Source organism: Macaca fascicularis, chromosome 1, assembly GCF_037993035.2.
Source record: "Macaca fascicularis isolate 582-1 chromosome 1, T2T-MFA8v1.1".
NCBI classification, from domain to species: domain Eukaryota; kingdom Metazoa; phylum Chordata; class Mammalia; order Primates; family Cercopithecidae; genus Macaca; species Macaca fascicularis.
In genome coordinates this window covers 65,687,553-65,759,641 of record NC_088375.1, presented here as the reverse complement: position 1 = coordinate 65,759,641, position 72,089 = coordinate 65,687,553, and the positions used below count along the sequence as shown (strand labels likewise).

The window sequence follows — 72,089 nt, the reverse complement described above, 5'->3', positions numbered from 1 at the left end:
CGCTTATAAAATACAAGATCTCTTTAACTACAACAGAGATCAGCTGATTCAAAATCTAAAAAACTGCAACTTTTGTGGTGGTTGTTTTTAGCTTTTGATAAATCATGAGATATAAAATACACTGCCCAATTAGTGTTTTGGGTATATTTTGTCCCTAACCACTTATTAAATTGCTAATAATTGTTGTCTATTCGTGGCCTAAAATATCAAACTCATGGCATGAGTATTTTTCAATATTTTACATCTATTGAAGAATTTCAGCTAGTTATTAAAAAATTAGCTTCTAACACAACAAACAGTTTTCCATCTATATTATGCTAAAAATCAGACTTACTGGAAGTTTTTTAAAGGGACTGATGTTTTCTTCATTTCTTTGTTTCACTATATGATACATCTTAAAAATATTTATGCTCATTTTCTGAAGCGAACTCCATGAAATGTGTCCTGGATACATTGTTAAAATCATTCAGCGCATACATGCAAGTGCAATGAATCATCACAAGTTTATAGAACTGTTGAAAGAAATAGAAGACAATGAGTTCGATGACCTCATGCCTTCTTTGACAGTGCTCTTTGGTTGAGTCGTGAAAGAATTTTACAAAGATTTACTATACTGTTCATTCCAATTCAATATTTTTTGAAAATAAAGAAAAATTGCCAAATATTCAGAAATCAAAGACAAAAGATGGCAATGTGATTTAAGTTTTCACACTGATATCACACTGCATATAAATGAGCTAAACTTGAAACTCCAAGGAAAGGTAATGCTGATCTATGACCTCTCTGGACAGATACAAGATTTTAAAATGAAATAAAAACTTTTCATAATTTAATCAATAATAACGATCTTTATCATTTTCTTATATGAGTCAATATGCAGAAGACTATAATTGTAATGGATAGCATTACTTAAACTGGCTACCAAAACTGCAAGAAAAAGTGTGAAGAACTCATTGTGGATACTTATAGAGTTGCTTTTCAGTCTATCAATATCATTTTGAAGTCAATATTAATAATGCCGAGTTCGCACAAGAGTTAATAAATTAACCTTGATGGTTTTGAAACTGATAGCTTTTGCTTTAAATTGAGTTTAAAGTAATTATGGTTAAAAGAAAAAAAGCTGGACCAGTTTTGTACATATGGACGCAAATATTAAAGGAGAATGATTTTTCAGTTAACGGAAAACATTTTAAGTATATTTGGAACACCTTATGTATGTGACTATAGTTTTCCAACTGTAAATTTTATAAAATCAGACACTTCAACTCAATTATTTCCCGTAAAAATTGAGCATCTGCATTTGGTGAGCTGTAAGTGTCAAGTACGTTTAGTAAGGAGAAATAAATCTAAAATATCTCAATATTTTTTAGATTGATTACACATTGAAATACAATATTTTGAGTGTATTAAGTTATATAAAGTTATATTATTAAAATTAATTTGTCTTTTTTTAACTTTTTTTTTTTTTTTTTTTTTTTATAAAGGGTTTCACTCTGAGACTCTGAGACAGAGTCGCCCAGGCTGGAGTGCAGTGGCAGTGATTTCGGCTCACTGCAACTTCCACCTCCCAGGTTCAAGTGATTCTTTCACCTCAGCCTTCTGTATCTCAGTAGCTGGGATTATAGACGCACGCCACCAGCCAGGAGAATTTTTGTATTTTTAGTAGAGACAGGGTTTCGCTGTGTTGGCCAGGCTGGTCTCAAACTCCTGACCTCAAATGATCCACCTCCCTCGGCCTCTCAAAGTGCAGGGATTACAGGCGTGAGCCACCTCGCCCAGTCCCCACCATCCCTCCGCCCACCCTTTTTTGATAACTTTTTAAAATGTGGCTACGATTAAGTTTTAAATGACAAATGTGACATGATATATTTCTAGGGAGCACTGGTCTGGGGAGTATATATATATATCCTCCTCAATAAATACTGCACTTAAGGGCTGTGAAAGACAAGGAGGGTGGGGCACGGTGGCTCACGCCTGTAATCCCAACACTTTGGGAGGCCGAGGCGGGCTGGATCCGCTTGAGCTCAGGAGTTCCAGACCAGCCTGGGCAACATGGCGAAACCTGACCTCTACTAAAAATACAAAAATTAGCCGGGCATGGTGGCACACGTCTGTAATCCCAGCTACTTGGGCGGCTGAGGCACAAGAATCTCTTGAACCCGGGAGGCGGAGGTTGCAGTGAGCTGAGATCGCTCCACTGCATTCCAGCCTGGGTGACTGTCTCAAGGGCAAGGAGGGGAAGAAGCCAGTCTGACCCTGACTACTGCAAGAAATCTTTGCCCTGACTGTGTATGTAAGTGCTTGTCAGTGCTTGCCATTGTCTTCCTGCTCTTTCCTTTTTTTTTTTTTTTTTTTTTTTTTTTTTTTTTTTTTTGAGATGGAGTCTCACCCTGGGTTGGAGCGCAGTGGCACGATCTCGGCTCACTGCAAGTTCCGCCTCCCGGGTTCAAGCGATTCTCCTGCCTCAGCCTCCCGAGTAGCTGGGACTACAGGCGCGCACCACCACGCCCGGCTAATTTTTATATTTTTAGTAGAGACGTGGTTTCACTGTGTTAGCCAGGATGGTCTCGATCTCCTGACCTCGTGATCCGTCCGCCTCGGCCTCCCAAAGTGCTGGGATTACAGGCGTGAGCCACCGCGCCTGGCCTCCTCTTCTAACTATGAAAGAAAAAGAAAGAGGAAGGTCACTTCTGAGAGCTTAAAGCCAGATTTCCTCTGAAAGTCTAGCCGGCCAGTTAAAATGCGTCAGAGTCTATTCATGGCAGCAAAGAGTAAAACAGAATGCCCTTTCTCTAGTAAGGGTACGTAAATAACCACCGGCTTCTGACCCCAGAACTATCAGAAGTCCTGAAGCAGAGAAAGAAAGAGACTCTAGTTTCTGAAACTCTGAAAAGCTAGGACTTCGTGGCACTGGACACTTAAAAGATTGTTTTTACAAAATAGGAAAAACAGAGTTAGGTAAAGAAATGGTTAGAACTAAAGTTGAAGTTTAATGGGAGGTAGATACAGGAAGTTTGCACTTCCCTGTTTGTATTTCTTTATATTTTGCTCTAAAATATATAAGCATTATAAACAAGGGTAAGTAACTAATAGCGACCTAAAAATGGATATTCTTATTTTAATCTTATTTAATTTAATTCTTATTTGATTAAAACCACGTTTTGGGAGAATATCAACATAAATGACCAGATTCCTATTTTGTCTTGCTGGTTATGGTTGGGGAAAGCTTTTGTTTGGAGAGGGGAGTGCTGTGGAGAAATAACCCAGTTACCTAGTGGCAGATACAAGGCATCCAGACATGGAAACTGGGAGGAAACAAACACTTTCCGGAGCGAGCTTACAAGCTCAGCCTTGGTGCTCCGTCTGCGTCATAAGTGGCTCCCTGCCTCCAGTGCCTGGCGCCGTGCCTGGCACCACGTGGGCGGCCAGCATCATTTGTTGGACTGAATTGTAAAATGAGGTCATTTCCACAAAGGGATTTGTTGTCTGATCAGAAGACAGAATGCAAACCATCAGAAAATAAATATAATAATTTGTCTTCCTTTTTGTGTTTTTGTATTTTTTTGGTATATATTTTGTTAATTAAAATTTTTTTCACCCAGCATGTTTTAGACAAGACAGTAGAGGCACAGAACACAATATAGATAATTCTCACTGCCTGAATTCTAACTCTACAAATATTCCCTGTAATGGCTTGCATCCATTTTTATCCCACATGCAGTACCCTAATTGAAAACCTATAAAATATCTGCATGCTGGGGCCAGTGAAAACTTATAATTTGAACACAAGTTTGGGCAGGAGGGCATAGGGTGCCCTGCAGTCGGATCTAGCTGCTTTGCCTGCAAGATGGCTTCTATCTTGCTTGCATTGCTTGTTGTGCTGTTTAAACCTGTGTGTTATCATCGTCATCTTCGCCACATTGTTAAGTGAAAACGTTTTCTAAAAAAGTGGAAAAGTCTGTGAAGAAGGTATAGGAACCAAAAAACCTAATCACTAAAAAGAAGATTGAGAGTGAAAAAGCATTTTGAGAAAGGATAATAAATAAAAAAAAGTATAAGCAGGTAAAAGGACAACCTAATTTGAATTAGATATTAAAAATGGTATTTTTGAACGTAGTATTTGTCTATAGTCACTAATTAGAACTAATGAGAATTAAATGTAATTGGCATTTTAAATACTTTATACCTTTCAGAAACCTTTATGGATTATTACATAGATTTATGATAGTGTTTAAGTGAAATTTGGGGAAATTTCTTGGGGTTTTAAAAAATGCATTTTTATTTTTTATTTACAGTAATTATTGCTTCTTTATTTTCTTATGTTAAAATTAAAAAGAGTACTAAATTTTTTTTAAAAATGAAATATAGGCTCTAGTTATCTAAAATTTCGAAATCTAAAACATTTTCCAGAATAAATTGGATTTGAATGTCTCAGGATGCCTGAGGTCACAGACTGAAAGCAGAATTAAATGGTGTTATGAGCAAATGTTCTTTTTCACATCTAGAAAGGCCTTTTAACTACAAAGAATTTAATTTTTTTGTTGCTACTTAGAAATATTTGGCAAGCAAATGACTCTAGATAATGTGTCTAAGAGAACTTCAAAGAGTCCTCTGATACTGAAGTAAAGTTTGAATCCTAAATCAAATTTTAAAAAAACAACGCACACATTTGAAATAGTTGAGACCTTTACAAATTACCTTTCTCCAAAAAGAAAAAAAAAATGAATGTGAAAGCCACAGTTGGCCCATGGACTATTACAGTTGTTCCTAGCTGGTTTCTCTATCTCTGGTCGTCCCTGTCCCTCCTTGTCTCCATGGTCAATATATAAAGCTCTCAGAATTCTCTGGTGAAACACTATTTGATCATAACAGCTTCAGGTTCAGGAAATATTAACTCTCCATTTTGTGTGTGTGTCAAATTAAAATGTCTCCTTCCAATGATCCAATTCCTGCCGTGTTTCCAAGCCTCCTTTGACTATAACCTGTAGGCGTGCCCTTCCTTATATGTTACTTTGTGGTTCTCCAAAATCTTGTGTTGGCAGACCTTCTTGTGCTCAACTAGGGACACTGCTCAAATCTGCTTTATTCTGTTCAATTAGCTAGTCCTCTTGGACATATGTACAATAGGGACATATCCCTCTATACCTTCAAGCACAGGGTACACATAGGATTAAATACTGCTTGTAAAATGAATGGATCAGTATAACATTATCTGCCTAAGTAACCATTGCCAGTCCTGAGAGACATCCATCCTTTTAAATACAAAGCTGAGCTCTCAAAATGTAAAAGAAATCCCTAAAGGAATAAGAAATCAGATTTATAAATCCGTGCTCCATGCCAAGCTGTCCAGAGGAATTTTTTCAGTTGGTCAAACAGAAGTTTTGATTTCAACCATAATAAAGAGGAAAAGAAATAAGGCCTTTTTTCTGTGGGACCTGAACCAAGACCTCCGGAGAGCACTGTTGGTGGAACCACAGGGCCACACTTCCTGAAGAACCATGCTTACTCACCGAAGGAGAATCAGAAAAAATGCATGCTACTTCTGGATGCATACAAGGATTATTTTATCATTTACTGTTATCCCTTTCTGAAACCCCACTAAAATGGGAGCAAAGAAAATTTTTAATTCACAGGAATAAAGAGGTGCAGGAGAAAATCAGTAATGGTAAAATACTGGAAGCTTAAAAACATATCAAAGAGCAGCAACTGACTTAGAAGAACTCTACAAGGGTGAATCCTAATCCTATACTGGGGAAATTAAAAACAAAGCAAAACAAAACAAACAAAAACAGACTTTTAATTTTAAAATCTCCCAAAAGCTTAGAACTGGCAGGAGGAACCTCTAGGAAATGAAGGTAAAGTTAAAAATGGAATAATTGATTGCAAGTCATTTTAAGAAGCAGTTAATCTCCACATTTCCACCTCCTTCCTACTTGTTCCTCCTCCTATACCATAGGTAACTGTCCCTTCCCAAATGCAGAAAAGTGACCAGAGATTTAGTCACTGAAGGATGTAAGACAATCACGAGACTTCCAGACATCAGGCCCTGCTTAGGACAGGTGCATAATTCTGAAAACGAGCATCAATTGAATGCTGAGATCCTTAGCCTGTTCTCTCACTAGTTGCCAGGACGTATGCAGCTAGCACTAAACATCCCAGACAGGAGAATGGAAGACTTCCTGGAGCCTCTGACAAACACAAGAGGAAGATCCAAAGCTACTGATGCCAAGGAGTTCCCCAAAGATATGTCTCAGCCGCAACCCAAACCCTCACTCTCAGAGCTTCCAATCAGGTCACTGGTGCTCCCATAGCCAGTAAATATGAACAGACACTCAAGGGCCATTAGATATCAAAGAAAGCCTCTATCATGATGCATCTAAACCAAATCAAACAAACAAAAACCATGTAAACAGTGTGGTAAAGCAACTTAGAAAAAATGGAGACTATGCAGGAAGAAAAAAACATTTTTTAAAAGAACTATCATTAATATTCTCACAGAGATGTGGAAAGATACTAACATATTTTCTTTTCTCAAAGGGATGAGAGAAGAAAAGATATTACCAAAAACAACCCAGAATGCCAAAAACAAAACACAAAAAAGAAAAGAAACAACATTCAGAAAACAAAATGTAATAAAAGAGTTGAAAATCACCCAGGTTAAAGTAAAACACAAGATGGAAAATATTATTGAAAAGAAAAGAAAGCCAGAGGGCTAGTTCAGAAAGTTTCAATACCCAGACAACAAAATAGTTCAAGATATTTTCCCCTATTAAATTCAATTAAATTTGGCCTAAGCTGCCTCCGTATTCTGAATTCTTACATAGCAAACTGCAACCTCAGCATGTACACAAATGGCAACCCACCTTAAGAATATTCTTGCAACAATTAATAGTCACAGGCTGCCAGCTAATCAGACCATGTTCAAATAAGGCAAATGCAGTGCTGTATCCAAGCAAGCTATCTCTGTGTGTCACTTCCTCCTGTCTATAAAGAGCTCCACTTTCAGAGAGCTCCACTTTGCTCTCTGTGCTACCTCTATTGATTCTAGTTACTGCCTGACTCATGAATCACTCTTGCTTAAATAAACTCTGCTGGCCTGGTGCAGTGGCTCACGCCTGTAATCCCAGAACACTGGGAGACAGAAGCGGATGGATCACAAGGTCAGGAGTTCGAGACCAGCCTGACCAACATGGTGAGACCCCGTCTCTACTAAAAATACAAAAAAAAAAAAAAATTGCTGGGTGTAGTGGCACACACCTGTAATCCCAGCTACTCAGGAGGCTGAGGCAAGAGAATAGCTTGAACCCCGGAGGTGGAGGTTGCAGTGAGCCGAGATCACGTCACTACACTCTAGCCTGGGTGACAGAGTGAGACTCCGTCTCATATTAAATTAATTAATTAATTAATTAATTCTGCTAAGTTGAATTTGTCTAAAGTTTTTCTTTTAACACCCCGAATGGCCAGATATGTGTTTCCAGAGACAAAAGACTTATCAAGCACTCAGCTATATAGATGAACAAAACCCACACCAAGTAAAAACTCAAGACTATGTTTATTAGTAGGGAAAATAAAAAGTAGTTCAGAAAAGTCAGAAAATATTTAAGTTACTTTATTCACCTTTAAATAGAGTTTGTATAATTTAAAATAGTAAATGCAAAATAAAGATGGTCCACATCAGTATTAGGATATAACTGTGCAAAATGAACTATCTATTGTCATTTCTGCAATTAACTTTGTGGGGCAGGAGAGTGAATGGTATAATGGAGGAGGTAAAGCAAAACAGCTAAACCTGGTCTGCCAACCTCGGGAATTTACTTGTAACGACTGAAATAAAATATCAGGAAGTGGTAATGTAAGCATGTTTTTAAAAGAAATATGGAGGTAAATGCCAAAAATGTTTGTAAAAAGAGAGGAATGTGGTTGATGCAGACAGGGGTAATTAGAAGGTATGCTTTTTTTTCTTTTTCTGCTTTTTTTCCCTTTTATTTTTAATAATCAGCTCTGTGAAAAATAGGAGTCTTTAAACTACATAGGGATATATTTTTATAAAATCTGTGTCTGTTTATATGCACACATGGATATGCACACATACACATATATGTATATATATTTTACAAATGTGTGTGTATGTGCAATTTAATTGTTTATTTCCACTTTTATTTCTGTCAGTTTATATAAAGATAAATCACAAGAAAATTTTTCTTTTTGCATCTGGACTTCCGGGGTGTGGTGGAGTAGGGACAAAAAAAAGTACCCCTAGAACTCTTAACTATAGGCTGACCTCATAAGGGTGGGGGTTAAGAATACTTATTTTAGAAGATTTTGTTTACTGATGTATTGTGTGCCACCATGACAGTGTTGGCATATAGTAAGCACTCAATAAATATTTGCTGATGAAAAACGAATGAAAATAGATCTCAATTAACAGAATACAATATCATGTAAGACAAAAGGGAAAATCCTTGAATGTTTGAAAAAAAATGGAGGTATTAATTTTGGACTTTGTTAAGATTAATATACTGCTAAAAGTTTAAGTCTAACCTCTCAAATAATTGAAATAGAACACTGAACTTCCAAATTACTGTAAGAGGAAAAAAATTGAATTAAGAAAAATGACCTATCTAAAAAAACAAAAATAAAGAAAGAAGAGTGTTTAAAAGTAGGACAAATAGGAAACATGAAATACAATGGTAGAAATAAATCTAAATGAATAAATAATTATAATAATTGCAAGTAGACTAAAAACTTACCAATTGAAGGACAGAGATGATTAAAACAAAAAGTCAGCTTTATACTGTTTACAAAAGACACACCTTAAATGTAAAGACACAAGATGCAGAATGTCAAAAGTAAGAGGCAAGTTAGTAATTCAGGCAAATATTAATAGAAAAAAACTCACGTATTTATATTAATATCAAACAAGAAAGACTAATGCAAAAAGCTTACTGAAGATTAAGATAATTAAATATTGTTTTAATTCTATCCTATTCTATACCTAATAATATAGTTTCAAACATATAAAGCAAAAATTGACAGAACTATGAAAAGAAAACATCAAAAATCTCCATACTTAGTGAAATATTTTAATGCAATCACCACAACAATATTAAATTAATAGATTAAGCAATCAACTACCAGTAGATTTAAATGATATTATCAACATTTATTCCAGTAGCCATATATAGTACTCTGAATCTACCAATTGGCAAATGTACACCTGCTCAAGTAAAGCAACACTTATGAACATGTATTATTAGGTCATTAAACAAGTCTCTGTAAGTAGGAAAGTTGTCGTATCATAGATACTATCTATTCTGACCAAAATGGAACTAAGTGGTTTTTTTTAAAAAGATAACAAACCCAAGATTTTTGAAAATTTAAAAATGCTTCTAAAAAATCCATGTACTGAAGAATAAATCAAGGTGGAAATCGGAAAAAACATAAGCTTAAATGATAGTAAAATACTACATATCCAATTATGTGTAACACAGAAAAGGTGATATTAGTGGTGATTTTGCAGACTTAAATATTTATATTAGAAAATAAAAAAGAATGGAAATGAATACGTTAAATGTCTTAAGAAATTGCAAAAAGAACAACAGAATACACACAGAGAACAAAGTCAAAAGTTGATGTTTTGAGATTTTAAAGACTGACACTTTGTAACTAGATTGATTTTGTAGCAGGACGAGCCTTGGACAAAACTCCTCAGACACCGGGTTGAAGAAGGAAGTGACTTTATTCGGCCGGGACCTTTGGCAGACTTGCATCCCAAAAACCAAGCTCCCTGAGAGAGAAATGCCTGCCCCTTACAGCTCTAAGGGGGTCCATGTGAAAGGGTCGTGAGCTATTGAGCAAGCATGGGGTACGTGGCTAGGGCTGCATGCATTGGTAATCAAGACAGAACAGAACAGAAAGTTTCACAATGCTTTCTCATGCTTTCACAATGCTTTCACAATACCTGGAATCTATAGATAATACAAGCAGTTACGTCAGGGATTGATTTTTTAACTACCAGACCAGGCCTGGGGTGCAGCACCGGGCTGTCTGACTGTTGATCTCATTTTTGCCTTTCTTTAACTTTTACTTCCTCTTTCTTTTTCTGAGGTATGAGGCAATAAGAGAGGTGGTCTCCTTCCTTTAATTTTTTTAAAAAAGAAAGAAGGAAAATAATGAATATTGGAATTTTAAAATCACTCATAATTATAGACATAGAAGATAGTTTTAAATATCGAGACTATTGAACAATTACATATGTTAAAGTTTGAAAACTTCAGTCAAAGAGAAAATATTGCACATCAAACTGACTAAAAAATAAATAGAAAATCTGCATATTGCTATAATTATTAAATAAGTTGAATAAGGATAAAAATTTACCCACAAAGATACATTCTCACCTAAGACTCAGACATTTTAGTGGTGAGTTCTGTAAAACAGTCAAGAAACAAGTAATTCCAATATATATAAATACCTCCTGATAATAGACAAAGAAGAAATACTAACCACTTATTTTACCAGGCTAATAGAACTTTGAAGAAAAGCATACTAGGACAGTAAGAAAGAAAAATCACATATCAACCCATTAATAAGCAGAGATACAGAATTCAAGACAAAATACTAGAAAATCGGCCAGGTGTAGTGGCTCACGTCTGTAATCCCAGCACTCTGGGAGGCCAAGGTGGGTGGACCACCTGAGGCCAGGAGTTCGAGACCAGTCTGGCCAACGAGGTGAGACCCTGTTTCTACTAAAAATGCAAAAATTAGCCAGGGATAGTGGTGCACACCTGTAGTCCCAGCTTCTCAGGAGGCTGAGGCAGGAGAATACCTTGAACACAGGAGGTGGAGGTTGCAGTGAGCTGAGATGGTGCCACTGCACTCCAGCTTGGGTGACAGAGTGAGATTCTGTCTCAAAAAAAAAAAAAAAAAAAAAAAAAAAGCCTAGAAAATCAAAGCCAGCAATGTATTAAATCTTTCTCTCTCCCCTCTCTCTCACACATACACAAAATTGAAAAAATGTACTACCATCATTTTCTATACTAACCAATTAAAGAAAAAACTATGATTACCGCTGTAGATTCTAGAAAAAATTTAACAAAGGTTAACACTGGTTCATGTTAAAAAGAGTATTGTATTAATTAGAATTACAATCATCTGCACATAACAGAAATCTCCTTCAAACATCAAGAGAAAAAAAAATCATTTCTTTCTCGTGCATGTGGCATTCAAAGGCTAACAACAGTGATGGTATAGTGATTCTATGGCATCATCAGGGACCTAGGCTTCTCTCTAGTTGGCCATCACAATGTTTGGCTTCAATTTCATGGTCCAAGACAGCCATCATACATCTGCTTCCCATCCCTCCTGTGGCAGTTCCTATTTTCCAAATATGGCCACAGCAATATCTCTCATCCTGAATGTTCTTCTGCAATGTGACCTTTCCATTCTCCCACCAAAGAATAGAGTTATTTCTCTACTCCCATGAATATTGAAAGATTTTCTGCCTTGACCAATAAAGTGTGCAGAAATGACACTGTGCCAATTCCAGGCGTATCCCTTAACTGGACTCATGGCTCCTGCTTCCTTCCTCCTAGCAACCAGGCTCAAGCTGACTATTCTGAGACCACCATGCTGTGGGAAAAGCCCAAGCTCCATAGAAAGGCCCTGGAGGAAGAGAAGTCACGTGAAAAGAGATCAAGGAGCACAGAGGTGCCAGACGTAAGAGTGAAGAAGTCATCCTGGAAGTGGACGCCCCAGCCGTAGCTATCTCAGTTGACACCATGTGGATCAGAGATAAACCATCCAGCCAGACCCTTTCTGAATTCCTGATCTGTGAAACTGTGAGCAAAATTAAATGTTTGTTTTGAGCCTCTGAGGTTATGCAGTTTCCTTCATAGCAATATATAACCTGAACATCTCTCTTTTAAGGAGTCTTCCCAGACATCTCACACAAAACTTGGCTTTAATTTTCTTGGCCCAAACTTAGTTACATGGCCACACTTAACAATAAGTAAGTCTGGGAATTGTAGTCTTTTCCCTGGGCTGCAATGTTCTCAACTAAAAATCAGGGTTCTGTTACCAAGGGGGAAGGGAAGAATAGGTAAGAGAATTGAAAACAGCAGTCAGTCTCCAACAAAATTTATGTCTAATCCAGTGAGTCTCAAAATGTGGTCCCTGGGCCAGCAGTATCAGTAGCACCTGGAAATTTGTTAGAAATGAAAATTCTCTGATTCTACCTGAGACCTACTGAATCAGGAATCATGGGGCTGGGATCCAGCAATCTGTGATTGTTGTGATTCACTGCTCAAGGAAATTCTGATACACACAGAAGTTTGAGAACCATTGGTCTAAACTTAAAGGAAATGATTCTTCCTGGTGAAATGTCGGAAACATTTCGTTTAAAATCAGGAACAGACCAAAGATGTCCAGATTCATTGCTTCTATTTAACATCATGCTTTCTGTTCTGGCCAGTGCAGCAAGAAAACAAAAAGAAATAAATAAATGTAAAAGAAAAGACAAAACTGTCATATTCACTGTTGATTTGATTTTGTATGTTTAAAATAAATTCAAGTTCCAAGTTACTGATTGTATGAATGTACAAAAATTGGTTTCTTCCTATACGGCACAACAAATTTTTTAGATACCATTGGTAATGGCAAGCAGTAGTTACCCAGGAATGAATCTAACAGCAAAACTGCATTTATTTGGGGTAGAAAATGATAAAATGTTTTGAGACATTAAAAAAGACTTAAACAGGCCAAGCGCGGTGGTTCATGCCTGTAATCCCAGCACTTTGGGAGGCCAAGGCAGGTGGGTCACCTGAGGTCAGGAGTTTGAGACCAGCCTGGCCAACATGGTGAAACCTCATGTCTACTAAAAATACAAAAATTAGCTGGGCATGGTGGCCCACGCCTGTTGTCCCAGCTACTGGGAAGGCTGAGGCAGGAGAAAAGCTTGAACCGGGGAGGTGGAGGTTTCAGGGAGCCAGGACGGCACCACTGCACTCCAGCCAGGGCAACAGAGCAAGACTTCATTTCAAAAAAAAAAAGACTTAACAATTAGCTTTATGATGTTCATGTACAGATAGACTTAATATCATGAACTCTCCTGCATCTCCAATTTAATCTTTTTATTTGCCATAATTATAATTTTTTAAAGCCAGCATGGTTTTTCCGGGTAAGTTCATTCTAAAATTTATATGAAAAAGTGAAAGTTCAATGATAGTCCAGATATTTTTGAAGAAAAAGGATGAAGTGGAGGGGATTGCCCCTACCATCTATATATCAAGATTTATTTCGAAGCTATGGTCATTGAGATAGTGAGGTATTGACACAGGATAGAAATATAAATGAATGGAATAGACTAGAGCATCCAGAAATATACATACATGGAACATTTATCTAAGATAGGAATGACATTTAAGATTGATAAAGAAAAGACTGACTCTGATAGGCACCCCTCACTTTATTGTGTCTCTCCATATTGATACTGAGTTTTTTACAATTTAAAAGTTTGTGGCAACCCTGCATCCAGCAAGTTCATTGGCACCATTGTTGAGCAGCCTGTGCTCACTCTTTGCCTCTGTGTCACATTTTGAAAATTCTTGCAATATTTCAACCTTTTTCATTACTATTATATCTGTTGTAGTGATCTGTGATAAGTCATATTTGACATTACTAATGTCATTTTTGGAGCATGTCATCAACTGTGCCCATAAAAGACAGAGAACTTAATGGATACATCTTGTGTGTTCTCTGACTGCTCCACAGACTGGCCATTCTCCCTTCTCTCTCCCTCTCCCCAAGCCTCCCTATTTCCTGAGATATGACAATATTGAAATTAGGCCAATTAATTACCCTATAATGGCCTCTACGTGTTTAAGTACAAAGGAAGAGTCACACATGTCTCATATTAAATCAAAAGCTAGAAATAATTAAGCTTAGAGAGGAAGGAATGTTGAAAGCTGAGAAAGGCCAAAAGCTAGGCCTTTTGCATGAAACAGCCAAGTTGTAAATGCAAAGGAAAAGTTCTTGAAGGAAATAAAATTGTTATGCCAATGAAAAGTGAAACAGCCTTATTGCTGATATAAAGTTTTAGTGGTTTGAATAGAAGATCAAACCAGCCACAACATTCCCTGAAGCCAAACCCTAGTCCAGAACAAGGCTATAACTTTCTTCAATCCTGTGAAGGCTGAGAAAGGTGAGGAAGTGGCAGAAGAAAAGCTGGAAGCCAGCAGAGGCTGGTTAGTGAGGTTTAAGGAAAGAAGCCATCTCCATAACATATATACAAGGTGAAGCGACAAGTACTGATGTAGAAGCTGAAGCAAGTTATCCAGAAGATCTAGGCGAGATCACTGATGAAGGTGGCCACACTAAACAACATATTTTCAATGTAGATGAAACAGCTATGCATTGAAAGAAAATGCCATCTAGGGTTTTTATAGCTAAGTAGAAGTCAATGTCTGACGTCAGAGCTTCAAAGGATAGGCTGACTCTTGTTAGGGGCTAATGCAGCTGATGATTTTAAGCTGAAGTCAATGCTTCTTTACTATTTTTGAAAATCCTAGGGCCCTTAAGAATTACGGTAAATCTGCTCTGCCTGTACTCTGTAAATGGAAAAACAAAGCCCAGATATGACAGCAGATCTATTTACATGATGCTTTACTGAATATTTTAAGCCCACTGTTGAGACCTACCATTCTGGAAAAAAGATTACTTTCGAAATATTACTGCTTATTGACAATGTACCTAGTCACCCAAGACCTGTGATGGAGATGTACAAGGAGATGAATGTTTTCATGCCTGTTAAGATAACACCTATTCTGCCGCCTGTGAATCGAGCAGTAATTTTGACTTTCAAGTCATTATTTAAGAAATACATTTTATAACCCTATAGCTGTCATAAATAGTGAGTCCCCCGATGGATCTCAGCAAAGTGAATCGAAAACCTTCTGGAAAGGATTCACCATTCTAGATGCCATTAAGGACATTCGTGATTCATGGGAGGAGGTCAAAATATCAACATTACCAGGAGTTTGGAAGAAGTTGATTCTAATCCTCATGGATAACTTTGAAGGGTTCAAGACTTTAGTGGAGGAAGTAACTGCACATGTGATGGAAATAACAAGAGAACTAGGATTAAAAGTGAAGACTGAAGATGGGACTGAATTTCTGTGATCTCATGATCAAACTTTAACAGACGAGGAGTTGAGTTGCTTCTTGTGAATGAGCAACGAGAGTGATTCCTTGAGATGGAATCTACTGCTTGTGAACATGCTCTGAACACTGTTGAAATACAGCAAAGGATTTAGAATATTACATAAACTTAGCGGACAGAGCAGTGGCAGGGTTTGAGTATTAACCCCAATTTTGAAAGAAGTTCTACTGTGGGTAAAATGTTGTCAAACAGCATCTTATGCTCCAGAGAAATCTTTCCTGAAAGCAAGATTAAATCAATGCAGTGAACTTCATTGTTGTCTTATTTTGAGAAATTGCCACAGCCACCTCAACCTTCAGCAACCACTGCCCTGATAAGTCAGCAGCCATCAATATCAAGGCAAGACTCTCCACCAGCAAAAAGATTACTACTCACTGAAGGCTCAGATGATCATTAGCATTTTTTAGCAATAAAGTATTTTTAAAATAAGGTATGTAGATTGTTTTTATAGACGTTATGCTATTTCACATTTAATAGACTATAGTATAGGGTAAACATAACTTTTATATGCACTGGGAAACCAAAAAAAAAGTGCGACTTGATTTATTGAGCTATGTGCTTTACTGCAGTGGTCTGGAACTAAATCTGCAATATCTCTGAGGTATGCCTGTCACTAATTAATGCTGGACCAATGAGCCTCATGTAAAGTAGTAATACTGGATACCAACATCATTACAAAATCAATATTAATTCCAACAGAATTAAAGACAAAATGTAAAAACTCAAGATTTTTGGATAAAATTCTAAGATCATATTTTTAAGATTACAATGTAGGAAAAAACTTATACCAGATACCAAAGACACAAATCATAAAGGAAGAGACTGATGAATTAGACTACATTAAAGTTGAAAACTTCTATAGAGCAAAAGAAATCATGTTTAAAAAGGACATATGACAGACTGAGAGAAGATATTACAATATATATCTGATAAATAATCTGTACCCTAAAAATATAAACATCTCTTGAAGCAATCCAATTTTAGAATCCTGTACCCGTGTAATGTATTTTGTAACATAAAAATCAAGGATTAGAATTAAAATATATGATTTAAAATAAAGTACAACTGAAGAAATAATTAGTTGAATGAGTAAATGATAAAATAGATAATACACTTGCTCTTAACCAAAAGGTGAAGAAGTGATAAAACATTAAAACAAAAATAAAGGCCAGGCACAGTGGCTCATGCCTGTAATCCCAGCACTTCGGGAGGCTGAGGTGGGTGGATCACATGAGGGCAGGAGTTTGAGACCAGCCTGGCCAATGTGACAAAATCTGTCTCTACTAAAAGTACAAAAATTAGCCAGGCATGGTGGTGCAAGTAAACCCAGCTACTAGGGAGGCTGAGGCATGAGAATCACTTGAACCCGGTAGGCAGACATTGCAGTGAGCCGAGATTGTGCCACTGTACTCCAGCCTGGGGGACAGAATAAGACTCTGACTCAAAAACAAAAAATAGAAATGAAAAAATTGCTAAAATGCAGCTCAGATATTCAAAGAGGTAGAAAATATGAAAGAGAAGTTAAGAGATATAGAGGACATATTGAGGAGTTCTGATCAGTATTCAATTAGAGCTCCAGAATGAAAGGATGGAGGATATGGGGCAAAGGAAATATTTGCAGAGATAACTGCTGAGACTTTTCCAGACCTGATCAATAGCAACAACCACACCAAAGAACAATTTGTGAATTTAGCTTTACTGAAACTGAGCATATTCACTTGTCAACAACTCAGCAATCTTACCTCTAGGTATGTATATACCATAAATAATTTCTTGCATATGTGTATGTGGTAACATGTACAAGAATGTTCATTATGTCAGTGTTTGTAATTGAAAAATACCGGAAATATCAATAGGTGAGAAATAAATAAATTATGTTATATCCACATAATGGAATGCCACGCATCAGTAAAAATGAATAAACTGGAGTTACATGTGTCAGCAAAAATCAATTTCACAAACACATTGAGGAATAAAACCAAGTTGCAGAATATACAGTATGATGTCATTTATTTAAAATATACAAAAGTGTAAGACAATGTATATATCCCTTAGAGATAAGTGCAAATATACGTTTTGTATAAAGAAATGCTCGGGAACAATAAACAGCAAACTCTGGATGAGGATTCCCTTTGAAGATATTGGGGAGGGGAGAAGTCATGATCAGAAATGAGAGCCAAAGGATTCTTCACTTCTTTTGGTAATGTTGCATTTCTTAAGGTGAATGGAGGATTCATAAGTACTTTACATTGCTCTTTATAGCCTTTTTTATGCCCAAAGTATTTCAAAATACATTTTTTAAGCAGCTAAAAGAACTTTGAGACATAACTGAGAATGTCCAAGCATTGAGGCTATTTTAACTGAAATGCTATTATTATAATAGTTTCTGGAGACATTCAAAGATACATAAAATTCAGTTTATCCACCTGTTGTTCTTGACGCTTAATCTTCCTCTCTCTCCTGGAATACACTGAATTTCCTCTAGACTAGCAATATAATACGTCTTCAATGACATGTATTTTCTTTTTCCTCTCAACTTTCATCTTCTCAGCTTAGAAACATATTTTAAGTCTCCGCTAGCCTTAACAAATAAATAAGCAACACCTGTTGCTTATACACTTGTGACTTTTTTGCTTCCCTTCTCACCCAGGTTCTTGGAGGAACAGCCCAGGCTTCCTATGTCTAACCCATCACTTCTACTCACTCTGCAAAACACTATAATCTGACTCCTGTCCACTTGACTGGAAGGGCCCATTTTAAGGTGTTAACATCGCATTGCAAGTCAAATTCAAAGTAATTTTTCAGCTTCATAGACACCTACTGTATTTGACACTGTTGATCTCTCCTTTCTTCTTGAAGTTCCTTCATCCCTTCATCCCTTGGGTTCTGTGATACTCTTTTCTTCTTCTCTGCACACCTGTCTATTGCTCTTCTGTATTGTCATCATCTCTGAGTTGTCACCTTTGACATAAATCATGTGGCCAAACACAGATAAGCGTGTTTCTGACTCTGTTCTGTTCCATTCATCAGTTTGTCTATCCTCATTCCAAAACCACACTACCTTAGTTACTACCTCTATGATAGATCTTGATTTATAAAAATATAAATATAAGCGTTGTTCTCTTCAAGATTGGCTTGGCTATTATTGGCTCTTTGAATTTACATAAAATTTTAGAAAATTTCTTTCTTTTTACTTTTCTAAGAGACAGAGAGAGTGTCTCACTATATTGCCCAGGCTGGTCTTGAGCTCCTGGCCTCAAGAAATTCTACTGCCTTGGTCTCCCAGTGCTGGGATTACAGGTGTGAGCCACTGCACCCATCCTAGAAAATTGATTTTTTAAAAGTATTTTTCCCTAGATTTGTCCCCAACATTTTTTGGAAATTTAAAAAATTCCAAAGTCTGAGAATATCTAACCTAGCTATTCTTACTCATTTTGAGACTCAATTAGGGGCGGCTTCCTCAGAAACCTCTCCGTCTGCCTCACAACAGGTTGTTCAGGTTCCCATCTTACACTTACCACTTATTGCCCTTGTAACTACCTTGTAATTATCACTGCACATTTTCCTTGAGAGATCTTTCTGGAAATAATAACAACAATAATTATTATTACTTATGTGGTACAATTACTTCTATTCAATATCTTCCACAGCCCCTATGCAGTAGATATTAATAAACTAATAGATTAGAGTACTGAGATATAGAAAGATAAACCACTTGAGATCACACAACTGAGTAAGTTTTAAAGTTAGAATTCAAACCCAGTTCTGTCTGATTCCAAAGCCTGATTTTTTTCCCACTATGTAATCTCCCTCTGCTAATGATATAATACTTAATCGTGGAATTTAAATTTAATTTGTTAGAGATTTGATGCTTACTTTTTCTTTTTGAGATAGTGTCTTGCTCTGTCACTCAGGCTGAAGTGCAGTAGTCTGATCATAGCTCAACGTAACCTCAAAATCTCAGCTAATTTTATTTTTGTAGAGACAGGGTCTCGCTATGTTGCCCAGGCTGGTCTTGAACTCCTGGCCTCAAGCAATCCTCCTGCTTTGGCCTCCCAAGTTGCTGAAATTTACAGACAGGAGCCACTAGGCCCAGCTGTTGATATTTACTTTTAAAAACCTAATGGACTAATAACTGTGTAACAAATAAATAATATGTAATAATATGCATAATATTTAATATATGTAAATAAGATATATTTATCAAGATAAATGTTAATGTTAATTTTTATTTTTTTAAATTTATTTATTTTTTGAGATGGAGTTTCACTCTTGTCGCCCAGGCTGGAGTGCAGTGGTGCCATCTCAGCTCCCTGCAACTCCCACCTTCCAGGTTCAAGCAATTCTCCTGCCTCAGCTTCCTAGTAGCTGTGATTACAGGCATGTGCCACCATGCTCAGCTAATTTTATATAAAGTTTAATTTTTAAATATGACATTTAAAATTTTTTTTCCATACGTATTCTGCTTAAGTACCATATTTATTTTTTAAACTAAATAAAAAAATAATGTTTACGTTTGAATTATTTGTTGCTGAGGAACAAATTACTTGCTCTATGCCAGAACTTACTGGCATAGAACAACAAGCATTTTATTCTCTTCATAAAGTGTGTGGGTCAGAGCACAGCAGGAAGGGCTTGTCCCTGCTCCACCATGCCTGGGGCCTCAGCTGGGAAAGCTGGAATGGCTGGGGGTAACTTGAACAACTGGGAGGTGGAAGCATCTGGCAGCTCCTTCGTTTACATGCCCGGTGCCTGCGCTGGGATTACTGAAAGGCTGGGCTCAGCTGAAGCTGTCAACCAGAGCGCCTAGGCAGGGCCTCTCCTGTGGCATGCGGCAGCTGGGATCCAAGACAGGGAGTGTGTCAGGAGAGCAAGCATTCCAAAGGAAACAAGGGGAAGCTGCAGGGCACTTTCTGCTCTGGTCTCAGAAGTCACACAGCAGCATTGCTGTGTTACTCAGTTGAAGCAGTCACACACTAGCTCAGATTTAAGGGGCGGGGGACCTAGAGCCTGCCTCTCAATAATAAAGGCATCAACAAATTTGGAGCCATATCTTAAAACCACCAAAGCTTACAAAAATATGTGACCTTTAGTCATGTGTTGGATATCTGCACGTCACCGTTGGTATTTGCTGTTCACATTGGACCTGAAAGTGTTACCTTCACAGCATCCACATTCAGCAGGAGAGATGCCACAGTTCAACAAGAGTTCCCACCACTCCTCACATCAGGAGGATTTGGGGGCCGTAAAATTACCGCTGAACTATATGCTATGAGAAATACATTCTGAATCTTCTATTCCTCTCTTCTTCCTAATGTCATGGACGATGAAAAGAACTGGCCTCATATGGTACCCTTAGAGATGTGGTAGGGAGTGCTTCCCTGACTTAAGACATTTTCTTTTGACTTATGATAATGTGGGGAGATATTTGAATGAAGATAAATGACCATGTTTCACATTACATTTGAGTAGTAATGGGTACATTTATTGAGCACTAAACTTATTTGCTAGATGTGTGCTCAGCACTTAGTTGATCTTTCAACATCCTACGACCTTGCTGCTCAAAGTGTGGTCCTCAGATCAGAAGCAGCAGCACCACCTGGGAGCTTGTTAAAAATGCAGAACCCCAGGCCCTAGGCCAGACCTGCTAAGTCAGAATCTGCATTTCTGCAAGATTCCCAGGTGATTTGTTCATAAGTTAAAATGTAGAAGTACTGCTTTATGAAGCGGGTGCTATTACTATCTACCTTTTACAGAGTAGGCAACTCCGAAGGGTTAAGAAACTTGCTGATCACATTCAGAGAGAACAGAAAAAAGAAACTGGATGAAGAGTACACAATTTGTGAGTTAGAAGAGCTAAAATTCAAATTCAGGTCTGACTGACTCCAAAACCTATATTCCTCACAATATTCCATCGTGCCTGTCAGTAAATTTCACTGCATTAGCAAATGCAGTTCCTTTACAGACAGTTATCATCTGTTTAAAGGGCGGTTGTGAAAGTCTCCAATAATCTGAAAAAGAGGCTCTGGAACAGGTATTGCCACCAAAACAGCATTATTCCATCACTTCACAAATCATTTAGCCCTCTGCCTCCACTTGCTCAACTGTGAGTTCCTTAAAAGACAGGACTGTTGTCCTGTTTGTTGTTAAATCTGCAGAAATTAACCCAGAATCTGACACATAACAGAGTATCTGCCCCTAACAAACTCCTTAATTAATATACATTAGGCCTGTTTTTTCAAGTGAGTTGTATAGATTGTGGGCAGTTAACTGGGTACTAAGATTATTCTGCTATAAAAGAGGATGCAGGGGTCCTCCCTGGGGTTTCCTGCAGGCCAGGACTTCGGCAGCAGAAAACCACCAAGGCTGCTGCTCCCGACCCATCGGTGCAGCTTATCTCTCCGTCCAGGCAGCCCCCAGCCCAGCCCAGCAACGGGACTTCCTGAGAAAGGTTCTCCTTTCTTTCCTAGCCCTGGAGCACAGCTCCTCTGCGGCTATAATTAACTTCCTTCCACATGATTTATGCAGAAAGGACAGGACATGTGAAATGCAGGGAAGCTTGGTTATAATCCCTGTATTTCTGTGGTGCCACAATTTCTAAAGTGCTTTTTTAATTGATTGCATCTCATGTGTTCTTATTGAGAAATCTATGGAGAGAGGAACACAGACACTCAGCAATGTATAGTGGCTAGAGCAAGAAGTCCTGGCTTTCCCCGGACAATCCCCACCTGTGCACGCCATCCTGGTGTGATTGTTAACAAACAGCCTTTGTTCATGGTCAAATGTGCCCCTGTTTGGCTGATAAATTATATGGTCACCTTAGTCACTGGGGCTAAGTGGTGGTCCTGATGTCACCTCAGGAGTCAGAACGGGGCCAGTCCCTGATGCAGATTTGCTTTCTGGACCAGTGAACCATCTGTCATTAGGGCGTTTCCCCTAGTGTCGTCTTCAGGCCGCCTGCTTCAGAGCCAGCTGTGAGCTGGGTGTCCACGCAGGTGCCCAGACCCACCTTGGTCCTACTCAGAACCAGAAGCTCCTTTTCGCTGTGAGCCTCAGTCTGATGCTCCCTCCTCTGACCTCAGCTTACCTTGAAGCCCCTGATGACTTTCTCTTCCCTAGGCACCCATTCTCCAACTCTTAGCACTAGGAACCGTTTGATTTCAGTTTGAAGGCCTCCATCTTGCCAACCCTTAGAAGGTGGCCTGAATACCACCCTGCCCTGTATCCCACAGCACTATTATTAGATGGGAACGTCAGAGGCTAGAGCTGAAATCCCTGGCAGCCCTTTGTCCCCAGAGCGGAGGAGAGAATCGCCGGAAGGGACAGCCTAGCCTGAGGTTAGGCAGTCCAGTTCTCTTTCCTCTGGGCTCCGGAGGACTGCAGGCCAGCAGGAAAGAGCTGAGCTATTCTTAGCCGAGGTGTGGGAGCCTGGCAGGAGCTGCAGGCGCTGCCCAGAGGGTCAGAGACAGGAACTGGCCACCCACTCTGGCTGCTTCCCCTCTCTCCCTTGGCTGCCCCTCACACAAAGAAATGACCACCCTACTCCCTGCAACCAGCAGCAGTGCATGGCTCAGACATGGGTCACCCGTAGTCCCCTCAGTAGAAAGCACAGCTCTGCCTCCCTTTTATATTACAGTTTGTGGGTATATTTAGAGCTGAGCGGGGCCTCAGCCATCACCTCACTTTCTTCTTAGAACCCTAGCATCCTGATAGGTCAGGACTGAGCCCCACAGAAGGAAAATGATTTGTCCAGGGCCACACAGACATTCAGAGTCACAAAGAACTCTACTAAGAACTCTACCAGGGCCAGGTGGGGTCATAGCGTGTACAAGCTGTAAGTTTGGGCTAAGGTTTCCAAGTGTCAATCAGCAGACAGGCGCTATTTGTGCCACCATCTTTGCAGGTCCTCATAAAACAAAGACCACTTGTGTTATATTACCAACTGTGCTTTCATGGAAAGGATTTTACTTTTTCTGCATTTTTGCTCCTCTTATCTTGAGGTTGCAAAAAAGACCTTGCTTTATGAAATGACTCTAATAGTATATGACAATCCTAGGTCAGTCCCTAACGTTAAAACTTTTTTTTACTGATGTGTGAAGTAAAATATGTATTTAGGAAGCAATAGAGTGGAGAATACTCAAAAGAAAATAAAGATACACTTTATTCATTCATTTAATAAATGTTGAAAGTCTATTTTTGGCGTACACTGCACCAGAGCACAAAATACACCTGATTTCTACCCTCATGTTGCCTACAATCAAATGGGGAAGACAAGAAATAAACAAGTCAATGTCACTGTAAAATGTGATAAGGGCGACGATGAGTTTCTAAAATAAAATACTATGAGAGGGAATAAAGGGAATGGTGAGATGCTTATTTTCAATTGGGTGGTTAGGGAAGACCAGAAGAGGAAGGGGAGCCACTTTGCAGAAAGTGAGCAGGGGAGAGAAGCAATTTGACAAAGGAACAGCTTGAGTAAAGTCTTGAGGTTGGAAAAGAGCTTGGGGAGTTTTAGGAGCTGGAGCAAGGGGGAGGGTCTACCAGATGAGGTGGGAGAAGCAGGTTGGAGTCCAGCCTCTTTAGGTCTTATGGAGGCTGAGAAGAGAAGAGTTTTTTATTTTATTTTCAAAGAAAAGGAAGTTATTGAAGGGTTTTCAGCAGGTGAATGAGATGGTCCAGTTTTAATTTTAAATACAAGGGATTGGCTCCAAGATTCCCTCCCCCAACTGTGGGTAACAAAATCTGCAAAGGCTCAAGTCCCTGATATAAAATGGTATAAAATGGCATAGTATTTGTATATAACCTATGCATATCCTCCTGGATACTTTAAATCATCTCTAGATTACTTATAATACCTAATGTAATACAAATGCTATGTAAATGGATATTATATTATATTGTTTTGGGAATAATAACAAGAAAAAAGTATGCACATCTTCAATACAGATGCAATATTAGGGGGAATATTTTTGAATCCACAAATGCAGAACCCAGAGAAACGGAGGGCCAACTGTACTTTTCTCTACCTGCTGTGTGAAGAATGGACAGGAGCAACTCAAGAATGGTGCTAGGGAGACCAGAGTAGATACCAGTGATATTCCAGGTGAGAAGTGGTAGGTTCAAGACCTTCCTAGAGAAGATAATTTTCTATTTGTTGAGAAAATACACACACACATGCTAAATGAGTCAGGTCATCTGGCAAATGTAGTAAAGTCATATGTTTGGACACAGAGCTTTGGAAAGGAGAGCTGAGAACATTCCAAGACCTTCCCAATCCCTCTCTAGCTCCAATCTTTTACCCTGGGGTCTTCAGCTGGTTGCCGGGCTTGTTCCCCATAGGTTAATACATCCTCAGAGGAATCTCCGAGGCCCTGTCCCTAATGTCCCCAACCAACCCTCCCAAAGCTCTCCAGTTTGGATATGACCATTTCTGCAGAATGCACACATCTGGGAAGCAGCTGCCTGGCCACTCTCACAAAATCATCTCCCTGTAATCCAGTTAAAGCTGGAGTAGAGAGGAGGCATGGGGGACTAAGGAAAAATGTGAAGTCTGCCCAAGATGGGATCTGGGTAGATGTCAGGGGTACCACCCTGATCTTTGTAGACAGGCCTCCAGGGTAGCCACTGGGATTTCAACTGGCCTCTGTGTCTTCTTCTGATCCCCGCAAGACCAGATGTGTCCCACAGCTGTACACCATCTGCTACCCTCTACCCTAGAGGAAGCTACAGTTTAGAGCTTAAAGAAGTGATGGGGAAGACAGTAAGCTCTCCCTTGTCTATAGACAGTTACTTGTGGGAATAAAGAGTCTAGACGTCCCATGAAGTGGGCAAATGGTTTGGCATTCATCTGCACAGTGGCTCCCCAAAAATGTCCTGGCATGGGAAAAAATTTCAAAGAAAACTTAAGGTACCAGGGTTTCTAACTCCCTTCTTACTCAATGTTTCAGAGACTCTAGCTTACAAACTTGATCTTTCCTATTTGCTCTGCTCTGTGCTCCTCTTCTTTCCTCCCTACCCCAAACACTGGCACCCCAAATTCCCAATCTGGGTCATCAAAAGCCTAACAGCATCTATTCAAGCTGACATCTAATCCTTCCCAGAGGAAGGGAACTGCACTCCCATCCAGCAGATGATGTTATTGGCCCCCTCCCTGAGCTCAGAGGCTTGGTGCAGCCCAGACATATGGATCTTTTTAGAGACTTATGCAATTTGGCAACCCTGTTTCTCACCCTCCAAGCCCTGCTGCTCAGACAGTGCTTTGCAGAGAGAGCACCCGGAGAGGGAGGGAGTGGATCCCTGCATGCTCTTTTATTCTTTCCTTGTCATTTCTCCTGGCAACTCTCTACTCAATTTGGAAAACAAAAAGTAAAGTGTTCTTCTCCTGGCCCAATCTTTGACTGAAAACAGGAAAGAGAAAAAAAAAATCAAATAAAAAGAAAAAGAGGAAGAGAAAATGAGAAAAAGAACACAGAACTGCACCATGAATATTCTGATCAATTCTCCAAGACAAAGACTGAGAACCCCTGAGCCAACAACACACTGTCTTGCTTCTCCTCTTCTCCATCTCCTGTGTATGTGAATAGACATAGATTCCAGTCTATATGGAGCTCCTGGATTTGTGCAGTGCACAACCTGAGCACCATCTGCTGCAACCCTACCTTCTTCAACACTTAATTCATCCTGAGGCTCTGATGGGTGAACTTGACCTTGCTCTGTGTGCCCAGGAATGATGTATAATGCTTCTACTGAGGCAAAAACATCTCTGACACTTGGCAGGCTCACCCTTGCCTCTTTGTCCCCTCAGCCAGATACACAGGAGACTGGCGTGTCTTTGAAAAATAAGGAACTTTCTTGCTGCCCATGGAAGAAAGAATGGCTTCTCTGCTTAAGGACCAACAGACAGAACCACCAAGAAAATTTTGTAGACTCCCCAGTCAGGACTCACCAAAGGTCTGGTGCTAGGAGTGTAAGACCTTCTAAGGTCCCAAGACCTTATTTCCAAATTGAGACCTTAGCACCAAGACCTTAGAAGGTCTTACTCTCCTAGTACTAGACCTCTGGTGACTCCTGGCTGGGGATTCTGCAAAATCTGAACCTTAAAGGGTGGGGCCATTTTGGTTGAAGATGTTAAACTAGGAGGGGTCCACAAAATTCACAGGAATTAGGTTGTCCTTGAGCCATCCCCTCATGCACTGCCTCTGAGGTGGTCTCTTCCAGGCCATAGGCCCAACTCAAAAGGCAAGAAGCAGGAGAAATGTGAAGTAAGGAAGCTTTGCCCTTTTCTTTCAGAGCCAGGCCAGGACCAAACACCTTATTTTATTTTTGATGGTTTCATGATAGATGGGACCTCTATATAAAGCTCAAGAGAATAGTTTGGGACAGATGTTTCCTTTCCAGTCACATTTTCCTGCCTCAAGTTAAAAATAGCCATCCTCTTTGCTTTGGCTTCCATAAGATGTATGCCATTAAAGCTCTCTATTTGGGTTCACAGAGACAAAGGCTGTTAAGTCCCCAGCTTTCACAGCCTTTCACAACCATGAACTGATGCAATATTGGGTTCAGGAAGAACCAGCCCCTTGAGGCAGATTCCTGGACACTTTAGTGAGAAAAATTATTTTCCTATACCTACCTTTAGGTAGCACCAGAAAGAGAATTTCCAAGTGGGGAAGGACATTTCGCAAAGTAGTTCTGTTTTTGTTTTCCTGAATAAATCCCTCATTATGGAGTTTTCTTGAATCAACGACACCCTCACCCCCAGGGTAACCTGAACCCCCTTTGGTATCTGGCTTTAATGGAAGCATAAATGCTGTCGGTCATATTCATGAGCAATGTTGACTTAGGCTTCACCATCAGGAAGATCAATTGAAAGCCTAGACACTACAGAGGGAAATAAACAGAGACAACACCAGAATTATAGACACAAATCCACAAACAATGGATTTCTGACCTGTTCTCAGAGAGCTGCTTCCCAGGGTGTAAGGAATCTTTACTCAAGTCGCCTTTATCACTGACACGTTAGCCCTTTGGCCAAGCTGTTTCCACTGTCACCTGACAGCTCCTGTGGACAACCCAGGACCTGACAAATCCAAAGAAATGAACTACAGTCATGCATAATTGCCACATCTTTTCCTTTTCACAGTACAATAGCTTTATGTATTTTTGTTTCTAAAAGTAGCATGTTTATTGTGAAAAACAAAAGTGTTGCATACTGGAGTGAGAACGAAAGTGAAAATTACCCACAATTCCAACACTGAGACAAATCAGTATGTGTGTATATGAGACATGTACTGCCACCGACACTGACTTTTTACCTCTGCCACAACAAAATAGCATCATACTGTGACATGCTTTTTCTCCCCACTTATATGTCAGATCACCAGGTCTTTTTTTTTTTTTGAGACAGAGTCTCACTTTGTCACCCAGGCTGGAGTGGAGAGGAGTGACCTCGGCTCACTGCAACCTCCGCCTCCTGGGTTCAAGTGATTCTCCTGCCTCAGCCTCCCAAGTAGCTGGAACTACAGGCGCGTACCACCACACCCAGCTAAGTTTTGTAATTTTTACCAGAGACGAGATTTTGCCACGTTGGCCAGGCTGGTTTTGAATTCCTGACCTCGGATAATCCAGCCATCTTGGCCTCCCAGCGTGCTGGGATTATAAGTGTGAGCCACTGCTCTCAGCTTCAGGTCACTAGGTCTCAATAGCTGTAGCAATGACAGAAAAGCTGTGAATTCTGTAGTAGTCTAGTTGACACAACACATCTTTCTCACTCACTCACAAGCTTGTCCCTTAGGGGGCAAAACTGGGACGGCAGCCCTAGAATGATGCTTGGAGGGGAGGGGGACACAAGGCATTGCATTTTACAGCTCTGTTCTGAACATCATTCCATTTCTGCTTTTGCTGACATCCCAAGGGGCCTATGAAACACACCAAGGTATTATCTTGGGTGCCTTGCACTGGTTGATCAGCCCAAGCTCACTCCCTTCTAAGAAACAGCCCCACCTGCTCAAGGGCAAGAGAAGGGCGTTCTCACAACGTAAGAATCACCTCCGACCCATTGGAAGTAACATAGAAGTATATTTAACATATGTATATATACATGTAAGTAATTTAAAAACTTTTGTAATTTAAATATCTGTAACAAGTTAAGACAAATTATTCACAAACAAGTAACAATACAAATTAAAAAGGGAACACACTCTAGGTAAAGTACAGATTAACAAGCAAATAGGAATTTTATCAACAACAATTTGAAAGGTTTGATAAATACCCAGTTTCCTAGGAAAATAACAAAACTTACTCAAGAAGAAATTTTTTTTAATCTGAGAATTCAACGATTACAAAAATACAAGCAGTATTGTTAAATAATCCCACATTAAATACTAGGCCCAAATGATTTACAGGCAAGTTCCCACAAATTTTAAAAGGAAGTGATTACCCTAGTCTTATAAAAAACTTTTCCTGAGACTAGAAAAACAGGGAAATACTCTCCAACTCATTTTATATGGACTCTGTAACCCCAATACCAAAACCAGACAATGATGAAAAGAAAAGGAAAAATTATAGGGCTGTTTCATTTATGACTATAGAAGCAAAAATCATAAATAGAAGATTGTATTAGCAAATTAAATTCCACAGTGTGTAAAAAAGATAATAAACTGACAAAGTTGGGTATAACTCAAGTATGCAAAGTTGATTTAATGTTAGAAAATCTATAAATGTAATTCACCATACTACTATATTAAAAGAGAAAAATCATATTTAATTTTAATAGGTATAGATAAGGCATTTGAAAAAAATCATTAGTTTATTACTAAAGAAAAAATATTTTAGTAAAATAGGAATAGAAGAGAATAAAGTTAACATGACAAGAAGCACATGTAGGCCGATTGCAGCAACTCATTCCTGTAATACCAGCACTTTAGGAAGCCAAGGTGGGAGGATCACATGAGGCCAGGAGTTCGAGACCAACCCAGACAATATAGCGAGACCCTGTCTCTAAGATAAAATAATAATTTAAAAGTGATAGGTAAATAAATAAAAAGTACATTTAAAAAATTAAGCAAATGTGGAAATATTAGAAGTTTGTGCTTCAAAATCTGGAATGAGGCGAGAATGTGCATGATCACCACTCCTTTTTATCCTTAGATGTTCTTGCCAGTATATTAACTTAAGTAAAACAAATCAATCGCAGGATTGGGAAGGAAACATAAAATCATCACTATTTGCTTATGATATGATCATTTACATATAAAATCCAAAAGAATCTATAAATACTTCAATATAATAAGAGAATTTAATAAGGTAGCTCAATAAAAGATTAATATAAACAATAAATTATAATTTCATACACCAGAAGCAAAAATAATTAAAAAGAAGATAGTATTTGCCATAGTCTTAGAGGACATAAATTACCTAGGAATAAATCTAACAATAAATTAAATGAATTTATCATTTAACAATAAATGAATTAAAACCATTACAGAGAAAATTACAAACTTTAATGAAGACTCAAACAATGGAGATATATATCAAGTTCTCTGAAGGAAAGATTCCGTTCTCCACAGGTTAATCTATGGAGCAATTTTGATCAAAATCCGTATCGTTGTTTTGGAAGAAATCTGATAAGCATTTATAAAATTATATGTTATTATTATTTGGAAGAACAAAGAGCCAAGAATGGTCAGGGCATTTCTGAAGACAATTTGGGATAGGAAAACTTGCCCTACAGATATCTGAACTTACTCAATGCTGCAGTAAATAAGGCAATGACGAAGGCACTGGGTGTCCATACTGACCAATGCTAGAGAGCCTAGAGCCAGACCCACATATGTATGAAATGTGGACACACGACAGAAATAGCATGTCAGATCAGCAGGGAAGGAAGAGACTACTCAGTAAATGCAACTAGAAAAATGGTTATCTGTATGAAAACTACATAAAACTGGATTTCTGCTTGTTATTTATTTTGTCTCCCTCAGCCCAACCTCACTCCTCTGTACTTTTCTCTATGATACTGGCTATAATGTGTGTTTACTCTATTATGTGAGAATATTCAGTTTCATACAGAGGACAAGAAAAGCAGGTAGGTGAAACTCATCAGATGTATTAACTACAGATACAAAGTAAGCAAGTCATTTGTGAGACATAGGCAGAATTCAAAAGATGTGCTAAAAATACAGGATGAGTATCCCTTATCTGGGATGCTTTTTGGATTTTGGAACACTTGCATTACATTTATATGTTGAGCACCCCATTCCAGAAATCTGGAATCCAAAATGCCTCAATGAGCATTTCCTTTGAGTGTCATGTCAGTGCTCAAAAAGTTTCAGAATTTGGAGCATTTCAAATTTCAGACTTGGGATTCTCAATCTATAGTAAGTTAGCAACCTGCAAGACATGTAAAACAGAATAAATGGAATAGACTACAAAAGGATGGAGCAAATAAGAGTGCTACTTACAGGCAGAAAAGGATAGAAAAAAACAAATCATAGGCCATGAGGTATAGATTATGCCACCTTGGGGTTTGTGTCCGTATCATCCCTAAATTGACTATCTACTGGTGGCACCTTCCGGCCCCCCATAAGCTCTACCCAAGAAATGCGGGCAAAAAGGATGGATTCCCAGAACACTGACAAAGACCTGTGGCCAAGCCTACCTGCCCTTAAACATCTCTCAATAGAATGAATATACCTTGGTTCCAAGCATCTTCCTCAAGTTGATCCCCTTACTCAATCTCAGTTCTGGTCCTCATAACTATACCACTGCAGAGCGAAACACATGATTGAGGCTGTGAGACTGTGCAGGACTTTTACCCTGCTTGCATTCCCAAGTGTATCAACCTCCCGTAAATCTGTCCCCTTGGTTCTGGCTCTATGCTTCAAATATATTCCATAACCCTTGAGATTTGATCATCGTAATTTGGTCTGAGCCTTCCTGATCTGTGGCCTCTGGAATAGGCTGCCTATCATGGAGGCAAACATTGCATCATGGTGACTTAACACAGGACACTGGTTCCCAGACTCCTTTGTCGGCTGATTTCTGGTTAGGTTCTGCCAAGAGGAGGCGCTGGAGGGAGACTAGAAGGTGGAAAGAGGAAAAAAAGGGACTCGCAGGTTATCACTGCATCAGTCCAACAGCTGAACACTTCTACAGCCAAGGATCTCTCCCTGCCAAACAGTGGAAAAAAAAAAAAAAAAAAAAAAGTTTGCAATGTGGGAAAAAAGTTTTGGTTCCAAAATATAAAATTGGAAAATCAAAGTTCACAAATCTTTCGTTAAATGCCTACAAAACGTCAACTCAGTCAACTTGTAAACTGCAATTCAACTCTTTAATAGTTTCATGTAAATGTAATAAAGTTTGAATTATAAGAACAAAATGAATATATTTTAAAATTCAGAATTATAACAGCCATTTTCCTTACTTTTTTAACATCAAAGACATTATATTTGACATAGGATGAGGGCCTCTTTTAGGTTGATTGACATGATACATGTGTATTTTGGGGAGGGGTGAGGAAGGGGATGTTTAATAGTAAAAAGTGGTCATGACCTCCAAGGGTCTATAAAGGGCCTGAGACAGTCTCTCATTCAGTGTATTTCTGTTGTATCCTCCACTTTGTGCAGTGTAGCTAACATTTTTTAGCAACAGCTTATGAAGCAGGAGAGCAGAGAATTGAGGAGCAGCCCAGAAAGGCTAGAACTTTGAAGGGACTACACAGTTCAACTCTATCTGGCCTGTGAGGAAATGTAAGGCTGGGGTCCCTTGGTGCCCTTGTGTCCAGTGGCCAGAACCTGTGTTTGGGGGTGGCTGGGGCAAGGGTGTGTGTGTTTGGGGTGATGAGTCTCAGTGACCCTGGAAAATATGAAGAGTGGCCAATCATTGTCTAGCTTTGTGGTTCTGGGGCTATCCATAGCCTTGCAAGCCAGAGAAGAAACAGCCCTGGTCTCTCAGAGGAAGGGATTTACCAGCCTCCCATATCCTCTACTTCTATTTTTCCTCCCTGAAGCCTGACATCCACTTCGCCCTTGCTCCTTGTACCCAGCATGGGTTCTTTCTGTACCAGGGCTTCTTGAACCTCAGTGTGCATAAGTCATGGAGAATACTTATTCAAAGTACAGATTCTGACCCTCACCATTGATTCTGTGTAGACCATGCTTTGAGAAAACTCTGCTCTGTAGAATCATTCTCTCTCTCTTTGCTCCCAAAGCTAGTTAAGAAGTTCAGATACTAAAGAAAGACAAGTTACTTCCCCTGTTTCCCGTGGTCCAGCTATGGGAGACAAATAGTATTTAAAGTAACCAGAAAAAAAAATCTGGAAATGGAGGTTAAAGTGGACCAAATTAGCTTTCATATCTAGCAGGGATTACAACTCCACATTTGTTCACAATCGCACACTGGGTGCCTGAAGCAGACCCAGCGGCCCCTGGAGCTGAGGAAGTTGAGGGGAGTGGGGGGCCTGGCAGTGTTGCAGCTAACTCCTTTTCCCTGTTAATTGGGAGTCCCAAGGACCGATGCCTGATTTTAAAATGCGTGTATGCCGCTCTTTCTGTCCCTGGGCCCTTGACATCACTATGTGATCAGTTCTGAATCACCATTTGCACTTTGAAACAGATTCATACCATTCTGTTATATTCAATCAAATTAGCATATCAGGCCTTTGCTCTGATTGTGTGATGAAAGACTTTGTTCCCTGTTTAAAGGAATACTAGGCAACAAGACCAGAATAAGGAGATTTTGGTTTTGTTTTTAGACCTAGATCCTTCTCCGGTGCAACCCCAATGCATAGTAGGTTTGAGATGGACCATAAAGGTAAACCTACTTTTATAATGCTAGAGTGTCTGCAGAGAAATCAGAAATGACCACAGAGTGCTGATCTGGCTTCTCTTTTTTCCCTTTAGGCTATGTGGCACCGACTTCATGGAAGAGGCTGAACTGAGTATAATTTCACGATTCCACTCTGGATATCAGAGCAGCCTCTCCCAGGTTATGCCTTATCTGATCCCCCACCTGGTGCCATCATCTGCCCAGGCTGGCTTCTCTCTTCTCCGATCTCTACATTCCCAATTCAAGACTAGGCTGCCTACCCCGCTCAGTTTCCTCTATTCAGTTCTCCAACACCCAGAAGAACTGGTGAGGAACAGGAAGCTCAAGGATCTATCAAGTGGTGGAGGATGGAGTCACAGAAAGTCCTTTTTCTGATGGGACAGCAAGGTGAAATCCCTAGTGGCTTAGACCCGGGGCTGGAGAGGGGATAACCGAGGAGAAGGCAACCAGGGAAGTCGTTTTTCTTTAGGATGATGGTGGTAGGGAACTATGGAAGGTCACAGGAAAAGTTAACACAAGTTAACAAAAAGTTAACACAAAAAGGTTTGCAGGAAAAAGAAAGAAAGAAAAGAAAGAAAGAAAGAAAGAAAGAAAGAAAGAAAGAAAGAAAGAAAGAAAGAAAGAAAGAAAGAAAGAAAGAACCTCCAAGAATGGTTTGGACAGCTAAAATGAATACTTACAGTCACGTATACCTGCTCACTCCTGATGCTTCACTCACAACACAGCACAGGATCTTGTGAGGCTATCACTAAATGTGTCACATTGTGGTTAAGTTTTACCTGATTAACGAAATGCTCACACTTCTAAACTGAGGTCCTTACAGTAGATTCCTTTTGCAAGATTGTTACTAGCTTACAACTTAAAAATAAAGGAAAATCAAAAGGAAAGAAAAGGGGGGAAAAAATCGGAGGAAACTTGCCCCTGCCCTGGCCACCAGCAAGACTGCCACAAAGGGGTTAAAAGTTAAGTGGAAGCGGAGCTTGAAGAAGTGGGATGGGGCCTCTCCAGAAAGCTGAACGAGGCATCTGGAGCCCGAACAAACCTCCACCTTTTTTGGCCTCGACGGCGGCAACCCAGCCTCCCTCCTAACGCCCTCCGCCTTTGGGACCAACCAGGGGAGCTCAAGTTAGTAGCAGCCAAGGAGAGGCGCTGCCTTGCCAAGACTAAAGAGGGAGGGGAGAAGAGAGGGAAAAAGCAAGAATCCCCCACCCCTCTCCCGGGCGGAGGGGGCGGGAAGAGCGCGTCCTGGCCAAGCCGAGGAGTGTCTTCCACTCCGTGCGTCTCTCTAGGAGCGGCGCGGGAAGGATGCTGGTCCGCAGGGGAGCGCGTGCGGGGCCCGGGATGCCGCGGGGCTGGACCGCGCTTTGCTTGCTGAGTTTGCTGCGTGAGTACCGCCCGCGCGCCGCGGCCGCTTGGCTTCGCCGCGGGGAGGGTCGAGTCTCTCTGGGAGGCTGAACGACAGAGCAGAGTCTCACCGAGAGAAGGGACCCCTGCCCAATCCCTGCACTGCCGCCCACTGCGGTTTCCCCTGGGGCCAGCGCCTCAACTGGGAGCCGACGGGGGTGGGAGGGGAAGGGAATGCCACCACCCCGCGGGTGTGCGTTAGCTGAGGTGCGAATCGGTCAGCACGACTGGCTCTTGGACTGAGATAAAGTGCTTTGGAGATGCCAGGGTCTCTTCTGGTTGCCAGAGGTGCGGAGTGCGAAGTTGCAGCCAGAACCGGGAGACTGGGGAGGAGAGAAGCAGGAAAAGTTTTGTGGCTCTTGGTTGATTCGGAAAGTATAGATCCGGAGCTGATAGATAGGAAGGGGCCGGGGTGCCCAACTTGCACCGGGACTGGGAGAGCCAGAAGTGGACATTAAGGAATTCGAGGGAAGCGAATCAGGGATGAGGCTCCAGGTCCCAGGCCAGGGGAGTTCGGAATGAACAGTCCGTGAAAAGGAAAAACAAAACCAACCGACCAAACAAAATCCTTGCATTTAAGATTAGGAAGCTGAGTTTCAATTCCCACTTCAGCAACCCCACCGCGGAGGTAGAGGTAGACAGAATTTGCTCTGCACCCAGCCTCGCTCGCCTTACCAAAAACCGTCACCCTTGCACAAACTCAAAACTTGTTACCTTTTGGAGTTTTCTTCCTCTACCCCCGCTCCAAGTTCTAAAGCTAGTAGATGGGTTAGAACACTCTCCCCACTCACCTACACATACCTTTACTCTTAAGGTCTTGCTCTCACTTTGGAAAAAAAAAAAAAAAGGCTTCGAGTATACGTATTTATACTTGATTAATTTCCTTGGGGAATGACATTCTCCACCTCATCTCTTTGCACTTGGAAGGTTTGAAACTTTCGAAGCTTTGTACATTGCTCTCCCTTTTGCTTACAGCACTCCAGGGCTCCCAATTCTGTACTCTCACTACATCCTAAAGGCCACCCACTATGGCCCTGCAGAGTGACCTGGACTAGACCTCTTTGCTCCCAGTCTCTTCTGTTGTCCCCCTTTGGGTCCGCCCAGCTGGGGAGAGCTGCCCCTGAGCTGGAGGAAGCTCGGAGTGAAGTTTTGAGTTGCCCTGTTTGGCAGTCCTGGGCATGTGCTTCGGAGCAAGGAAAAGCTATCACTGAGGTGTCAAAACCCTAGAGTGGGTGCTAGACTAGGCCCTCATAACAGGGGTGAGTTGGCCGGGCGCAGTGGCTCATGCCTGTAATCCCAACACTTGGGGATGCCAAGGCGGGTGGATCATGAGGTCAAGAGATTGAGACCATCCTGGCCAACATGGTGAAACCCCATCTCTACTAAAAATACAAAAATTAGCTGGGCATGGTGGCGCACACCTATAGTCCCAGCTACTCAGGAGGCTGAGGCAGGAGAATCCCTTGAACCCAGGAGGTGGAGGTTGCAGGGAACCAAGATCCTGGCACTGCACTCCAGCCTGGGAGACAGAGCGAGACTCCGTCTCAAAACAAAAACAAAAGCAAAAAAATAGGGGTGAGTTGGCCAGTGGTGCAGATTCCAAGCAGATGCTCCATTCTCCTTTGGCTACACAGCTCATGACGACCTGGTCCTCAGCCGAATGAGGTCCACCCTTTCCTTATTTCCTCAGCTGGTGGGTGTCAGTCTCGCCTTGGTCTGCCGAGCTTGGGGTTTGGGGAGCAACACAATCTCTGCAAAACTTTGGACTGATATGCTGAGAATTCTATATCCCAGCTTTGGGTGGGGAGGGATGGGGCACAAGGCCCCATTCCCAGCCTTGCCAGACTACTTGAGCCAATTGTAGTTTTATGCCCTTCCCAAGAGCTTTCTAGGGTTTTTGCTTGGATTTCTTTTGTTTTGTTAATACTAGGAGTCATTTTCTGTCCTGGGATACATTGTGGGATAAATGAGATAACTGAGTGTGCCTTGAAGTGCTACCATAGGGCCGTTGCAGAAATGCTATTATTATTGTAAAATTTAGGGTGGAGGGGATTTCTGTGGTTTGTTTTCTCATCATTTACCCCAACAAATAGCTTGTTCTGGAAAGTTCTTTTTTCTGTCCCTTTGAGAAGGTGGCATGGGCACAGGCACTGCAACTAACCAGAAGTGGGCTGTCTTTGTTGGAAGTCGGGTAGATCACAGAGCAGAATCGGGGTGGGGGACTCAGGGGCCACCAGGCAGCACTGACAGAGTACTGGCTGGAACAGGAAGCCTTTCGGGTAATTAGGGAACCCCTTTGTCAGGCTCAGGGTATCTATTTCCTCCAAGCTTTCCAAGGCCTGTCCCTCTCCTCACTCTGACAACACCCCCAGGCCCTCCCCATTGCATTCCTCTTCTTCCTTTGGGTCCTTCGTGCCTGCTGACCCCCACACCCATATCCTGTCTAGGGCTACATGTAAGAGGGGAAAAATAAAAGGGAAAAGAATTTTATCAGCTATTTTCCAGAGGGGAGAGGACTCCACCCTTTGAATCTCTGCCATATGGCGACCGAGGAGGAGCAGCCTTGGGGACCTCTGACTAATTCAGTGGTCCCCAGTGCTCCCCACTTATAGACCCAACCCAGCTGGCACCACCTTTGCAGATGCATGTCTACAGCAGCATTCCTGTTTGGCTGATAAAACATGCAGGGGCCTGGGGCCTCTTTTTCTTATCCCTTTGGCTCCACCTCCTGGACCTCCTCATTCCCTTGTCCTCATCTCCTTCCTTCGCAATCTTTGTCTCAAAAAGTTCAGGGCAAGAAGTGCCAAACTGCAGCAGATAAACTCAGCTGCAGAGTCCTACAAAAACAAATAAAAATGAGGAACAAATTCCACTTCTTACGGTTGGTCTCATTGCCTGATTTCCTTTAGACCCTGAGCTGGAGGGCCTGGGTTTACTTTCAGGGCTGGATGGTTACCCAACTCCACCCTCAGGGTACTTGGGCCTCCCTCTCTCATTGACTTTGGTTGATCTAACTAAATGGCTTGCAGTGTGGAGAACTAAAAATGAGAAGGTATGGAAAAAGAACACAACACCACCCTCCAAAAGAAAATTCTCACAGTCGCCAGGGCTGCGAGAATTCCGTATTTTTCTGGGCTTTGACTTCTCTAATGAGAACATTCTCTTCCCTCCTTAGCTAATAAATGAAAACATATTATTTATGAGTTTTAGTCCCAGAGCCGGACTTTGTGCTAAGGAGAAAGATGCATGCATGTTGGAAAGATGGAGAGACAAACAAATAGGGATGCATACAAAGGTGTACTTCCTAGTACCTGTGCTCTTGGAGCCCATCATGGAATGAGTCACTTCTTTCAGATGCAATGGAAAAGGCTTTTGGGCTTAATTGGGAAGTAGGCTTCTTCCTGATTTGGAAAAGTGAAATCAAAACTGATACTTCTTAGACAGGAGTGGCATCTCTCGGCAGCTGATTTAAGAAAATGTCTTCAGGGGTCTTTGGGTGACAAAGCCTAGAACCCCAGACAACCCTGGATGAGCAAAGGCAGGCAGGAACTGAACTGCTTAGCATGATAAAATAAAGTAAAGCCTTTTGTTTGTGTGGGCCTAAGAGACACAAAGCTGAAAGGACTCCAGAGCCCAGGAAGAGCATATAAAGGGCGGCAAGGTGCCTGGAGTCATAGCAGGATAGTGATGGGTGGAGAATGGAAAAGACCTGGGAGGAAATTTTTTTTTTAATACATGGCTTCATTAGCACAGTAATGTCTAATATTTCAAGGTTATGCCATTGTCTCCCCTGGGCTGCCCCGTAATCTCGTTCCATGCCCTCAACCATTCAGTAAATATTGGCTACACACACTAGCCTTGAGTTAGTGACTCTCCGGGGAGAGTAAAGTAAAGAGTGCTTGGCTAGCTTACGGTGAAGTGGTATACTAGTGCCGACAGGGAGCCATTGAGCCATGGGGCCACAACCCAGGAGTCTGTGGTGCTGGTAAAATGGAGGAAGAGGTGACAGAGAGAAATGTAGGTGCCCAGAGAATCTTCAAAATAATCAGGGTTCCACAGTAAGTGGATGGGGTCCAAGACATGCTATTTTATTTATTTATTTATTTATTTATTTGAGACAGAGTTTCTCTTTTGTTGCTCAGACTGGAGTACAATGGTGTGATCGCGGATCACCACAGCCTCTGCCTCCCAGGTTCAAGCCATTCTCCTTCCTTAGCCTCCTAAGTAGCTGGGATTCAGGCAGCACCACCATGCCCAGCTAATTTTGTATTTTTAGTAGAGACGGGCTTTCTCCATGTTGGTCAGGCTGGTCTCGAACACCCGACTTCAGGTGATCCATCCACCTCGGCCTCCCAAAATGTTGGGATTACAGGCATGAGGCATGGCGCCTGGCCAAGACATGCTATTTGAATATAAAACAGAAATCTCGGTACACTGGGAACCCTCAGGCCACTGACCCTTGGTTTATATATACTCACACCTCAGCTTAGCCTTTGAAGCTTAAGAAGGCATCTGCTCAGTCCTTTGTTCTAGTCTAGGATGACTCAAATTCATGGTAGGCCTCAGAGTTGGACAGCCCCCTAACATGGATGCCTCCTGAGTGTTTGCAAGAAGCATGAATGGATCACTTATCTCCCAATGTGGCTTATTTCATTCTTATAAATAGCTACATCATTTTAAGCTTTTTCCTTGGATTGCAGTGAAATTGGCCTTCCCATAACTTCTAATCATTACTTCTAATTCTATTCTTTGGGCTGGCACAGATTTAATCTTGTCCTTCATGACAATACCTGAAGACGTTTCTAGTGGACCCCACTAGATTATAAACTCCTTGAGGGATTGATTTAAATGACAATGACACTACACCTAATGGAGGAAAGAGATCCAGCTCTCATTTTATACTCTCCACAGCACTGAGCAAGATCCTTTGCCCATCACTGGCACTGCAGAAAAATGAGAATGAATATACAGAATGAATATATCCCTTCTCCAAAATTCTTACGACCAGAAGTGTTTCAAATTTCAGATTTTTTCAGATTTTGGAATATCTGTGTAAACATAATGAGATGTCTTAGGAATGGCACCCAAGTCTAAACATGAAATTTGTGTTTCCTATATACCTTATATACATAGCCTGAAGATAATTTTAGACAATATTTTTAATACACTTGTGCATGAAACAAAGTTTTGACTGTGTTTTGACCGTGACCTGTCACATGAGGTCAGGTGTGGAATTTTCCACTAGTGGCGTCATGTTGGCACTCAAAAAGTTTCATATTTTGGAATATTTTAGAATTTCTGATTTTCAGATTAGGGGTGCTCAACCAGTATAAATAACATGAATCTTAAAGAAAGTTATTTATTCTTCCTCCCCAAATTCTTCTTTTCCATATCAGGGGTCAGCAAACTTTTTCTATAAAAGGCCAGAGAGTAAATATTGTAGGCTTTAGGGGCCATATGTGGTTTCCGATGGATGTTCTACTTTGTCTTATCTTATGACACTTTTAGAAATGTAAAAGCTGACCATGCACGGTGGCTCACACCTGTAATCCCAGCACTTTGGGAGGCCGAGGCAGGCAGATCACCTGAGGTCAGGAGTTTGAGACCAGCCTGTCCAACATGGCTAAACCCTGTCTCTACTAAAAATACAAAAATTAGCTGGGCATGGTGGTGCACCCCTGTAATCCCAGCTACTTGGGAGGCTGAGGCAGGAGAATGTCTTGAACCTGGGAGGCAGTGGTTGCAGCCAGTCAAGATCACGCCACTGCACTCCAGCCTGGGCAACAGAGTGAGACTGTCTCAAGAAAAAAAGAAAGAAAGAAAGAAATGTAAAAGCCATTCTTTACTGACTGACCATACAAACAGCCTGTGGGTCAGGTTAGGTTCACTGGCTATAGTTTGCCAACCCCTCATCTAGAGGAAATAACACTAGACCCTCAACAATATGACTTGGTTTCTAGACCTCTCCTAATCCTGGTTATCTTCACATGAACAGCCGCCAGTTTAATTAATTCCCCCTTAAAATATAACATGAGAACAAGACTGCTGTGGCTAGAGGTAGCTGGTAGGAACACACCTGCCACAGTTGTCCTTCAATCCTATTGCTTTTCCTAAACTCCAAGGATTGTGCTAAGCACCAAGAGTAAAACAAGTAAGAATAAGAATGGTTCCAGCACTTTAGAAATTTATATTCTGACTGAGGTGACAGTTAGACCTATTCTGAGGAAGCAGCATATATGATTTTGTGGCAGATTAGTCACAGAAATAAGTATCTCATGCCCTCTGAGAAGCAGAAGGAAGGGGCCTGAAACGAAAGATATCCACTATTTCTTGAGCTTTTACCGGACAGGATAACTGCTTCCACTTCTTAGCTCCTTTGTTCCTCAAAACAGCTAAGACATAGGGACTACTTTTATCTCTGTTTTACAAGTGAGGTTTACAGAGTTGAAGTAACTTCCCAAACCACAGCTAAAACAAGGTAAAGAAGCCTTTCAATGTGACCTGTCTGGCTGCAGAGCCTGAGCTCTTTGTCTCTGGGCTATACTGCCTTCCTGGCAATACACTCTGTGGCTCCCAATGGCCTACTTCCCGGCAGAGGCTGGCATGTCCCTTCATCCTGGTTCTGTAACTCTATGGACTAAGATTCCCAGGAATTCCTTCAAGATACTCCTCTTGATCCAGGTGCTAGAATATGAAAGCATGGGCAAAATAAGACTGGCAGGCTAGGAGATCAGGAAACAGCACCAGGAAAAAAACTAAGGAGGACTGTGAAAAGCAAGACCAAGTATAGGAAAATTCAATCTCTTAAAGTATGGGGATTTAGTTATTTAGGTAGCAGAGCTTTCTGGATCGCTGAGGATTTGCAAACTCACTTTAAACAACAAAAGAATCTTCAATTTACAAGTGGCAGGTAGAAATATTTTCAAAATGTATTGCACATGTCTTTGCTTTCTTAGGATACCCCCCGAAAAGGACTATATGACTCAGATGTATCATGAAAATGTCATGGCTATGTGGCAACTCAGTGACATCATTAATGCTTATTAAGGTATAGATATCTAACCTATTCACTCCTACCATAAATGATTCTGGAAAACTGGTGTGAGTTTTCATACTCATGTCTGCTTTTCACTTATTTCTGTTTCTTAGTTTTCAGCTGTTGCTTCTCCTTATTATTTGCTTCTAATAGGCTCTTCCTACGTTCCAACTTTAGCTAGGATATCAGATAACCAGGATTATTAGAATTATGTGTAAAACAAGAGTAATTGCCTCTGAAGAAGTACCTGAAAGTTCAGTGCATGACTTTTACTACATGAATTTTGTGACATCTATTTGGCTTCTTAGAATTCTCATTTTACTAATTTCTTGAGACCTTGTCTCCTCCCTTGCTCCAGGTTCACGAGTTGAGATCAAATAGGGTAACTAAGGGTCAAATGGAGTCCCTAGGGAGACACAGTTAATCAGGATGGACTGAGAAGTAAACAACAGAGGAGAGCTTTTTATTCAACTTTAAATTGTACTATAATTCTCATAAGCTTGTGGACAGGGGCTGTTCCTTCCATCTAGAATGAAAAGGAGTGGAGGTTTCATCAATTGTCTCTTAGGATCTGACAAGCTCTCACTGACTGGTAGACTCCTGCTATTCCCCTACAGAGTTGAAAGTCAGAAGGTCAGATAAAGAAAGGTCAGTGTTTGATGGTTTAATGCCATGGATGTGTGTGGGAAGAGAGGATAAAAAGAGATCTGTGGTCAGTCTTGACTCTCATAAATGTCGTTCCTCCAGGGCTCTAGAGACTGCAAACCTAAAGGATGTACTCACCCTGCTGTGCTGCAGTGTTTATGCCAGGATTGGCTCCAGGCCCCTGGCTAAGGTGTCCCATTGCTCTGCACCAGCTCAGGCATTTCCAATCACTCTGTTTTGACTTTCTGCTCTCCCACTTGTCCTGTCCCCCTGGTGTCTCAGAGGGTGCTCTGCTCACCCTGGGCTCAGAGCCCTGACTCTGAAGTTGGGGTCCCTTTCTCACTTGCAGGTGGATCCCGCTACTCATTCCACAGTGCTCGGCCTGGTTTTGGGTGGAGGGGCTGCTGCAGCTGGGAGCCCAGCCTCAGTGGATCAGTAGCTGGCTTGGGTCCAGAGTTGCTTTGCTCTTCTGGAACAGGCACCTCTGTCCTCAGAACTAGCAGCAGGTCTTGCTCCACATCTGGAAAAGTTCAAAAGTGTTTGTCTGGGTGAAGGAGGCCCTTCGGGGGAGGGGGTTCAAAAGCATGACATCATCTGAGTCAGGTCCAGCTTCCTCTGGAGAGAGAAAAGGTCTGGGCCAGGGAGGACCAGATGGGGTTCCTAGGAATCAGTATGCTGGGGGAGAAGAGGGAGAGAGCAGGCAAGAAGAGGAGTCTTGGAATGGTGCCTTGAGAGGGTAATCCTTTAATTCAGTGTCTGAATATTGCCCCCTTGGATGAATTCAGATGAATCTGACCTTAAAGTCAGAGTGGTGAGAGGGTCCCATCTAAACAGGAAAGAAACCTGGATTGGCTTCTGAATCAATTTTATTTTGATCAACCCACCTCCTGTTTAAGCCAGATGGGAGCTCATCCTTTTCTCTCCAGAGATGTGGGGGAAGAATTGTGATTTTTTGACAGTTTAGACCCAGCCTAACCTCCTTGCTGCATCTACTCAAGAGTTAGCTAAACCTCAGTGTTCCATTGCTGCTTCCCTTCATGAACTATGGCCTTCTCTTTGGGAGATACCTTGGTCATTCAGGCTCTTCATCTCTAAGACAGAGATAGTGATATTCCTTCTTCCCACTGCTTACCTGACACATAATAGTAAGACATGATTGCCGCCCTCACCATTAATAGCAATCTACTTGCAGCAGGTTGTGGAAGGAAGCAGATATGAAAGAGTGAAACCCTTGTCATCACCTTTAGGAAAAACATTCTTGGCCCCATGTTGATGGCTGTGAAGCCAAAAGTCTAACTTCCCTCTTGATCTTAAGGGAAACAACAGATGTCATTCTACCTTGCTGTTTACCTGGAAATTGCTGAAAAGTACAGATCTAGATCCCAATCAGGAAAATTTAGAGACAAGCTTTAGGGTGGCCTGGGACCCTCCAGGGCTTTTCCTTGAAGATGGAACTGCCTTTGTGAACTCCGGATAACAAGTTCACCCTTAACATTTACAAGGCCCAAGGCAAGAGTACAACAGAGGCCTACATACTGTATTTCTAAACATTTCAAGGTTGTAAGTCAGGCCAACTAAGTGATAAAATATCCTCTATCCTATTCCCTTGACAAACATATCTTCATGACCACTTGGAAGGCCAGGTTTGAATTTGGGATGCTCAGATTCTTGGAATTCAGTGCCACAATGCAGCTGAGCAGGAAAAGATGGCTCCTGACCCCAGCCCACTTCCCTTCTCTTCTTTCTACTCGTGACTCTGGCTCAAATTGCAGGGCAATTGCATGTGTGTCTGGGACACCCCACCCACAGGCTTAAGCACTAAGCACTAACTCTTCTCCCTGCAAGCAGTCATCATTTGGCCACCACTGGGCCTTGGAGGTACACACCCTTGTGCTGCAGTTCCCCTTAGCAGGATGAACTGGGAGAAGAGGACCAACGTGGATGTCAGCAAAGTGCCATTTGAGCAAGAAATGCTAGGACTTCTGGTTCCCACAGTATGATCTAGAAGAGAGGGGACATCCTGATTGGTCCTCACAGGAAGCAGGACAGAGTGTGGGCTCTTTGAAGCATAGGGTTCAGGCAAGAAACTTCTCCTTCCTGTGTCTAATGATACTGACTGGGAATGGTGAGTCACATCTGTAATCCCAGAGCTTTGGGAGGCCAAGGCAGGAGGATCACTTGAGCCCAGGAGCTTAACGTTACAGTGAACTGTGATCTCACCACTGCATTCCAGGCTGGGTGCAGTGGTGACAGAGCAAGACCCTGTCTTTTTTTTTTTTTTTTTTAAAAAAAGGATGTATCCCAAGATATATGGAAGAGATGTGCAAGAACACTCATGAAGATCTTCAGAGAAAAATGAGATCCAAAACATTATACTATAATACTATAATAACTTAGCATTTGGTATCTCATTGATTCTCCCAACAATCCATGTAAGGTAGCCAGAAAAGACCCTTACTTAAGAGGTAAGAGAGCTGAGATACCTGCATGCACTAAATTACATGGTTAGTTATTGGCAGAGCCAGAACGAAGCTTGTCTACCTTCCCACTACATTGATGCAAAACCAGACCTTGTGTTCCCTGGTTCATTAGCTGAATTCCTAGGTCAGAGCATCCTAAAAGCTGAATTCCTCAAGAAAAGGAAAGGCAAATGGGTTTGAATACCATGAGCAAAAGGATGAGGGGAGTTTGGGAATGGGGAAGACTGAGAAGGATAGATTTTTAAGGGGATCACATAGAGAGAGTGTGAGTCTAGTGATTATTCCGAGAATTAGTATACCGGATGGAGAGTGACCAAAAAAGAGGATACAGTGAAAAGGAAAAAGAAGCATGACCTCTTGCACACTTTAGATCTTCGCAATATTTATGCAGGTGTAATTTTATACTTTAGTATGTAACTAAACATACTATGAATACCACCTCATATTTCCACGTTGCTAGAGTTTTTATAATTTTTTCTTTCTAATGATTGTTTATATGATTATGTAATGATTGTGGTACATTAAGTGCATATATCACTTATCCTATTGTAATTCATTTAGTTACTCACGTTTCCCTCCTATAAATAATACTGTATGAGACATTTTTATGCATATAAATCTTTCCTTCCCTATGTCCTCAGGGCAAATCTGGTAGTGGGGAATTAGTCCACTGTCCAGGAGTATGTTCTTGTTGCTGCCCCATTGTCAGGGACAGCAGGGAATGTTCTAGACGGATTCTGCCTGAAGTCAGGAAATTGCATCAGGTAATATCACAAGGCTGATACTTTTAGGTTCTGATTCTTCTTCCTCGTTTTCCTATAGCCTCTGGGTTCACAAGTGCCAACACCACCAGTACTGTTACCCCAAAGTCATCTACCCAGGGAACATTTTCAACTGTTTCTACAAATGTATCGTACCAAGAAACTGCAATACCTAGTACCCTTGGAAGTACCAGCCCACACCCTGTGTCTCAACATGGCAATGAGGCCACAACAAACATCACAGGTAAAAAGAGCATTTGTGTCAGATCCTTGAGAGGTGCTGGTGATGCTTGGGTAAAGCATTTAGGATGTTTTCAGACTGCTCCCCCACACCACAGAGGAAATTATACAAGTCCCTAGTACTAATGGCTTGAGTATCATGCGTAGGGCACCCTGAAGTAAATTCTAGATAATTCTTCCTTCAGTGACAGTTTTCTCAGGCCCATGTCTTGGGAGCTGATCCCGATCAGTAATGCCTCCATACCCCTTCTCTCATGCTGAGTTCAGCTTAGTGATAAAATCAGGATCAGATGACTCCATAGAGACCTCCGATCTCTTCTAAAGGAAAGAAGGTGGGTACAGGTCCCAACTGGGGGTCTTTGGCTTCTCTGAGGTAGACCAGCATCTATTTCAGTTTCAGGGCACCTCTAATACATTCTGGATTCTAGCTCTGGTTCCAACAGCTTGAAATGAGTTTGGTCAGGGATGGGACACGATGTAATTGTTAACTCCCCAAACTCCCTTTTCTGTGTTGAAATGCATGCCCATATCATGAACTAAGATTGTGTGTATGTATGAGCACGTGCACACATACACACCCATGTTTTGTTCTCTTCCAGAAACTACAGTCAAATTCACATCTACCTCTGGGATCACCTCAGTTTATGGAACCACAAACTCTTCTGTCCAGTCACAGACCTCCGTAATCACCACAGTGTTCACCACCCCAGCCAACATTTCAACTCCAGAGACAACCTTAAAGTCTAGCCTGTCTCCTGGAAATGTTTCAGACCTTTCAACCACTAGCACTAGCCTTGCAACATCTCCCACTGACCCATATACATCGTCTCCTCCTATCCCAAGTGTCATCAAGGTGGGTAAATTGGGCCAAAAATAGCAGATTGCCCCTCACTTCATATGTATGCAGGCAAGCTGTCTCTTTGCCTTCACACCTCCCCTCATCTCTGCCAGTGGGATTTGGGTCATGTCAGAATCAGCATGGAAATACACAGTTTAAATATTGTTGAGAGAAGTAGAAAGAGGAGGAAAGGGGTAGAGTTAGGTAGTAAGGCCCATCCAGGCTTCGGGCATTGCATTTTAGGGAGTAGAGGGTAAACGGGATTCTCAGAGATCCAACGAATCCTCTGATTCTTTCTAGTACCTATTGGTGGGACTTTGACCAGGGCACCATTTCCCTCTGGGAATATTTGGAAACTATTGCTCATTTGCTGGGGCTGCTTCTCCCAAAATGGTTAGGACAAATAACATTTCCTCTCCATGAGAGGATTTGGTGGCTGTGCCAGGCACAGAGAGGCAGTAAAGGGGGTCATTGGCAATGGCAGGAACTGGGCAGACCAGGGATGGTGAGCTCAGCCTGGCCTTCTCAGCCTTAGGGCCTATGGCTGTCAACAGCTTTCAGCATACAGGACAGAAAATATGAGGGCCTCAGTCAGGAGATATGCCTGACGGATCTGTCTACTTTCTGTTTTTAAAGGAGCCAGGGCCAGGTGTGGTGGCTCATGCCTGTAATCCCAACACTTTGGGAGGCTGAGGTGGGCAGATCATTGAGATCAGCAGTTCAAGACCAGCCTGGGCAACATGGTGAAACCCCGTCTCTACCAAAAAATACAAAAATTAGCTGGGTGTGGTTGTGCACCTGTAGTCCCAGCTACTCAGAAGGCTGAGGCAGGAGAATTGCTTGAACCAGGGAGGTGGAGATTGCAGTGAGTCGAGATCACGCCACTGAACTCTAGCCTGGGCGAGACTCCATCTCAAAAAAAAAAAAAAAAAAAAAAAGAGCCAAAATGGGAATCTGGAGAGTCCTGGAGGCCAGGAGAAAAACGAGGTATCCCCAGCATCTGCTGGTCCACCCCATTATCCCTGTTTGCCTGTATGGCCTTCCTGCAAGTGTGTGATTGACTAGAGAGAAAACAGCCCAAATGGGAAAATATCCTCCCCTCTCCCATTCCTGCACCATCCAAGCCAACGTTTACCAAGATTGCAAATAGCAACTTGCCAGTAAGCCCAGGCTAATAACAAAAGTTTTGTCATCTGATGAGGATAATGAAGATAGAGGTGAAATAGAAGAGAGTGTGACTATTAGAAATCTCTAGTCCCCTGACAAATTTTAAATTTCCTTTTCCTTAAAACTTCCTAAGAGAGCACACCGCGGAAAGCAAACTGGAAAAAGGTGGGAAAGAAATGAGGAGCAAAGATGCTGGCTTATTTACTTTGTTTTTCTTACAGTTTTTTGTTTTAATACAGACAGAAATCAAATGTTCAGGCATCAAAGAAGTGAAATTGACTCAGGGCATCTGCCTGGAGCAAAATGAGACCTCCAGCTGTGTAAGTCAACTCCCCATCCAACCTCTTCCTCCCGCCCCCTGTCCCCTTCCTCAATCCCTTCTGAACACCCTTAAACCTTCTTGGATTGCACTGGATTTGAGTAGGGGTCTGGGGAGTTTAGCTTGGTCAACCTGCTTTTAATACCCAGCTTTCTGTTTAGGAAGTAAGAAGCCCCATCTGGTGGGCAAAAGAGGCAAAAACAGTTTTAATTATTAATAAATTTTGTTATTTTCCCCTCCTCTATAGTACTTTTTCCCACTCCTCTATAGTACTTTTTAAATTTTCCCCTTCTCTATAGTACTTTTAAATCTGAGAGAGTCAGATTTAAGTTGCTTTTTGGTTAAGAAAGTCCCTCTCACTCACCAGATATAAACTAGTCACCTAAAATGTCAGTTCATTCATTATTATTAAATATTTACATGTAACTCTTTAATCCATATAGAATTTATTTTGCTGTAATGTTACATTTTCCATGTAACCATTTTTCCTAACATTATTTGTTGAATGACTCCCTCTTCTGTTGCATGGGATGTATCCTTTAGCTTATATTAAGTTTTTATATGTCTTAGGGCATACTCTTCAGACATATTTTATTTGTTCAGTTTGTCTATACTTTTGCCTATTTTAAATTTTCAAAATTATTGTATGTTTTTGCCATAGTATTTTTAATATCCAGTCAGGCAGATCTTTTTTTATTACACTGTAAAAACTGTGAAGTTTTTTTTCTTTTAGAAAAAAAATGCAAAAAAAAATGCTTTAAAATTTGAATTGTAACTGCTCTGGAATTTCTTCATTTTTTCTGGTTTTATTTTGCCTCTCTCAGCATCTTGTTTCTTTAGCTTTATTTTTTCTCTAGATTTGATGGATTTCATAGGCCTATTTGTCACATAGATCTCCCATTATATATTCAAATTGATTGTCACTGATAGGTTAGAAAGTTAATAGAGTTTTGAATAATTATTTTTGGGTTGGCCAGTTTCTTGAATTTGCCTATTGATTCTAGGAACTTTTTAGTTGATTCCTTTCCATTTTAAGGTGAGCTATCTTGTTATCTACCACAATATATTGTTTTTCTCCTCCTGTTTAGTAGTTATGCCTCTTGTTTCAGTTTCATGTCTTACTGCATTGGAAAGAATGTAGAGGGCATTGTGTTAATTTAAATGATTCTGGCAGACCTTGCTTTGTTTCAGTAAATCTAATTTCCTAACAGTAACATGGCTCTGGAGGAAGGACGAGGTGAAGGAAAGAGTGGTATTTACTTACAGAAGAAAACATTTTCTTATGAGTTGGGGATCCATTTAAGGGAATCACATATGTGATGTGTTGGCATGCATAGATTAGAGAGATCACAGTCTGTAGAGGGCATAAATTACTTATTTTTTCCATTCGAACTTGGTAGTTTTACTACAATCATCAGTTGGGTCTCTCAGACTTACAAATTTGTAAAAATTATACCTGAAAGAATTTAACTTAGGACATCTAAAAGCAACCGAAATAGTGATGACATAAGTTTGCATACTGGAATAACTAAATGCAGTCTGCAAAATAGTTAACTTAAACGTAAACATGCAATATACAAGTAACATGCAGTGTGCTTCTGATGCTGATTTTCAACTCAACTCATTAGAAAAAAAATTGTCAAGTTCTTTGCTGATCGTAGCCAAGGAAAATGACGCTTTCCCCGTGCAACTCCATCGACTTGGTGGAGCATACGTTTTGCTGTGTATCACACAGGTATGTGCCAGAATGCTAATTCTTTGTGCCTGGAATTTAGAGTTAACTGCAGAGCCTTTGCCTTTCTGTTGCTCTTCAAAGTTGACATGTAACTTGGGTCACTGTATGAGAAACGTTCCAGAAACTTACTGCTCTTTTAGAAGTAATTCCTCTTAACTCTGCTGTGGTCTTTGCTGTCTGGCCTACTTCGTGCCACGGCTGAGAAGGTCTCTGCATGTTCTTCTAAGATTCAGGTAGGATCTGTGAGTGGTGATGTGAAAAGAGAGCAGCTCCCCTCCAGTTCCTATGCTAAAGAAGACTTCCATCCACACTGCCCCTTCATGAAGCAACTCAGTGGCAGCTCATATGGCTGCTTTTGTTTCCCTGGTCTTTCCACCAGTGTTGATCCACTTTCTTCCTGAGGGCTCCTCATCCTCAGCCCCCATGTGGCAATGCCTTCTCCTACTCTCCAAGGTAATTTATCCTCAGCCAACTATCCTGTTCCAAAATGTTTAGCCACAGCTCCCGATTGTGTCCGAGACGCCCTTTCCTTCGGCCCTACTCCCTGTTTGTCTGATAAACAGTCTGTTTCAAAAGCTGCGAGTGCTGCAGCGCCTCCTGATTTTCCTTAGGTTGGATTTGTACTTTCGGTGTCAGAGGGCCTTAAGGTATTGGTTCTAATGTCGGGAGCCTCAGGCCCTATGTAATATTCTTGTGAAGAGCAGGAAGGATTTGGTTTCCCCGAGCATCACATCCTTGATGTATGTTGGTACTCTCCTGCATCTGATATATGCCCATAACAGGAATATGTGTGCATGAGTCTAGCTATCCAGACACTCGTTCTGCACTGATATATAGTGAGTGCCAATATGTTAGCTCACCTTATGTGAATTCTGTAGGTGTGTCTTCTGTGTGTGCATTCTGTAGACATGTCTATCCCAATCACTCTTTTTTTGCCCCCCAGCCATCACCTCTAGGCAGCCAGCGGAAGGGAAGGTGATACCACTCTCATCTCAAACACCTGTTACCATATCTCAGCACCCTCATTAGCAGTGTGTGTCTTCCTAAGTTTAACTTTCATTCTTCTGGCAGCAGTGTCAGCTTAATTTAGTTTTTGTGGTTGTGGTTCCCCAGATAGTTTCCAAAATGTAAGATTACTTGATACTTTTATGCTACACCCATTTGTCCAGAGGAATCCACCAAAATATTTTTAATTGTGGTAAAATATACATAACATAAGTCATGACTTTAACCACTTTTAAGGGTACCATTGAGTAGTAGTAAGCACGTTCACATTATTGTACAACCAATCTCTAGAACTCTCTGCATGTTCCAAAACTGACACTGTATACCCATGAAACAACTCCCTGCTCTCCCCAGACCCTGGCAACTTTCTGTTCCTATGAATTTGGCTACTCTAGGTACCTCATATGAGTAGAATTATAGTGTTTGTCTTGCTATGTGACTGGCCAATTTCACTCAGCATAATGTCTTTAAGGTCCAACCATGTTGTAGCACCTGTCAGAATTTCCTTCCTTTTTCAGGCTGAATAATATTCCATGGTATGCATAAACCTCGTTTTGTTTCTCCATTCATCCGTTGATGGACACTTGGGCTTTTTCCCCTTTAGGCTAATGTGAATAATACTGTTTTTAACATAAGTGTACAAATATCTCCTTGACACCCTGATTTGAGTCCTTTTGGGGATATATCCAAAAGTGAAATGGCTGGACCACATGGTAATTCTATTTTTGAATTTTTGAGGAACCACCAGACCATTTCACATTCCCACCAGTAGTGTACAAGGGTTCCAATTTCTTCTCATCCTCATCAACACATGTTATTTTCTCGGTTTTAAAATAGCAGCCGTGCTAATGGGTATGAGGTGGCATCTCATGGCAGTTTTGATTTACATTTCCCCGATGATTAGTGATGTCGCGCCTCTTTCATGTGTTTATTGGTCATTTGTGTATCTTCTTTGGGGAAAGGTCTAGTCAAGTCCTTTGTCCACCAATTTGTTCTTTAGAAATACCTATCTTTAGTACCATATCTGTTTATTTGCAGAGTTTGTAATTACTCAGCTAGCTCACTTTACTCCTATTCACATTGACTTCATCTGAGGCAGACTGCCTCCAGCCTCCACTAAAGGTCAGTTTCCATGTGGAAAACATAAGTTACAGATGAAAGATTTATGAATATGGTGTGTCTACTGCAAAAAGCCTGCGATCTGGAAGCAATCTCACTTCTTATCCTTGGTTAACTGCCTCCACTAGTTAAGTGACTTGAAACAGGTCCCTCATTATTCCAGTTCCTATATGAAAATAAAGTTTTCACCTGCATTGTCAAACTCACACCAAAATAGATAAAATGATTTTAAAAGGGGTTGGGGGAGATGATTGATCCTAGAATCTCAGCATTGGAAAATATCTTAAAGGTCATTAAAAAAATACCTATCCTTCCCCCACCCCCATCCCCATCCCAATGCTTGACGTTAAGAGTCTTTGCAAAGTTTGAGAATGCTACTCTAGAGAGGTTAGATGGGTTTATTATGTTTGCAAAGAAACATGTGTGAGCTGATGTAGTTAGGAGCTTGTAAATCTGATTCTCATGAACAAAATGGTGAGGCTGTGTCTTCCTCCTGCCCACTCTCCCGTGATGTTTGCCCACAGCCTCTCTTGGGGGAGGATGTTTATTCCAAGCGTCCGGAGAAGCATTGTGCTTTGTTCAGGATCCACCTGCTCCTCTTGGGGCTCAAACACAATTCACTGATGCGGTTGGATTCCAGAGTGGGAGGCTGGCCGCTATTATGCCTTTGAATCTAGTCCAAGAAACTGTGCAAGGGGTGGAGGGACCCTGTGTCGAAGCCAACTGGTTGGGATGTTAAGTTGAACAACAATTCCCTGAGTTCTTTTGTTTGCTGCTATGGTTTGTGCAGTCTGGGTTGTAAATGCTATAATGTACACTCCCCCCAACACACACACTTAGGAGTCTTACAGTCTAGTCAGAGAAAAATGATGATAACAATGCACAGAATGTGATCAATATGTAGACTCTAGATGATATGGTATATAAGGTATAACTATTATTAATAATGATAGTAGCAGCTGCCATTTATCTAGTGCCCACTAGATTCTCAACACCACATTGGACACTTTTTTTTTTAGACAGAGTCTTGCTCTGTTGCCCAGGCTGGAGTGCAGAGTGTAGTGTTTTGATCTCAGTTCACTGCAACCTCTGTCTCCTGGATTTAAGCGATTCTTGTGCTTCAGCCTCCTGAGTAGCTGGGATTACAGATGCCCATCACCATGCCCAGCTAATTTTTGCATTTTATAGAAGAGACAAAGTTTCACCGTGTTGGCCAGGGTGGTCTCAAACCCCTGGCCTCATCTGATTTGTCCATCTCGGCCTCCCAAAGTGCTGGGATTACAGGCATGAGCCACCGCACCTGACTGGACACTTTCATACAATATCTCTTTAGTCACCACAACAACCCAGTGTACAGCTGAGGAACATGACAGTCAGACTAGTTGCATGACTTGCAAGGAATCCAGTAAAGAGCAGAGCAAGGATTGATGCCCAGTCTGGTTGAAGATAGGACGAGCTTCATTGAGGAGGTAGAAACTGAGTTGAGTCTTGAAGGATAGTGAATACCAGGGAGAAGGAAGTGTTCTTCATTCTCCTTGAAATGAAGGTTGTGGAACAAGGCATGCTCTCCCCATCTTGGGCTTCCTGGAGGTGGTGCCTCGATTCCAAATGCTCTTCCCCACTGGCTTCCTCTGCTCACCCTTCAGCCATTCTTCAAGGCCTATAGTGAGATGTGTCTGCTAACCTTAACCAGACGTGTCCTCACCCTCCTTTGTATGTCCATAGCACTTTGGTTGTACCTTTCTTATGGTGCTTACCATGGTAGTAGCTCTGACCTCTAAAGTCTCTTCGCACCTCCATTTCTTCACCTACAAAATTAGTAGAATAGCTCTCCCAATCTTGTAGGTTATGTGAGGCCTAAATGAGTTAATATATGGAAAGCACTCAGAACTGTGCCTAGATATCGTAGGCATCTGTTATTTTATTTTTTATTTCTTTATTTTTGAGCCCGGGTCTCTCTCACCCAGGCTGGAGTACAGTGGACTCAACCTCTCAGAGTGGAGAGACCCTCCAACCTCAGCCCACCGAGTAGCTGGTATTATAAATGCATGCCACCACCCCTGGTTTAATTTCTAAATTTTTTTATAGAGATAGGGTTTCCCTGTGTTGCCCAGGCTGGTCTCGAATTCCTGGGCTGAAGTGATCCTCTCATCTCAGCCTCCCAAAGTGCTAGGATGGCAGGCATGAGTCACCACGCCTGGCTGGCATCTGTTATTTTAATTGCCATACATGCAAATTTCACCAGGTGGAATTCATAGATACCTCCCAATCCCCACCCCCCTACACATGACACATAAATACAATACACACATACATGACACATGCACAGAGGTTTTCACACGGCATCCTATATTCAGGGCTTGATAAATTGTCAAGGTGTGGCTTCTTGCACTCAGCAGGCGTAGGAAGGTGCCATTTGGTTTGGCTAGTTTATGACCTGCAGGAGCCCTGTCCCTCTGCCTCTCTTGGGAAGCAGATCTATTTCAACTGGAGACACTTCAGAAGGCCAGAGTCATCCAGGCAAGAACCCCCCTCCTCCTCATCCAGATTCTTGGTGCTGGGGAGCAGGTGTGCTCAAGGGGAAGCCATGTAAGGCTCCCCTGAGAGAACTGGGTTTAGAGAGGTGGAGACTGTTGATTGGTTCAGTGTGGCATTCAGACTACTTAGTTCAAATGCTGTTCAGAAAAACAGATTTTTCCAGAGGCAGAGTGTCTATCAAGGACCTACTGGGAGACCTGCAGAATTGCTCCTTTTCCTGAGGAATGAAGCAGCAGTGGCCTGAGAACTCATTTCTCTGTAGTCTTGTTTCCTGGGGGTTTTTGGAGGCTCCAGTTTGGGCTCGTGTCTCTGTGACCTGGGGTTTGGCTAACCACACTCTCCTGGCTTTATCCAAGCCCAGTTATTTTCCCTCAGCTGCTTCAAATTCCAGCTGGGTCCTGAGGCCAATCTTGACCTTGCTTTGTGTAGGAGCAAAGGAGCCTGGGTTTTCCTGCCTTGGGTCACAGCAGTGGGAAAATACCCAGGCTCCATTCCAACTGGGAGGACCCTGTGGCCTTGTTGCAAGCAGCGGCCCTGCCCGCAAACAGGAAGCTTTCTTCTCCACAGAGACCCAGTTCTGATGATGGTCACACACTCCAGCAGTTTTCCCCTAACAGGAAAGTTGTCAGGACTGTTCAGGCATTTCCTTCTCTGCCATCTGCCATCCGGATTGAAGAGAAAGTCTTAGTTTCGATTCCTTTCCTGTTCAGGGGAGGAGGTGACTGATTGGAGGCTGCTGGAATAAATTCTGACTCACTGTTGAAGAATTATCAGAGTTTTTCTTCTGAGTCCGAGTTCCTGGGTCTGATGGCCCAGTCAGCAACCTGGAGAAAAATCTATGAACTTCATTAAAACTGGGTTCCATGCTTTCAATGGAAAAGCAGGGATGGAAGACCAGACAAAAATGCCATTTCAGTTTGAGCAATGCGCTTCATGAGACTCCTTTGGGTAGTAAGAGGGAGGAGGCCACTGAGGTTTCCACTGAGTGTATATTATAGATTCATTCTTTACTCCTCACCTTCCTTGACTTTTCTTCCATCACTGGGGACTGCTGTAATCTTGAAAAAGAATATTTTCTCTTAGTTATTATTGTATTATTAATATTTTCTGTTGGTCATTTCCTTTGAGTTTAATTTGCATATGTGTACATGGGTGATGCTTCAATTAGACAATTTTTTTAAGTTTGTTTTCTGACATCTTAGATACTAGAAGATATGGATTTTCATCCTTGGAGATTATGTAGGTTTTTTCTTATTGTGTTGTTGCACATATACAGTTAGCAGTATTTTTTTTTCTGTTGGAATTTTAGAAAGAAGGATGCTTCTTGTGGATGGGGTAAGAGTGTGACTGTAATCGGAATTATTGCCTGAGACTCTGGGTGCAGTTTAGGGTAGAGCAGTAATTTCATCTCTTGCTCTCCATGTTTCTCTGTCTTCCCAGGCGGAGTTTAGGAAGGACAGGGGAGAGGACCTGGCCCGAGTGCTGTGTGGGGAGGAGCAGGCTGATGCTGATGCTGGGGCCCAGATATGCTCCCTGCTCCTTGCCCAGTCTGAGGTGAGGCCTCAGTGCCTACTGCTGGTCTTGGCCAACAGAACAGGTAAGGTGCACCCCTGTCTGGGGGAACTGGGAGGGAGTAGGGCTGAGATTAAAGAATCCTAGGTGGAGATGTGGCATCCCAGATCCAGAGAGACCACAGGTGCTGGGGAGAAGGGCTTGGGTGACTTTGGGAGAGATGCCCCTGAAATGGACTACCCTGACCATCAGAGCATCTTGTAGAACAGGATGGGAGAGTGGAGCAGGATAAGCTGGTTTCTCTTCTAGATTTAGAAACCCCTGTTTCTAATTCTAGAAATTTCCAGCAAACTCCAACTTATGAAAAAGCACCAGTCTGACCTGAGAAAGGTAAGTGCTCTGAGATATGGGTCTCAGAGGGAATGCCGGGGCAGGGGGGCTCCCTGGAGTAAGAGGGGAAGCCATTACCTTCCCCAGTTCTACCTACCCTCCTTCTCTGAGTCTTCTCCTTTCTAGTCTCGAACCAAAAATGGTGGGGTGTGACTGAATTAAGAGATGTCAGTCTCAAATCCCATTTCAAAAATTCCTGAGGTCAATGCCCTCAAGCATCTGTTCACTGTTGAGTTACACACAGGGGGCTGGAGTGGGCTGGGCTCCACTTTTGGCAAGTGACAGGCTGTGTCTTATGTGTCTTCTTTTCAAGCTGGGGATCCTAGGTTTCACTGAGCAAGATGTTGCAAGCCACCAGAGCTATTCCCGAAAGACCCTGATTGCGCTGGTCACCTCGGGAACCCTGCTGGCTGTCTTGGGCATCACTGGCTATTTCCTGATGAATCGCCGCAGCTGGAGCCCCACAGGAGAAAGGCTGGTCAGTTCTGGGGGCCAGGGCAAAGGAAATGGGAAAGATAGTGAGTTTCCAGGGAGTTCAGTGGATGTCATGGAGCAGGAGGAGAAGTACCCGAAAAAGTCCTCCTGTGAGCTTACATAAAGACATGCACGTGTGCACGCACAGTAATCGGTGGAAGATTCAAAATATTATGTAGCAAACTGGGGAGGGGACAGTAAGGGTGCCAGCCCACCTACTCAGTGTGGTAGCAGATGATTCATGTCATCTATTCATTATGTTTTCTGGGATAGCTCAGCTTGGTGCCACCAGAACAGCCTGTTAAATCAGCCACACTGTATTTGTAACCATGTTAAATGCCCAGTGGGTGCCCCTTTGCTCAAAAGGAGGCATATGGAAGGAGAATCTCGTTTTGCCATTCTGGATGAGGGAGGACAAGGCTGAGGTCTGAATCTTGGCCTCTGGCCTGTCCCCTACCCTGGGGAGGTCATCCCACCCTTCTTGGGACTGCCCGTTTTCCTGCGGGAGCTGGCTGCCAAGCTGCGGTGGCATGGTGTGGTGCCTCTCCTATGTCCTTTCTCCTCTAGGAGCTGGAACCCTGACCACTCTTCAGGAAGAAAGGAGTCTGCACATGCAGCTGCACCCTCCCTCCCATTCTCCCTCTCACCTCCCCCCACCTCCCGCCCCTGCCCCCACTTCCTGTTTGGGCCCCTCCCCCATCCAGTGTCTCACAGTCCTGCTTACCAGATAATGCTACTTTATTTATACACTGTCTAGGGCGAAGACCCTTATTACACGGAGAACGGTGGAGGCCAGGGCTATAGCTCAGGACCTGGGACCTCCCCTGAGGCTCAGGGAAAGGCCAGTGTGAACCGAGGGGCTCAGGAAAACGGGACCGGCCAGGCCACCTCCAGAAACGGCCATTCAGCAAGACAACACGTGGTGGCTGATACCGAATTGTGACTCGGCTAGGTGGGGCAAGGCTGGGCAGTGTCCAAGAGAGCACCCCTCTCTGCATCTGACCACATGCTGCCTCCATGCTGGAGGTGACATCTCTTACGCCCAACCCTTCCCCACTGCACACACCTCAGAGGCTGCTCTTGGGGCCCTACACCTTGAAGAGGGGCAGGTAAACTCCTGTCCTTTACACATTCGGCTCCCGGGAGCCAGACTCTGGTCTTCTTGGGGTAAACGTGTGATGGGGGAAAGCCAAGGTCTGGAGAAGCTCCCAGGAATGATTGATGGCCTTGCAGCACTCACACAGGACCCCCTTCCCATTCCCCCCTCCTTTCTGCCTCATTGCAGGAACCCCTAGGGGAAAGATGGGCTTTTCTAGGCTACAATTTTCTCCCAGGAAGCTTTGATTTTTACTGTTTCTTCCCTATATTTTCTTTCTTTACTTTGAGGAAACCAAAGTAACCCTTTGCACCTGCTCTCGTGTAATGATATAGCCAGAAAAACGTCTTGAACTACTTCCCTTATCTCTTCTCCAAGACACTGTGGACTTGGTCACCAGCTCCTCCCTTGTTCTCTAAGTTCCACTGAGCTCCATGTGCCCCCTCCACCATTTGCAGAGGCCTGCACAGCTTTCTGGCTGAAGCCTAGAACGGACCTCCCAAGTTTTAGGACAAACAGCTCAGTTCTAGTCTCTCTGGGGCCACACAGAAACTCTTTTTGGGCTCCTTTTTCTCCCTCTGGATCAAAGTAGACAGGATCATGGGACCAGGTCTTGGAGCTGAGCCTCTCACCTGTACTTTTCTGAACAATCCTCTTCCTCTGAGGCTGGGTCCTGGCCTTATCCTCTGATCTCCATGACTTCCTCCTCCCTCCTGCCGACTCCTGGGTTGAGGTGAGGCCTCAGTCCCCCAGCAGATGCTTTTCTGTCTCAGTCTGCCCAATCACCCGGAATTCGGAAGTCCTGAATCCGTAGTTTTCCCTTCCATCATATCATCCTGCTCTTCTGCTTCCCTCACCCTGAGCCCCTTCATTGCTCTGCACCTCCATGTGGTCAGAGACCCAGATCAGCTCCTAACCCTTATCACCAGCTGCCTCTTCTGCCAAGTCCTTGTTTGCTGTTAATTTCTTTACAGAGGGGTTGAGCAGGGATCCTGATTTCAATGACGGTTGGAAATAGGACTTTCCAGAGAAGAGAGGATTGGGTAGATATTTTTTCTGAATACAAAGTGATGTGTTTAAATACTGCAATTAAAGTGATTCTGAAACACATCTGTTATGTGACTCTGTCTTAGCTGGGTGTGTCTGAATGCAAGAGCAGCACCCTCCACTAGACCTAGCTAGACTATGCAGTGATGTGGTGGGGAGGACTAGCCAGGGAAAAGGGTGGAGCACCTCAGCAGACACAGGCACCAGCCAGGATACTAAGGACCTTTAGCCAAATCTGCCAACTATTCTCCTCCATGGGAAGAGGAAACACCCATTTCCAGTGGTAGAAAGGCAGACCCAAATGTACCAGGGAGCTTCCAAATGGAGGGTGGTATGCTAGGGTCTTAGGAGCTATACCCTTCATGAACACCATTCTGAGAAGAGGAACATGCTGATCACTGCTGCAAAATATGCAAAACAAAGGGAAGGGGCAATGTCCTGTGCATCCTCTATTATCAGGCCACCCCCGCTCCTCGGCTTCCCAGGTCACAGCAGACACAGTGAAGGTCTATGTGGGGATTGTGGTTCTAGAGACCTGACAGTCAACTCAGGGAGGGAGCTGGTTTCTGCCCTCAATATTAAGACAGCAGCCTTAAAAAAAAAAAAAATCTGTAAGCATGTACCTCCCCCCAGCTTCCAGAACAACCCCCGCCCAATCCCTACCAGGGGGAAGTTGGGGAGGGAGTGCTGAGGAGCTCCAGGAAACACTCCCAAGTGTGTCAACAGTGGCAGAGGCAGTTGGGACCAAACAAAGGTTGATTCTTCCATTCTTATCTCCACAAAGCCAGACCTTTCCCTTCAGCACTCCTCCACCCCCATCTCCTTCTTGCTTTTCTCCAACTTCTCTAACCATAGGTTCCTCTCCAGGACTCAGGGGAGGTGAAATGATGAGGTTTAGAGTCTTCCCTTGAAGGCGATGGCTACCTTGAGGATTGGAGCAAAGGACGATGGTAATCAGTAGGGAAGTCCAACCGGCCTGCATCTAGTTGCACATCTTGCCTTGAGAGTGATCCAGTGAGGATCTGTCCCAGCTAGGTCATCAGGTAGGAGGGGTGCGTTCAGGGTTCAGATTCGTAGGAAACATGGGAGGAGAGGAAAAGGCAACTTGCAACCACCTCCAGCCTCAGGCCTAGCAACCTGCAATGCATTTCACCCTGTTTGTTGGAATGTGAATGTAGGCTTTTGGAGGAAGGGGTTTGTGTGTATTGTGGGGTGGGGTGCAGCAACCGGTTCCTTCTGACGGCTGGACAGCTTGCCCTGAAGAATTTGCCTGCCTTCTGGAAAAATCCAACTTTCCCACCCTGGGACTGAGCATCCTGATACAGCAATGGCGCCACCTGCTGGCCTTATTGAGGTCCTACTGCTCAGCCTCAGCTCAATCGCCTCCATGTTGGGCTTCTCTCCCTGGCCGCCCCATCCTCTAGTCCAATTTCTCTTGTACACAAAGCTCATATAACTATAGAAGGTCACTGTTGAAGAGGACTTTAAAGATACATTTAATTAAACTCCCTTATGGTATAAAGACAAACTAAGGCTCAGAGAAGGGAGGTGGCTTGCCCAATCACTCAGAATTCAGAAGTCCTCAATCTGTAGTTTTCCCTTCTATCATATCCTACTCTTCTGCCGAGTCCTCCGGGTTCCTGCAGTTGGATGTCATGAAGCCAGTGTGGCAGTGTGAAGATAGGTTTGGGACTTCACTTCTGGAGCATTTCATCAACATAAGCTATCGTAGGCCTGGCCGGCCAAACAGGTCCTGGAGGAGCCCCGGAACAAAGAGATCACAGGAGGCCATGAGGTTCGGCTTCCTTGGTGTCCACAGTGAGCCCAGGAAAATTAGCTGTAGGGTATTACACTGTTCACTATGGAGATAATTCACCTGGAATTATCTTCAGCCAGATTTTCATCTGAATGGATAAATGGGAATACCATCTAAATCCAGATAAATAGATCACTTCCATCTCATCCCCTCTAGGTAGATTAATCCCACACTTCCTCTTCACACAAAACCAGTAATAGGTCATCGATTTTGTGCAACAAAATGCTGCTTCTCTTCCTAAAGCCCCCATCGAAGAGGCTCCCAGCCACCATTCAATCATTCATCAAGTCTTATGATGTGCCAGATACAGTGCCACATGTGCCAGAACATCTATTATGTGCCAGACACTGTTCTTGAGACTGGGGATAGAGCAAACACTCATGAAGCTTATAATTCTAGCAGAAGAAGACAGTAAACAATGTCATCTCAGTAAGTATATACGTGTGTTTTCAGGTCATATTGAGAGCTATGAAAAATATAAAATATATTGAGAATAATGGTTGGTATTTTACATATGGTGGTTACTTTCAGAAAAATAACAGTGGAGAGCACAGGTTAGCTTAAATGAAGTGGAGAAGCAGGTTGTATGCCAAGCTGGGAGAGATTATCCCACACTGGGGAAAGGACAAGTGCAAAGCCCTATGATGAAAAGCTGCCAAGTGCAGAAAGCCTCATATGACAGGGGGCAAGATGGCCATGAGGTTGTGTCAGTGAGTGGGGGGGTGGGGAGACACAGGAGGTCAGACTATATGGGGCCTTTTAGTTGTAGATTGGGAAGCCACTGGAGGGTTTTGAGCAGAAGAGTCATATGATCTGCTTTATGTTTTAAAAGGATCATGCTGGCTGCTGAGTAGAGAATAGAGGTTGAGGGATAAGAAAGTAAAAGAGACCATAGCAAGAAGAATGATCATGGCTGGAAGCAGGTAATCACATTGGCAGTGATGAGATCAAGCAGAATTCAGAGAGTGTTTTGAAGGTAGACGTGACAGGACTTGCTCAGTCCATTTATTTCTTCAAATAATAATCACACTAACAATGATAGTAGTTATCATTTTTGAGTGCTTACTGTATGAAAATTGAGACATGGTGCCAATATTTAAATAGCATATTTTACTTAATATTCACAGAAACCCTGTGAAGTAGGTTCTATTATCTCAGAAAAAGAAACTGAAACTCAGAGAATAACAAGGGACTGTGCTGGGTGCACAGTGGCAGAGGCAAACATGAATAGGATGTGAGTTTATTTGAACCCCAAATGTTTAAATCTTGGGGTTAATATAACATACATTTAAACAAACAAGCAAGAAAAAAAATGCACAGCAGAAAGTGAGAAATAACATGAGGAAAGACTAGATGAGGTGCTGTTATCTAGACGTGGACAGGACTCTTTCCAGCTGGGAAGATCTGAGACTGGGTCATGAACAGGTGGTTTCTTGAGTGGGTACTGTAAAAATGAATATGATTTTGATGGCAGTAATGAGTAAGGACATTTGAGACTGATAGAAGAGTATATACAATATGTAGTGATGGGGAAAGATAAGGTACTGTCAAAGGACAACGTGTTTTCTGGTATGTCAGAGAAGTAGAATGTGTTAAGGGAAGCTGAGCACCAGAAAGATCCGGGTGTCACAGTTTGTGTAGGATGTTTAAAGCTAAACCACAGAGTTTAATTTTATCCAATAGAAGAGAACCCACAGAAGAGTTTCCATTTATTCATCAATTTATTCATTTATTCAAAAAATATTTCTTGAGTGCTTATTATAAGCCAGGTACTGTGCCAGGCACCTGGGATAAGACACAGTCCCTTCTGTCAAGTATTTACATTGGGTCGATGTGGGAGGGACAGATGACAGAACAATATGCATTGAGTGTAAGCACTATGGTATAGGAAGCTCTGAATGGGAGGGGCATGGAAGCCATGGAAGATCACGGAAGGCTTCCCAGGAGAAGTGACGTCTGGACTGATCCTTTGGTCAAGCAGGAGTTAAAGAGGAGAAAAGGAGAGATATGGGTGTTCCAGAGAGAAGAAGGAGCCTTGTCCCAGGAGCAAAGTGAGGGTGATTATTCCAGAAATGTGAGTGATTCTTTTAAGGCTCAAGCAAAGCATATGATTCTTCTTAATACTTTCTATTTCTTTGCTGAGTCTTTCTGTTCTTTTGTTTCAAGCATGCTGCAGTTGCTCATTAAAGCATTTTTATGATACCTGTCGTTTTAAAATTCTTGTCAGACCGTTTCAACACCTTTATCGTCTCAATGTTGGCGTCTGTTAATGGTTTTTTCTCAATGAAATTGAGATTTTCCTGGTTCTTGGTATTACCAGTGATTTTAATTGCATCTGGAAATTTGGGATTTATGTTGAAAGACTGGATCTTATTTAAAGGTTCTGTTTAGCACGCCTCCTTTGATACCACACTGGTGGGTCCAGGTTCCCCATTCAGCTGTTGACACTTGCAGGACAGAGGGGTGGGATGGGGTGATGTGGGTACCTCATTATTGCTGGGCCAGGGTAGAAGTTCAGGCTTCCCAGTAGATATCTGCTGATACCACCCTGGTGCCATGTCATTCCTTGAGTCCAAAAGTCCCCCCAATTCTGCCTTCTTTCTGCCTATCAGTCTCCCTATGTTTGACTCATATATAATGTCCAAGGTTTTCAGAGGTACTTAACAGGAGGCGTAAGAAAAAGTGTGCCCACTCCATCTTGTCTGGAACTGGAAGTTCAAGTCAAAAATAAGAGAGAGGACAGGAAATCACAAGCCATGAGACTGGAGAGTTAGGCAGGTTCTACACCAGTTATCCTCAAAGCCCTCTTACACTCTTAAAAATTTAGAACTTCAAAGAGCTTTTGATTTTGAAGGTTACATCTATCAATAATTACTATTTCAAAAATTAAAATTGAGAAAATTTTAAATTATTATTAATTTGTTTAAAAATAACAATAATCATTCCATTACATGATAATGTAAGTAATGCTTTTCTTAATGAAAATTAATTATATTTTCCAAAACAAAAACAATTAGGAAAAAGAGTGTCATTGTTTTAGACTTTGGTAAATCTCTCTAATATCTGGCTGACGGGAAGAATGCTGATTCTTTTGTTTGCTTCATATTCAATCTGTTGTGATATTATACAACGGGTAGCCTCTGAAATATTCCACTGTATACTTGTGAGAGAATGAATGTGAAAAAGGAAAATAGATTTTTAGTATTATTATGAAAATAGTTTTGACCACAGAGACCACTTGGAAATGTTTTAGGGAACCCCCAGAGGACCCTCGATCACACTTTGAGAACCGTGGCTCTAGACATGTTACTATTTCAGTAGCATCTAGGTACATGTGGCTGCGGAGCACTTAAAATGTGGCTGGTGCAAATGAGAGACAGGACTTCCAGCTATATGTAATTTAATAAGCTCAAATTTAAAAACTGAAACAGCATAAAATGTTTTGTTGTTGTTGTTGTTGTTGTTAAACATGACCTTATAGTTTCGGTAAGAATACATTTCACTTTAACCCTTCAAAATTTAGCATCTGAATTGAGATATGCTGTACATGTTAAATACATGACAGATTTTGAGGACTTAGAAAAAAACAATGTAAGATGTTTCATTAATAGTTTTTATACTGAGTATGTTTTTGCTATGATAATATTTTTGATATATTGGGTTAAATGTATTTTAAAATTAATTTAAGCTATATTTGTTAAAATCTTGAATGTGGATACTAGAACATTTAAAATGACATATGTGATTCACGTTTTGTTTCTCCTGGACTGTGCTGCTCTAGATGAATTTAGATGATGAAGGCTTTGTGTGTCATGTAAAGCTCATTCTTTATTTTGAAGGTAATGTAGAGCCATTGAAAAGTCTGAAGTAGAGAAATGACATATCAGATTTACATTTTAGAAAGCTTACTTTGGCTTCAGTGTGGAGCATGGACTGCAGGAGGAACCAGTTAGGGTTAGGAGGTGCTTGCATTACTGAAGGGTAGGAAGACCGTGGCCTGAAGAAAAGTGGCTAAACTGGAGACGTATGGCTGGGCACAGTGGCTCACGTCTATAATCCCAGCACTCTGGGAGGCTGAGGTAGGCTGATCACTTGAGGTCAAGAGTTCGAGACCAGCCTGGCCAAAATGGTGAAATCCTGTCTCTACTAAAAATACAAAAGTAGGCGGCATGTGCCTGTAATCCCAGCTAATCAGGAGGCTGAGTGAGGCACAAGAATCACTTGAACCCAGGAGGTGAAGATTGCAGTGAGCCAAGATCACACCATTGCACCCCAGTCCAGGCAACAGAGTGAGACTCTGTCTCAAAAAAAATAAATAAATAAACAAATAAATAAATAAATTGGAGACCATAGTGGAAAGATGAAATCAACTGGACTTGGTTCTTAGGTGTAATAATGGCACTTTGGTTATGTAAGAGAATGTTCTTATTTCTAAGAGATGCACACAGGAATCTTTAGGGATGAAGGGCCATAATGTGTGTAATTTACTTTCAAATGGTCCATCATATTCACACACACATACACAGTACATCTGTGAGATAATAAGAATGAAAAGGTAAATAGCATCTTAGTAGTATTATGAAAAAATATATATGGAGAGAGGGGAAGGAGAGAGAAAGCAAATATGAGACAAAATATTAGCAATTTTGAATCTACATGAAAGCAATCCAGTAAATGGTGAATCATTTTACTCTTCTTCCAACCCTTTCTGTAGGTTTGACAATTTTCAAAATAAAAAGGTGGGGGGAAAATGAAAAAAAAAAAAACTTCGAAATGTCTTGGAAATCACTGATTAGATATGACAGAAACGGGGTGACTTTCTGGTTTCTTGCCTGGCAACAGAGTAGACAGCATTGTCATTCCCAAGACAGAAGTGCAAGAGGAGCAATGGAATTGGAGGGATGATGAGTTCAGTATGGAATGCATGGACTTTGAGAGGCTCTGGGCTCCAGCAGGCAATGTGCAAGCCTGAAGTTTTTGATAGGGAAATGTGGTAGAGATGCAGACATGGGTGTCTTTAGAATCTAGATGATAATGGAAGGTACTGGGGCACACTGGAGTATCAAGGGCATGTGTAGAGAATGAGAAGAGATGAGGTGTGAGGATGAAATCCTGGTGAACACTGACATTTCAGGGTCAGCAAAGAATATCGGAGTAGACGACTTCCAAGATGGCCCACAACACCACCTCTTCATAGGCAGGCTCTTGTGTAGTCAGCTCTTCTCACACTGTATCAGGGTTGGTCTGTGAGACAAGAGGGGCGGAAGTGATGGCATGTCACTCCTGAGATTACATCATAAAAGACATGGTGGCTTTCATCTAGGCTTGGTACATGCTCATTCTTGCTCATCCCTTGTTCTGGGGGAAGCTGTCTATCATGTCAGGCTACAGGGAGTTCCATGTGGGGAAGAACTGAAACCTCCTGCCAAAAGCCATGTGAGGAAGCTTGGGAAACCTTGGAAGAGTATCCTTAAAAAAAAAGTTTTAAATTAAACATAAATAAATACATAAACAGCACAACTGCAATCTCATGAGACAACACAAGCCAGACAACTCAGGTAAACCATTCCACCCAGCTAAATTGTTCCAGATTGCTGACCCTAAGAAACTGCGTGAGTCCGGGTATGGTGGCTCATGCCATAAACTCAACCCTTTAGGAGCCTGAGGTGGAAGGTTTGCTTGAGGCCAGGAGTTTGAGACCAACCTTCACAAATAATGAGAACCCCCGTCTCTACAACAAATTAAAAAATTAGCCAGGCATGATGGCACGTGCCTGTAGTGCCAGCTAAACAGGAGGTGAGGCAGGAGGATTGCTTGAGCCCAGAAGGTTGAGGCTGCAGTGGGCTGTGTTTGTGCCACTGCATTCCAGCCTGGGCAACGGGGCAAGATTCTGTCAGAAAAAAAAAAAAAAAAAAAAAAATCAAGAAACTGTGAGAGAATCCATATTGTTTTAAGCTTCTGAATTTTGGGGTGATTTGTTATGCAGCAACAGATAACAAACACAGATAAGCCTCAAAGAGGGAATACGTCGAGATAGGAGAACCATTAGCCTGGGATCATGAGAATATTTCATGGAGGACAGCCTAGAATATGGTGGCTAATACTACTGAATGGTGGAGGTTTGGAATTTTCAACAAAGAGGTGATTTATAACCTTGGTGAAAGCAGTCAGGAGAGTCGGGGGAGGGGGCGGGTCGTGGGCAGAGACCAGATTATAATAGGCCAAAGAACGAATAAGAAAAGCTGTAATTTTTCCATTATCACATTTATTGAGGGGAAAAGTACAGTAAGTATCATAATCCTAATTTTAGATATGAGAAAGCCAAAGTCACATTGCAATTATGTGGCAAAATCCTCCTGACCGTTCCACCAGTGATACATTAAATAATTTTCTCTGGTAGCAAGGTGGCTCATGCCTATAATCCCAGCACTTTGAGAGGCTGAGGTAGGAGGATTGCTTGAGGCCAGGAGTTCAAGACCAACCTACTCAACATAGCAAGATCTGCCTCTATGCAAATAAAAAATAATAAAAATAAATTAGCCAGGTGTGACGGTGCATACGTGTAGTCCCAGCTACTCAGAGGCTGAGGTGGGAGGATCACTTGGGCCCAGGAAAGAGGCCAAGGCTGCAGTGAACCATGATCGCACCAGAGCACTACAGCCTAGGCAACACAGTGAGACTCTGTCTTTAAAAAAGATAATTATCAGCCAGGAGCGGTGGCTCACACCCGTAATCCCAGCACTTTTAGAGGCCGAGGGGGGCGAATCACGAGGTCAGGAGATTGAGACCATTCTGGCTAACATGGTGAAACCCCGCCTCTATTAAAAATACAAAAAATTAGCCAGGCGTGGCGGCGGGTGCCTGTAGTCCCAGCTACTCGGGAGGCTGAGGCAGGAGAATGGCGTGAACCTGGGAGATGGAGGTTGCAGTGAGCCAAGATCGCACCACTGTACTCCAGCCTGGGTGACAGAGCGAGACTGTCTCAAAAAAAATAAAAAAAGAAAAAAGAAAAGAAAAGAAAAGAATATTCTCTCCACCTACATTCATTACTGTTTCTGGGAAGAGTTCTGATAAATTCAGTTTTTGCGACTTTGTTCCATTTCCAGTGATATTCTTGAATCCCTTATGATTGTGGTGACCCAGCCAGCTTCCCAGCTGGGATGCTCCTTCATCTGGTTCTGCCTAACTCACCCCCGAGCCCCCACTGCCTTGGGTAAGTTCTTAGAAAGAGAACTGACAAATTAAAGTGAGACATTCTTTCATTCATCCCATAGCAATTTATTGAGCTTCTGATAAGAGCTTCAGCTACCTGGCTAGCATTCTTAGACATCAATGGGCAACCAACCTGTCATTGGCAGTTTTACATATGAAGTCAGCACTCCACAAGCAAAAGAAAATCTGCGTTAGCTTCCTAGAGAGGGGAGCCCTACTCAAGGTTGAATAGAGCACAGTAAAATTCAGCAACTGCAGCATCAACAAATGAAGCAATCAGGATAATCATTCAGCAGTGATTAATAGCAACATCTCTTCTTGGGTCTCAGACGTGAAGCTATACATAGGTAGCTATTCCTAGCACTAACTCTATTTTAATGTATTTGGCGTTCAGTCAATCAATTCACCTTCCTCTGACCCATACAGTCTTCCCTTCGAAAGGTTTCCTGAGTAAGGTTTGCCCTGGGGGTGCAACCCACTTCAGACCTGCTTGAGCTGCACCTAGCGGCCACATGGTGTCGTGGTCACTTTCTCTGGCTTTGGAGTCAGACATGCCTGTATTTGGAGTCCAGCTCTGACATGTTAGCTATGTCACTTTGAGCCGATTACTTTTTTAACCTTTTCCATCCTCGGTTTCCTCATCTGAAAAAAAAAAAGCGGGGGGCAAGGGATAATATCTACCTCATAGTATTACCATAAGTATAACAGGAAGAAAAAGATGTAATGTAAAAAGTGACTGCCATATTTCTTCATTCTAGGAGGGAGCAGGATTCATCACAGAGGTGCTTCACTCATTTGTGGAGGAATAAACACTTTGTTCAACTTTTTTGGTTAAGAAAAGCAGCTGAGGATCCAATTCTCAGCTCCTCCTCTGATCTCAGAGTGAGAATAGCCCAGAATGGAGATATTTGTTCAAAAGAGTTAAATTTCCTTTGTGTAATAAAGTAACAGTAATGAGATATTTTCAGGGAGAGGTGGAGGGCAGTAGAGAGATGGAGGGGAAGAATTGGGGAAAGAGAGAAATGACTGCAGGCAGCGCTCTGGGAGGCAGAGCAACCAGGAAAAAGGACGATGGGCATGCTAGTGTGATGATTTTCAGCACTTCCTGGTCTGAGTGGTGCTGTCACAATCCTATGTTGCCCTGACCTTTAGTAAAAGTCTTCCATGCAAAATGACCTTATGTCCTGGGGCTCTTTGGGGAAAGAAGGAAAGAAGGGGCCCATTTGCCATGAATGAGAGTGATGTGATAAGAGGACAACATTGTCAGCAGGCGGGTGAAAATGCCCAAATTCAGTTGGAGCAGGAATTCATAAGGAAAAGTGATCACAAAAAATGTCAGTCCATTCCCCAAGAGTTTTTGGAAATCTTGGCTGGGTGTGGTGGCTCATACTTGTAATCCTAGCACTTTGAGAGGTCAAGGCAGGAGGATCACTTGAAGCTGGGAGTTCGAGAGCAGCCTGAGCAATAAAGCAAGGCTTCATCTCTACAAAACAAACAAACAAACAAAAAAAAAATTAGCTAGACATGGTGGCTGGCACCTCTCACCCCAGATACTCAGGTGGCTGAGGCTGGAGGATGGCTTGGGCCCAGGAGTTCGAGTCTGCAGTGAGCTATGATTGGGCAACAGAGCAAGACTCTGTCTCAAAGTAAAATAAAATATATATATATATATATATATATATATATATATACACACACACACACACACACACATATATATACACACACACACACACACATATATATATATATATATATATTTTTTTTTTTTTTGGGAAAACATGGACTCTCCAGACTTGGGTTGTTAATGAAACATGATTCAAGAAGGCTGGTAAAAATTAAGTTACATAAGGATTAAATGAGAGAATGTACATAAAGCAATTAGCTCAGAGCCCAGTTCTTGATAAGGATTCAACTTAAAATAGCCCTTATTACTATGACTTAGTGTTCAATTTCCTCTTTTCTTCACCCCTTTTACTTCAAGGGTTCACAATCTACTTAAAAATTTTGATATAGTCACTTGTTTATTCTACAAACATTTATCAAAGTCCTTTGATGTGTCAAATAAGTTAAATAATTTCAGGCAGTAGTAATTGTCATAGCTAATGTTTTTGAGGGCTTAGTAAATACTAGGTACCGTGCTAAGTGCTTTACATAGCTTTTTATATTTAATCCTCAACAGTCCTAGGGAGGAACAATTATATTCCCACTTTACAAATGAGGTTAGAGAATAAGGCACAGTGAGTTCAAGAGACTTGCCCCAGATCACACAGCTAGCCAGTGGGAGAGCCAAGGTTTGAACCCAGGCTGCTAGATTTCAGTGCACGCTTTTTTTTTTTTTTTTTTTTTTTTTAGACAGAGTCTCACTCTGTTGCCCAGGCTGGAGTGCAGTGGCGCGATCTCGGCTCACTGTAACCTCTTCCTCCCGTGTTCACGCCATTCTCCTGCCTCAGCCTCCCCAATAGCTGGGACTACAGGCTCCTGCTACCACACCTGGCTAATTTTTTTGTATCTTTTGGTATAGATGGGGTTTCGCTGTGTTAGCCAGGATGGTCTTGACCTCCTGACCTTGTGATCTGCCCACCTCAGCCTCCCAAAGTACTGGGATTACAGGCGTAAGCCCCAGCGCCTGGCCTAGTGCATGCTTTTAAGCTCCACGCTACACTATTTTTTATTTAATTTTTTTCTTTTTGTGTCTTCTCATGCTTGCTTCCTAAATATACTGTTTTTTAATGCAACTGACAATGTGTGTGAGTTATGGCGTACAGAGTCAGAGGGATCATGAGGGAATAGCCACTATGGGGACATTATCCTACAAAAATGAGTGGGATTTTCTTGCCTTCTTTTCCCTCAAACCTCATATTCCTTTTCCAGCTCTAAGCACTCAAGATGGAATGGCAGTAGGATCCCAACACTAATATCTGTCCAGAACTGGTCATCAGCTGGCTTGAGTTCTCCCATTCTGCCTGTGCCTACTCTTAGCAAGGGGAAGAACAAGATGGAAGAGAAGGAAGAGACCTGATTGAACCAGCCAATAGATAATTAGAAGCTGACTATTTTGCAATAATACAGCACTACAGCAATAAATAAATCAATCACTTGGGGGGTGGAGAATGGCTTTCCTATAATCAGCTATTAGAGGCTTGTACCACTAATTAGTCTATTAATTAGAACTGTTCTCTTCCTTCCACATGTTATCAGCCTGCCAAGGCAGAGAAAACTCAGCCCCGGGGGCAGGAGATAAGAGAAGTAAGACATACAGAAGTGGCAGATTCAAACAGTTGGGCTTGTGTGTGTTTTAAAAGCACAGTTCTTAGTGCCCCGGGCATATCCACCTGCTAGTAGGAAAAGAACGTTTATCAAAAACCAAAGGGCTGTTGTCTGTGTTGAGCAGAAAGGGGAAAAAAAGATTTAATCTTTAAAGAGAAAAACCACTATAACCACACTCAGGGATCTGTGAAGGGCAGTTCCACTGGGTGTTCCCTAGAGCACAGGACACAGTGAGAAACAAGCATACTTAGTGCCAAGGCAGCATAATCAGAAGACCCAGGGGCAGAGGCACTCTGCTCCTACTATGTGCCTGGCACCACCCCCATTCTTTATGTTTGTAGTGTCTTGTCTGATGATTTCATCTACATTCTCAGATGCCCTTGAGTTATTTCTGGGAGTGCCCAAAAAGGGACCTCATATGAGCCCTCACAGCTGTGGTCACCAAAAGATGGCTGCTCTGCTCTGCCTCTCCTGTTGTGGCTCTCAATGGGTCATGCTCCCTGCCCACCAAGAGCTTGGGAAAGCCTCTCATCATCGTGCCTGACCTTGTTTTGCAAGCTCAAAGGGCTCTGCCTGGGCCCAGAAACTCACAAGTCATTCTTAAAGAGTTCCAACGAGCTCTGAGCCCCACAGCCGTCTCCACACTCCTGACAAATGCACACTGAGGAGTACTGCAGCCTTCATACTCCTTTTTTCACTTTCCCAGCTCCTCAGATCTGTTCTTTCCTCCCCTATATACTCAGCAGACATCCCCTTGCACTCACATGAAAAATAGCAGACACGGGGTGGGGTTTTGGGGCAGGTGTCTCCACTAGCAACAGCTCACCAACAGTTGATAGGTTATCTTGCTTAATCCTCCCAACAGCCGTGTGATAGGCTATCAATCCCATTTTGCAGAATGGGGAAACTGTGGCTCAGAGAGGTTAAGCAATTTGACCTGGCTTCCAT

At 42.1% G+C, this 72,089-nt stretch overlaps 1 protein-coding gene across 4 annotated transcripts; it reads left to right on the top strand.

Moving 5' to 3' along the window:
• Positions 1-34,300: 34,300 nt before the first annotated feature.
• CD34 (CD34 molecule) lies at positions 34,301-58,906 on the top strand. Of its 4 annotated transcripts, none has more exons than XM_005540699.4 (8): positions 34,301-34,421; positions 45,425-45,607; positions 46,203-46,456; positions 47,848-47,928; positions 55,765-55,921; positions 56,174-56,226; positions 56,540-56,704; positions 57,458-58,906. In XM_005540699.4, the coding sequence occupies exons 1-8, from the start codon at positions 34,343-34,345 to the stop codon at positions 57,641-57,643; spliced, it is 1,158 nt and encodes a 385-aa protein (XP_005540756.2). In that variant the 5' UTR covers positions 34,301-34,342; the 3' UTR covers positions 57,644-58,906. The 4 variants fall into 4 exon arrangements, with proteins under 4 accessions (XP_005540756.2, XP_073891411.1, XP_005540755.2 ...); XM_074035310.1 differs by having other exon boundaries at positions 57,268-58,906; XM_005540698.4 differs by having other exon boundaries at positions 47,830-47,928.
• Positions 58,907-72,089: the final 13,183 nt, after the last annotated feature.

What these genes read in the sequence shown, in the direction of transcription:
- CD34 (XM_005540698.4), top strand. Translation starts at nt 34,343, where the DNA reads ATGCTGGTCCGCAGGGGAGCGCGTGCGGGGCCCGGGATGCCGCGGGGC. An exon ending in CTATCCCAAGTGTCATCAAG is followed by an intron (nt 46,457 to 47,829) that starts GTGGGTAAATTG and finishes TTTTTCTTACAG; the next exon opens with TTTTTTGTTTTAATACAGAC. An exon ending in GGTCTTGGCCAACAGAACAG is followed by an intron (nt 55,922 to 56,173) that starts GTAAGGTGCACC and finishes TTCTAATTCTAG; the next exon opens with AAATTTCCAGCAAACTCCAA.